Source organism: Oncorhynchus kisutch, linkage group LG17, assembly GCF_002021735.2.
Source record: "Oncorhynchus kisutch isolate 150728-3 linkage group LG17, Okis_V2, whole genome shotgun sequence".
Lineage (NCBI taxonomy): Eukaryota > Metazoa > Chordata > Actinopteri > Salmoniformes > Salmonidae > Oncorhynchus > Oncorhynchus kisutch.
Window position 1 is genome coordinate 85,619,207 of NC_034190.2, and position 72,089 is coordinate 85,691,295.

Consider the following 72,089-nt stretch of genomic DNA (forward strand, 5'->3'; position numbering starts at 1 on the left):
ACAAATCAAAAACAGGTTTTAGAAATGCTTGCTGGTTATTTTTTAAATGACTGAGTAAAAGGTCTGAATACTTATGTAAATGTTATATATTTCCATTTTATTTATGAACCTTTGGCAGCGATTCCATCCTCGAGTCTTCTTGGGTATGACGCTACGAGCTTGGCACACCTGTGTTTGGGGAGTTTCTCCCATTCTTCTCTGCGGATCCTCTCAAGCTCTGTCAGGTTGGATGGGGAGTGTTGCTGCACAGCTATTCTCAGGTCTCTCCAGAGATGTTCGATAGGGTTCAAGTCCGGGCTTTGGCTGGGCCACTCCTGCATTGTCTTGGCTGTGTGCTTAGGGTCGTTGTCCTGTTGGAAGTCTGAGGTCTCTAGTCTGAGGTCCTGAGCGCTCTTGAGCAAGTTTTCATCAAGGATCTCTCTGTACTTTGCTCTCTTCATCTTTGCCTTGATCCTGACTAGTCTCCCAGTCCCTGCCGCTGAAACACATCCCCACAGCATCATGCTGCCACCAACATTCTTCCTTTTGGCAAACTGCAAGTGGGCTGTCACGTGCCTTTTACTGAGGAGTGGCTTCTGTCTGGTCACTCTACCATAAAGGCCTGATTGGTGGAGTGCTGCAGAAATCGTTGTCCTTCTGGAAGGTTCTCCCATCTCCACAGAGGAACTCTAGAACTCTGTCAGTGTGACCATCGGGTAATTGGTCACCTCCCTGACCAAGGCCCTTCTCCCCAGATTGCTCAGTTTGGTCGGGTGGCCAGCTCTAGGGTTCCAATCTTCTTCCATTCAAGAATGATGGAGGCCACTGTGTTCTTGGGGACCTTCAATGCTGCAGACATTTTTTGGTACCCTTCCCCAAATCTGCGCCTCGACACAATCCTGTCTCGGAGCTCTACGGACAATTCCTTTGACTTCATGGCTTGGTTTTTGCTCTGACATGCACTGTCAACTGTGGGACCTTATATAGACAGGTGTGTGCCTTTCCAAATCATGTCCAATCAGTTGAATTTACCACAGGTGGACTCCAATCAAGTTGTAGAAACGTTTCATGGATGATCCATGGAAACAGGATGCACCTGAGCTCAATTTCTGAATACTTATGTAAATAAGGTATTTCTGTTAACTTTTTTTGCTAAATTTGCTAAAAATGTTTTTGCTTCTCATTATGGGGCATGGTGTGTAGATTGATGAGGGAAAAAATATTTGATACATTTTAGAATAAGGCTGTAACGCAACAAAATGTGGAAAAAGTCAAGGGGTCTTAATACTTTACGAAGGCACTGTAAATGCATATTTAAAAACAAAAAATCTCATCATGCCATTGAACAATAATACCGTTATTACAGTTAAATTCAAGTTCAAATTGTGAAATGAAAGAGCAGCTTACAAAGTTCATCAGAGGAAAGCAGCTCGCCGGTCTGTATTCTGCCTTCCTCACAGAGCGCCATCTTGAAGAGGAAAGCAGCTCGCCGGTCTGTATTCTGCCTTCCTCACAGAGCGCCATCTTGAAGAGGAAAGCAGCTCGCCGGTCTGTATTCTGCCTTCCTCACAGAGCGCCATCTTGAAGAGGAAAGCAGCTCGCCGGTCTGTATTCTGCCTTCCTCACAGAGCGCCATCTTGAAGAGGAAAGCAGCTCGCCGGTCTGTATTCTGCCTTCCTCACAGAGCGCCATCTTGAAGAGGAAAGCAGCTCGCCGGTCTGTATTCTGCCTTCCTCACAGAGCGCCATCTTGAAGAGGAAAGCAGCTCGCCGGTCTGTATTCTGCCTTCCTCACAGAGCGCCATCTTGTGGAGGAAAAGCTCTTTGCACGCATTAACAACTATTTTTTAAACCTTTATTTTAACTAGGCAAGTCAGTTAAGAACAAATTCTTATTTTCAATGATGGCCTAGGAACTGTGGGTTTAACTGCCTTGTTCAGGGGCAGAACGACAGATTTGTACCTTGTCAGCTCGGGGATTCGATCTTGCAACCTTTCGGTTACTAGTCAGGCTTGCCCTCGCTCTGACCACTAGGCTACGCTGCTGCCCCTATTCCATGGCTGGGCAAGCCTGGCAGGGTTATTCTAGAGAGGGCAAGACTGGCAGGGTTATTCTAGAGAGGGCAAGCCTGGCAGGGTTATTCTAGAGAGGACAAGCCTGGCAGGGTTATTCTAGAGAGGGCAAACCTGGCAGGGTTATTCTAGAGAGGACAAGCCTGGCAGGGTTATTCCAAGTGGGCAAACCTGGCAGGGTTATTCTAGAGAGGGCAAGACTGGCAGGGTTATTCCAGAGAGGACAAGCCTGGCAGGGTTATTCTAGAGAGGGCAAGCCTGGCAGGGTTATTCTAGAGAGGACAAGCCTGGCAGGGTTATTCTAGAGAGGGCAAACCTGGCAGGGTTATTCTAGAGAGGACAAGCCTGGCAGGGTTATTCCAAGTGGGCAAACCTGGCAGGGTTATTCTAGAGAGGGCAAGACTGGCAGGGTTATTCCAGAGAGGACAAGCCTGGCAGGGTTATTCTAGAGAGGGCAAGCCTGGCAGGGTTATTCCATAGAGGACAAGCCTGGCAGGGTTATTCTAGAGAGGGCAAGCCTGGCAGGGTTATTCTAGAGAGAGGGACTATGTTAGGTAACTGGTAAGGTAGGACATCTGTTAACCAGTGGCAACACGGTTGGATTTAGAGCAGAGAGGTACACAACTCTTAGGTTTTGAGGAATGCAGTCAGGTTATGTTGTTTTTAGTTGTGGCCATTTAAATCAGTGACTGGTTTATACCTGGGAAAGCAGGGTTACCTCTGAAGGGCACATCACAACAAAATGTTTTGTAACTGAGTAAAATGTGTGTTTCTTGGACATGTCCAGTCTCTGTTTCAGTCCACTTTCTTCTATTTTTGTGGCAAATGAACACAACCAAAATGTTTGGTCCTCTCTGGGGGCACTGAACGAATTAAAACTACAATCATCCTGACTGCAACCCTCAAGGAGATGAGCTGTGAACCCTGACCCTGGGTTATGAGATATCTGATTATGAGTATGGTGAACTGGAGCGTAGCCAACTGGCTAGTCTAAGACCAACCATAACTGTTCCCCTTGTCCCAGAGGCTCCAACACATGGAAAGGAGGTCTGGGGGTCTGCTCTCGTGTCACTATTTGGGAGATGGGAAGGAGGACAGAGTAGGGGTGAGGAGGGCAGTGGTATGTATCTGTCTTACAGTGGACCGACACATCTTTGACAGAATGTCTGATAAGGAGTCTACGGCCTTGTCTCAGGATGGTAAGTTGGTGGTTGAAGATATCCCTCTAGTGGTGTGGGGGCTGTGCTTTGGCAAAGTGGGTAGGGTTATATCCTTCCTGTTTGGCCCTGTCCGGGGGTATCATCGGATGGGGCCACAGTGTCTCCTGACCCCTCCTGTCTCAGCCTCCAGTATTTATGCTGCAGTAGTTTATGTGTCGGGGGGCTAGGGTCAGTTTGTTATATCTGGAGTACTTCTCCTGTCCTATCCGGTGTCCTGTGTGAATCTAAGTGTGCGTTCTCTAATTCTCTCTTTCTCTATTTCTTTCTCTCTCTCGGAGGACCTGAGCCCTAGGACCATGCCCCAGGACTACCTGACATGATGACTCCTTGCTGTCCCCAGTCCACCTGGCCATGCTGCTGTTCCAGTTTCAACTGACCTGAGCCCTAGGACCATGCCTCAGGACTACCTGACATGATGACTCCTTGCTGTCCCCAGTCCATCTGACCGTGCTGCTTCTCCAGTTTCAACTGTTCTGCCTGTGATTATTATTATTTGACCATGCTGGTCATTTATGAACATTTGAACATCTTGACCATGTTCTGTTATAATCTCCACCCGGCACAGCCAGAATAGGACTGGCCACCCCACATAGCCTGGTTCCACTCTAGATTTCTTCCTAGGTTTTGGCCTTTCTAGGGAGTTTTTCCTAGCCACCGTGCTTCTACACCTGCATTGCTTGCTGTTTGGGGTTTTAGGCTGGGTTTCTGTACAGCACTTTGAGATATCAGCTGATGTACGAAGGGCTTTATAAATACATTTGATTTGATGAGTCTATGGATTATTGAGGAGGTTTGTGGAAGGAATGGTGAGGAGAAAGGAGAGGAGGATACATTGAGAGTGGATGAGGCTTTCAGACTGGTATGGATGTCTTGTAGCACCTGGACCACCTAGGAGTCATGGATGTGACACACTGGGACATGTGTCACATCCCAGTGCAAACCAGGGTTGGGATCAATTCCATTTCAATTCCAGTCAATTTAGGAAGTACACTGACATTCCAATTGGAATTTGATTTACTTTTTGAATTGACTGGAATTGAAATGGAATTGATCACAATGAGGGGTGTGAATGTTAAAATGTTTAAATTAAATGGGGATCTTAACATTATGAAAAACCCCTAACAACGCTGGATCCTTCTGAGAATCCGTAGGCAAGCCTTCAATTTCTTCTTGCTAACGTGCAATCGTTAGAAAATAAAATTGATGACCAACTATTATGATTATACTACCAACTGGACATTAAAAACCGTAACATCTTATGTTTCACCGAGACGTGGCTGAATGAAGAAACGGACTTTGAGCGATTTTCCAAGCACCGACAGAACAGAGAAGCTACGTTTGGTAAGACGAGGGGTGGGGTGTGTGTCTTTTTGTCAATAACAGCTGGTGCGCAATATCTAATATTAAAGAAGTCTTGAGGTATTGCTCGCCTGAGGTAGAGTACCTTATGATAAGCTGTAGACCACACTATCTACCAAGAGAGTTCTCATCTATATTATTCGTAGCCGTCTATTTACCACCACAGAATGAAGCTGGCACTAAGACCAGCTCTATAAGGCCATAAGCAAACAAGAAAATGCTCACGCAGAAGCGACGCTCCTAGTGTCCGGGGACTTTAATGTAGGCAAACTTAAATCAGTTTTACCAAATTTTTACCAGCATGTCACATGTGCAACCAGGGAAAAAATATCCTAGACCACCTTTACTCCACACACAGAGATGCATACAAAGCTCTCCCTCGCCCTCCATTTGGCAAATCTGACCATAATTCTATCCTCCTGATTCCTGCTTACAACCAAAAACTAAAGCAGGAAGTACCAGTGACTCGCTCAATAAGGAATTGGTCAGATGAAGCGGATGCTACACTACAGGACTGTTTTGCTAACACAGACTGGAATATGTTCTGGGATTCATCCAATGGCATTGAGGAATACACCACCTCAGTCATCGGCTTCATCAATAAGTGCATCGATGACGTCCTCCCCACGGTGACTGTACGTACATATCCCAACCAGAAGCCATGGATTACAGGCAACATCTGCATTGAGCTAAAGGATCGAGCTGCCGCTTTCAAGGAGCGGGAGACTAATCCAAACGCTTATAAGAAATCCCGCTATGCCCTCAGACAAACCATCAAACAAGCAAAGCGTCAATACAGGATTAAGATTGAATCCTACTACACCGGCTCTGACGCTCGTCGGATGTGGAAGGGCTTGAAAACTATTACAGACTACAAAGGGAAACCTAGACACAAGCTGCCCAGTGAAGCGAGCCTACCAGACGAGCTAAATGCCTTTTATGCTCGCTCCGAGGCAAGCAACACTGAAGCATGCACGAGATCACCAGCTGTTCTGGATGACTGTGTGATAACGCTCTCGGTAGCCGATGTGAGCAAGACCTTTAAACAGGTCAACATTCACAAGGCCGCGGAGCCAGACGGATTACCAGGATGTGTACTCAAAGCATGCGGGGACCAACTGTCAAGTGTCTTCACTGACATTTTCAACCTCTCCCTGACAGAGTCTGTAATACCTACATGTCTCAAGCAGACTACCATAGTCCCTTGCCCAAGGAAGTGAAGGTAATCTGCCTAAATGATTACCGCCCGTGGCACTCATGACGTTAGCAATGAACTGCTTTGAAAGGCTGATCATGGCTCACATCAACAGCATCCTCCTGGACACTCAGACCCACTCCAATTCACATACCGCCACAACAGATCCAAAGATGACGCAATCTCAATCGCACTCCACACTGCCTTTTCTCACCTGGACAAAAGGAACACCTATGTGAGAATGCTGTTCATCGACTACAGCTCAGCATTCAACACCATAGTGCCCACGAAGCTCGTCACTGAGCTAAGGACTCTGGGACTAAACACCCCCCTCTGCAACTGGATCCTGGACTTCCTGACGGGCCGTCCCCAGGTGGTAAGAGTAGGCAACAACACGTCTGCCACACTGATCCTTAACACTGGTGACCCTCAGGGGTGTGTTCTAAGTCTCCTCTTGTATTCCCTCTTCATCCACGACTGTGTGGCCAAACACAACTCCAACACCACCATTAAGTTTGCTGACGACACAACAGTGGTAGGCCTAATCACCGACAACAATGAGATGGCCTATAGGGAGGAGGTCAGAGAACTGGCAGTGTGGTGCCAGGATAACAACCTCTCCCTCAATGTGAGCAAGACAAAGGAGCTGATCGTGGACTATAGAAGGTTGGCCGAACAGGCCCTATTAACATCAACAGGGCTGTAGTGGAGTGGGTCGAGAGTTTCAAGTTCCTTGGTGTCCACATCACCAACAAACTATCTTGGTCCAAACATACCAAGTCAGTCGTGAAGAGGGCACGACAAAACCATTTCCCTTTCAGGAGACAGATTTAGCAATGGTCCCCAGATCCTCAAAAGGTTCTACAGCTGCACCATCGAGAGCATCCTGACCGGTTGCATCACTGCCTGGTACGGCAACTGCTCGGCATCTGACCGTAAAGCCTTACAAAGGGTAGTGCGTATGGCCCAATACATCACTGGGGCCAAGTTTCCTTCCATCCAGGACCTATATAATAGGCGGTGTCAGAGGAAAGCCCCCCAAAAATTGTCAGAGACTCCAGTCACCCAAGTTATAGACTGTTTTCTCTGCTACCGCACAGCAAGCGGTACCAGAGCGCCAAGTCTAGGACCAAAATGCTACTTATAACAGCTTCTACCCCCAAGCCATTAAGACTGCTGAACAATTCATAAAAATCGCCAACGGACAATTTACATTGACCCCCCCCCCCTGTACACTGCTGCTACTCGCTGTTTGTTTGTTACCTATGCATTATTAAAAATAATAATAATAATGATGCAAGCGTGTGTTTTATCGTTCTTTTGCTTGTAGAATATCAATAGCCTATTCATTGATGATAACTTTACTGAAGTTCCGATTTCAAGGCAAGATATTGCAAAATACTCTTGCTAGCTCGCTATGACGGTTTGATACAGAATTCCATTGCAAGATGCAGCTGATAGATTGCTGATGATGGCCTAGTGCCCGGTTCTGACTCTGTCTGCCTGGTTGCCGAAATGCCTACCCCTCTACTCCCTCTCCGTCTCTTGCTAGCTCGCTATGACGGTTTGTTTTGTCGGAAGTATACTGCAACTAATCACTCTCCTCCATTCCAAAAATACCTAGCGGGCGATTCCTACCACCAAAAAAAGCAATGTCCTTCCCAGACTTTTCCCAAAATGTTTGTATTTTACATTGTTTGTCAGAATTTTGAAATCACAAACAGTAAATTATTTAGAGCCCCTCCTTACCTATTCACAACTTAACCGGCAAAGACAATGCGCTGTTGCCAACTCCTCAGTAAAGAAAGTAGCTATCGATTGTCCTAAAAGTCGCTAAATGACGTCATCGCCCAATTTGCATAATTGGCCATGTGCATGTAATTGTGATGGATGCTGTAGGAGAGAGGAATAACGTTGTGGGAGAGACAAAAAAGTGAGTAAAAAACACCCTAAATATGAACTTTCTTCTGTCGATTCTTGTTTTTTTAAATGTCACAATTCCAACCCTCCTCCCAAGGTTCTGATTCTGGCTTGGGACCAGCAAAAGTGACCCAAAAGAGACACTCTGGCGGAGTTACTGAGTTAAAAATAAAAAAAATGTTGTTTTGTTTTTAGTTTTTTAGTTTAGTTTTTTACATTTACATCCCACCCTGAATGTAAGCCAGGGCGGGATCTTCCCGCATGTGCAATTCATTTGCAGTCTGGATGCGGAGGGGTGAACATCTCCTGCTCTGACTGCAGCTGGGAGGGACTGCTGTGCGAGGACTGGGCCGCCTGTGAGTGCTTTGGGACGAGGATGGGGCCAACGGCAGCACCCGCTGGCTCGTTGAGAAGAGTAAGAACGATATGTGTTTTCACTGAATGACAAATGGATGAATGGGCGATTAATTGTGCACGTTACTTCACAATAACATGTAAATGAGGCCCTATATGAATGATAAGGCAGGTGAAGAGGTTGATTTCATTTAAAACAACAGTGTAATGGTGAGTTTGTATTCAATCATTTTACAGTGCGGTTTGCGGGATGATGTCATTCTCTTAAACTTTTTACTTTGGGAAAAGATGCTGTTTTTGGACTCACCTTGTTGTGATGTTCTCACTTGAACAGGAAGGTGGCACAGCGATCCTTCGTGGGCAAATCAAACAAAGAGACAGAGGCCGGATTTACATTTATCTATACATTTTGAATCAAAAATGATTAACTGAAATTAATCAATCAACATAATAGTGATAATGTGAGTATATTTGATATAAGGCCTACAGTTGCAAAGGCATGCATGAATCAAGTTCAGCCCTGTGAGTTCTATTGTCTATCGTTTGTTGTCTTGGGGCGGCAGCGTAGCCTAGTGGTTAGAGCGTTGGACTAGTAACCGGAAGGTTGCAAGATCAAACCCCCGAGCTGACAAGGTACAAATCTGTCGTTCTGCCCCTGAACAGGCAGTTAACCCACTGTTCCTAGGCCGTCATTGAAAATAAGAATTTGTTCTTAACTGACTTGCCTAGTTAAATAAAGGTAAAATAAAAATAAATAAATATGTGTCTGGGTAGAGGTAAATCCCCCTCCTCATCTAGTCTAAATATAATTTATATGAACCAATATAAGGTAGCTGCAGTTTGACAGGGTTTTCGTCCTCGCAGGGCCAGGAGTTATTTTTACACCATGTGACCTAATTAATAAGGCCCAGAGTTTTCCTAGTTAGGTTAACATATAAGGAAAAACTCCAGGCCCCAGGGGGTAAATATTGCCCCACCACTCTGGGACCTATGTGTAACGGATGTGAAACGGCTAGCTTAGTTAGCGGTGCGCGCTAAATAGCGTTTCAATCGGTCTGCTTGCAGTTGTCAGTCACCCTCAGGTATGTGGGACGATCTGGGTTTTTACTCAGGAACGTTTCTTAGGATACTTTTGATGTGTCAAGTGGGCGAGATGCGCAGTCTGTGTTTGACTTTAACAATTTTGAGACGTCTTGAGTTTAACTGCGTAGAGAAACTCGTTGTCCAAACCTACGATGGCGCAGCTGTCATGGAATGTCTCTGCTGTTAGTATTTACAGCTGAGTCCCCCACCTGTTCAGTGATGAAGAGGTGATGAATACTCCACTCCACTGCCCTTGTCAACTCAATCCCCTGACATGAACTGAAACCATGTCTCATGTGCCCTCTCATCCACTGGCACATTGAATGTTACCTCTACCAATCACTGTGAGTACCACTATCAATGTTCTCTCACTACTGCATGTAGAGTCAATCACAAACACAATCACATTATTACACATCAGTGATTTAACTCCTTGCTGGGAATAACTCATTATGATCTCTTTTGTCTCACTGTGTCGTGTGTTGTTTTTATTGTCTTTTGTCTCACTGTGTCGTGTGTTGTTTTTATTGTCTTTTGTCTCACTGTGTCGTGTGTTGTTTTTATTGTCTTTTGTCTCACTGTGTCGTGTGTTGTTTTTATTGTCTTTTGTCTTCCCAGTCAAAATCCTGTCCTGCACTGAAGTCAAGCCTCTGAATACCTCAACTCGTGCCTCATACCCTCATTTAATCACTGCTGTGATCCCTTTCCCCACACTGTAAGTAGCCTCTCTCATTTCCATTCTATTGTACTATAAATGTCTTTATTAAACGCTTTAGGTTAAAATAATTAGTCTTTGACGATAAAAAAAACACACTTTGTTTTCTCTGTGCATTCCGCGTATTATCCTCCTCAATTATTAAAGTCACCAGCCGCCACTGATCTACAGTGACACCATTTTTCTGTGGGGTTAATTTGGAAAGAGGCTGTTTCAGCTACATTGCTCAAATTGTTCTCTGTCCACACAGTATTGACAGTCCTCCGGATCCCTTGGTCAAGTTCCCTGTACAAGAAGAGCTCAAATAAGCAAAGAGAAACGACAGTCCATCATTACTTTAAGACTTGAAGGTCAGGAACTTTTAAAGTTTCTTCAAGTGCAGTCGCAAAAACCATCAAGCGCTGTGATGAAACTGTCTCTCGTGAGGACCGCCTGTAACGAGTGCGCTGAGAGTCAGGAAACAAGTTCAGGGAGTGAGTGTTTTAATAAATAAACGAAACAATAAACACGAACCACAAAACAACACACCGACATGGAACAGAGTCAATAACACCTGAGGAAAGAGCCAAGGGGAGGGGCCGACACAGGGAAGATAATCAAGGAGGTGATGGAGTACAACGGGAAGGGGCCGACACAGGGAAAATAATCAAGGAGGTGATGAAGTCCAAGGGGAGGGACCGACACAGGGAAGATAATCAAGGACGTGATGAAGTCCAAGGGGAGGGACCGACACAGGGAAGATAATCAAGGAGGTGATGAAGTCCAAGGGGAGGGGCCGACACAGGGAAGATAATCAAGGAGGTGATGGAGTCCAGGGGAGGGACCGACACAGGGAAGATAATCAAGGACGTGATGGAGTCCAGGGGAGGGACCGACACAGGGAAGATAATCAAGGAGGTGATGGAGTCCAGGGGAGGGACCGACACAGGGAAGATAATCAAGGAGGTGATGGAGTCCAGGGGAGGGACCGACACAGGGAAGATAATCAAGGAGGTGATGAAGTCCAAGGGGAGGGACCGACACAGGGAAGATAATCAAGGAGGTGATGGAGTCCAGGGGAGGGACCGACACAGGGAAGATAATCAAGGACATGATGAAGTCCAAGGGGAGGGGCCGACACAGGGAAGATAATCAAGGACATGATGAAGTCCAAGGGGAGGGACCGACACAGGGAAGATAATCAAGGAGGTGATGAAGTCCAAGGGGAGGGACCGACACAGGGAAGATAATCAAGGACGTGATGAAGTCCAAGGGGAGGGACAGATATAGGGAAGATAATCAAGGAGGTGATGGAGTCCAGGTGAGTGACAGATAGAGGGAAGATAATCAAGGAGGTGATGGAGTCCAGGTGAGTGACAGATAGAGGGAAGATAATCAAGGAGGTGATGGAGTCCAGGTGAGTGACAGATAGAGGGAAGATAATCAAGGAGGTGATGGAGTCCAGGGGAGTGACAGATATAGGGAAGGTAATCAAGGAGGTGATGGAGTCCAGGTGAGTGTCATGAGGCGCTGGTGCACAAAACGATGGTGACAGGTGTGCGGGATAATCAGCAGCCTGACGACCTAGAGGCCGGAGAGGGAGTATACGTGACACCACCACAGGAAAGGAAGACCCAGAGTTTGATGAACCTCATTTTTGAGGTCCTCTAAATCTGACTCAAAGGTCTGAGCAAAGGCAAACAGAGGCTCCTCATTCAAGAATTTTGTCCTCTTTAGGTTGAGAGACTGGACCCCTTTGAATTATCTCGCAATTCTTCTTTGAAAAACGCCTCTGCAGCTCAGCTGTGAGACTGTCAAGCATCTGATAAAAGACAGCTCTTTGGGAAGCTCTCACCATCCCTTTGGTCACTATCTTTCTGTCCTACGGTGCTCATCATCAATGAGTCGTGAAATCTTAAGCTTGTTTTAGACTGTCTTTAACACACTGTTTGTACACTTATTTCACAGAGCTCTGCAATCTCTTCAACCTCTTTCCATAGTTCTCCATAGTAACCCTACCTTCTGTAGTCCTGTAATGTGTCTGTAAGGGCACCTACTAGATCCACAGCCCTTCCTGTAGTGTGTCTGTAAGGGCACCGACTAGATCCACAGCCCTTCCTGTAATGTGTCTGTAAGGGCACCTACTAGATCCACAGTCCTTCCTGTAATGTGTCTGTAAGGACACCTACTAGATCCACAGCCCTTCCTGTAATGTGTCTGTAAGGGCACCTACTAGATCCACAGCCCTTCCTGTAATGTGTCTGTAAGGACACCTACCAGATCCACAGCCCTTCCTGTAATGTGTCTGTAAGGGAACCTACTAGATCCACAGCCCTTCCTGTAATATGTCTGTAAGGGCACCGACTAGATCCACAGCCCTTCCTGTAATGTGTCTGTAAGGGCACCTACTAGATCCACAGCCCTTCCTGTAATGTGTCTGTAAGGACACCTACCAGATCCACAGCCCTTCCTGTAATGTGTCTGTAAGGGAACCTACCAGATCCACAGCCCTTCCTGTAATATGTCTGTAAGGGCACCGACTAGATCCACAGCCCTTCCTGTAATGTGTCTGTAAGGGCACCGACTAGATCCACAGCCCTTCCTGTAATGTGTCTGTAAGGGCACCTACTAGATCCACAGTCCTTCCTGTAATGTGTCTGTAAGGACACCTACTAGATCCACAGCCCTTCCTGTAATGTGTCTGTAAGGGCACCGACTAGATCCACAGCCCTTCCTGTAATGTGTCTGTAAGGACACCTACCAGATCCACAGCCCTTCCTGTAATGTGTCTGTAAGGGAACCTACTAGATCCACAGCCCTTCCTGTAATATGTCTGTAAGGGCACCGACTAGATCCACAGCCCTTCCTTTAATGTGTCTGTAAGGGCACCGACTAGATCCACAGCCCTTCCTATAATGTGTCTGTAAGGGCACCTACTAGATCCACAGCCCTTCCTGTAATGTGTCTGTAAGGACACCTACCAGATCCACAGCCCTTCCTGTAATGTGTCTGTAAGGGAACCTACTAGATCCACAGCCCTTCCTGTAATATGTCTGTAAGGGCACCGACTAGATCCACAGTCCTTCCTGTAATGTGTCTGTAAGGGCACCTACTAGATCCACAGTCCTTCCTGTAATGTGTCTGTAAGGGCACCTACTAGATCCACAGCCCTTCCTGTAATGTGTCTGTAAGGGCACCTACTAGATCCAAAGCCCTCGTTAGGTCAAGAGAGCTTGATTGGAGCATGTCAGAAAGACATTTGGCATCACCAAGCACTTTACAAAAGGTAACCAAAAGCCCGATAAAATATAAATCTATCTGAGAAAGAAGGCCCCTTGTCTCCACTGATCTGTCACCACTATTTTTAAGTGTGATGTCCTGTAGCACTCTCAGAACTGCTGGAAGCCTGTCCCTCTGCTGGAAGCCTGTCCCTCTGCTGGAAGCCTGCCCCTCTGCTGGAAGCCTGTCCCTCTGCTGGAAGCCTGTCCCTCTGCTGGAAGCCTGCCCCTCTGCTGGAAGCCTGTCACTCTGCTAGAAGCCTGCCCCTCTGCTGGAAGCCTGCCCCTCTGCTGGAAGCCTGCCCCTCTGCTGGAAGCCTGCCCCTCTGCTGGAAGCCTGTCCCTCTGCTGGAAGCCTGTCCCTCTGCTGGAAGCCTGTCCCTCTGCTGGAAGCCTGTCCCTCCGCTGGAAGCCTGTCCCTCTGCTGGAAGCCTGTCCCTCTGCTGGAAGCCTGTCCCTCAGATTACGGCATGCCATGTATCTGCGGGCCCACCTTCCATCCGTAAGTCTCCGTAGTTCCCCGGGCTGCTGCTGTGGATACATCTCTTTCTGAACTGCAAGACACTTGAGATGAACGTACAAATCAGAGTTATAAAGTTTCTGCAGGAGAGCAACAACAAAAAAAGGTGAACTGCCTCTAGCACGGATTGTACAGCATCGACAAGAACCACACTCAAACAAATGTGCATGACAGTGCACATAAATTGCAAATCCTGCACTGTTCTTAATCCGTGCAGACACACCAGAATGCTTTCTGCTCATGACAGGTGTACCGATTATTTCTGTAGTCCAGACCATGTTTTTCCAAGGCAATCAATTATCATTTTTTGCGAGACCTGCTGCATCTAAGCTTTCAGCTGACAAAGTGTAAAAAGATTTTGTGGATGGCCCCGTTGTAATAGTACCTCACAACTAAAAACATTTTTTCTTTAAATCTTTGGTTTCATCTGCAATTACACTAAACTTATTTAACGTTGTACCATCTCAGCTAAGCCCTCAAGAACTGTGTTCTTGATTTGGTGGCTTGTGAACTTAGCATTGCCACACGCTTTCATCCTTTTCTCTGTGAGAGGGTCAGGCGTGGCTATTTCTCCTGTAACCAGATAGCTCAGATGTTTAATATTGAAATATTGAAAAACACACCAACAGTAGATGTACCGGTATCAACTTAAAATGTTTATTACAAAACAAGAAAACACTTCCCAAAGAGAAAACAGAAATCCACTTTGGGTTTCAAAAAATAAATAAATATAAAATAAAAAGGACAGTTCACCCATGTGCCTCCTGACCCACCCAGTTCACCCATCCTGACCCACCCAGTTCACCCATCCTGACCCATCCGGTTCACCCATCCTGACCCATCCGGTTCACCCATGCTAACCCACCCAGTTCACCCATCCTGACCCACCCAGTTCACCCATCCTGACCCACCCAGTTCACCCATCCTGACCCACCCAGTTCACCCATCCTGACCCATCCAGTTCACCCATCCTGACCCATCCAGTTCACCCATCCTGACCCATCCAGTTCACCCATCCTGACCCATCCAGTTCACCCATGCTGACCCATCCAGTTCACCCATGTGCCTCCTGACCCACCCAGTTCACCCATCCAGTTCACCCATCCAGTTCACCCATCCTGACCCACCCAGTTCACCCATCCTGACCCATCCAGTTCACCCATCCTGACCCATCCAGTTCACCCATCCTGACCCATCCAGTTCACCCATCCTGACCCATCCAGTTCACCCATGCTGACCCATCCAGTTCACCCATCCTGACCCATCCAGTTCACCCATCCTGACCCACCCAGTTCACCCATCCTGACCCACCCAGTTCACCCATCCTGACCCATCCAGTTCACCCATCCTGACCCACCCAGTTCACCCATGTGCCTCCTGACCCACCCAGTTCACCCATCCTGACCCATCCAGTTCACCCATCCTGACCCACCCAGTTCACCCATGTGCCTCCTGACCCACCCAGTTCACCCATCCTGACCCATCCAGTTCACCCATCCTGACCCATCCAGTTCACCCATCCTGACCCATCCAGTTCACCCATCCTGACCCACCCAGTTCACCCATCCTGACCCATCCAGTTCACCCATGCTGACCCATCCAGTTCACCCATCCTGACCCATCCGGTTCACCCATGCTAACCCATCCAGTTCACCCATCCTGACCCATCCAGTTCACCCATCCGGTTCACCCATCCAGTTCACCCATCCGGTTCACCCATCCTGACCCATCCGGTTCACCCATCCTGACCCATCCAGTTCACCCATCCTGACCCATCCGGTTCACCCATCCTGACCCATCCAGTTCACCCATCCTGACCCATCCAGTTCACCCATGTGCCTCCTGACCCATCCAGTTCACCCATCCTGACCCATCCAGTTCACCCATGTGCCTCCTGACCCATCCAGTTCACCCATCCTGACCCATCCAGTTCACCCATCCTGACCCATCCAGTTCACCCATCCAGTTCACCCATCCGGTTCACCCATCCAGTTCATCCATCCGGTTCACCCATCCTGACCCATCCTGACCCATCCAGTTCACCCATCCTGACCCATCCGGTTCACCCATGTGCCTCCTGACCCATCCAGTTCACCCATCCTGACCCATCCAGTTCACCCATCCTGACCCATCCTGTTCACCCATCCAGTTCACCCATCCTGACCCATCCAGTTCACCCATCCTGACCCATCCAGTTCACCCATCCAGTTCACCCATCTGGTTCACCCATCCAGTTCACCCATCCGGTTCACCCATCCTGACCCATCCGGTTCACCCATCCTGACCCATCCAGTTCACCCATCCTGACCCATCCGGTTCACCCATCCTGACCCATCCAGTTCACCCATCCTGACCCATCCTGTTCACCCATCCTGACCCATCCAGTTCACCCATCCTGACCCATCCGGTTCACCCATCCTGACCCATCCAGTTCACCCATCCTGACCCATCCTGTTCACCCATGCTGACCCATCCAGTTCACCCATGCTGACCCATCCAGTTCACCCATCCTGACCCATCCTGTTCACCCATCCAGTTCACCCATCCAGTTCACCCATCCTGACCCATCCTGTTCACCCATCCAGTTCACCCATCCTGACCCATCCAGTTCACCCATCCTGACCCATCCAGTTCACCCATCCTGACCCATCCAGTTCACCCATCCTGACCCATCCAGTTCACCCATCCTGACCCACCCAGTTCACTCATGCTGACCCATCCTGCCCCATCCAGTTCACCCATCCTGACCCATCCAGTTCACCCATCCTGACCCGTCCAGTTCACCCATGCTGACCCATCCAGTTCACCCATGCTGACCCATCCAGTTCACCCATGCTGACCCATCCAGTTCACCCATCCTGACCCATCCAGTTCACCCATGCTGACCCATCCAGTTCACCCATGCTGACCCATCCAGTTCACCCATGCTGACCCATCCAGTTCACCCATCCTGACCCATCCAGTTCACCCATCCTGACCCATCCAGTTCACCCATCCTGACCCATCCAGTTCACCCATCCTGACCCACCCAGTTCACTCATGCTGACCCATCCTGACCCATCCAGTTCACCCATCCTGACCCATCCAGTTCACCCATCCTGACCCATCCAGTTCACCCATGCTAACCCATCCAGTTCACCCGTCCTGACCCATCCAGTTCACCCATGCTGACCCATCCGGTTCACCCATCCTGACCCATCCAGTTCACCCACCCAGTTCACCCATGCTGACCCATCCAGTTCACCCATCCTAACCCACCCAGTTCACCCATGCTGACCCATCCAGTTCACCCATCCTGACCCATCCAGTTCACCCATGCTGACCCATCCAGTTCACCCATGCTGACCCATCCAGTTCACCCATCCAGTTCACCCATGCTGACCCATCCGGTTCACCCATCCTGACCCATCCAGTTCACCCACCCAGTTCACCCATGCTGACCCATCCAGTTCACCCATCCTGACCCATCCAGTTCACCCATGCTGACCCATCCAGTTCACCCATCCTGACCCATCCAGTTCACCCATGCTGACCCATCCAGTTCACCCATCCTGACCAATCCAGTTCACCCATCCTGACCCATCCAGTTCACCCATCCTGACCCATCCAGTTCACCCATGCTGACCCATCCAGTTCACCCATCCTGACCCATCCAGTTCACCCATCCTGACCCATCCAGTTCACTCATGCTGACCCATCCTGACCCATCCAGTTCACCCATCCTGACCCATCCAGTTCACCCATGCTAACCCATCCAGTTCACCCGTCCTGACCCATCCAGTTCACCCATGCTGACCCATCCGGTTCACCCATCCTGACCCATCCAGTTCACCCATCCTGACCCATCCAGTTCACCCATGCTAACCCATCCAGTTCACCCGTCCTGACCCATTCAGTTCACCCATGCTGACCCATCCGGTTCACCCTTCCTGACCCATCCAGTTCACCCACCCAGTTCACCCATGCTGACCCATCCAGTTCACCCATCCTAACCCACCCAGTTCACCCATGCTGACCCATCCAGTTCATCCATCCTGACCCATCCAGTTCACCCATGCTGACCCATCCAGTTCACCCATCCAGTTCACCCATCCTGACCCATCCAGTTCACCCATGCTGACCCATCCAGTTCACCCATGCTGACCCATGCTGACCCATCCAGTTCACCCATCCTGACCCATCCTGACCCATCCTGACCAATCCAGTTCACCCATGCTGACCCATGCTGACCCATCCAGTTCACCCATGCTGACCCATCCAGTTCACCCATCCTGACCCATCCAGTTCACCCATCCTGACCCATCCTGACCCATCCAGTTCACCCATCCTGACCCATGCTGACCCATCCAGTTCACCCATGCTGACCCATGCTGACCAATCCAGTTCACCCATGCTGACCCATGCTGACCAATCCAGTTCACCCATCCTGACCCATGCTGACCAATCCAGTTCACCCATGCTGACCCATGCTGACCCATCCAGTTCACCCATGCTGACCCATCCAGTTCACCCATCCAGTTCACCCATCCTGACCCATCCAGTTCACCCATCCTGACCAATCCAGTTCACCCATCCAGTTCACCCATCCAGTTCACCCATCCTGACCCATCCAGTTCACCCATGCTGACCTATCCAGTTCACCCATGCTGACCCATCCAGTTCACCCATGCTGACCCATCCAGTTCACCCATCCTGACCCATCCAGTTCACCCATCCTGACCCATCCAGTTCACTCATGCTGACCCATCCTGACCCATCCAGTTCACCCATCCTGACCCATCCTGACCCATCCAGTTCACCCATGCTAACCCATCCAGTTCACCCGTCCTGACCCATCCAGTTCACCCATGCTGACCCATCCGGTTCACCCATCCTGACCCATCCAGTTCACCCATCCTGACCCATCCAGTTCACCCATGCTAACCCATCCAGTTCACCCGTCCTGACCCATCCAGTTCACCCATGCTGACCCATCCGGTTCACCCATCCTGACCCATCCAGTTCACCCACCCAGTTCACCCATGCTGACCCATCCAGTTCACCCATCCTAACCCACCCAGTTCACCCATGCTGACCCATCCAGTTCACCCATCCTGACCCATCCAGTTCACCCATGCTGACCCATCCAGTTCACCCATGCTGACCCATCCAGTTCACCCATCCAGTTCACCCATCCTGACCCATCCAGTTCACCCATCCTGAGCCATCCTGACCAATCCAGTTCACCCATGCTGACCCATGCTGACCCATCCAGTTCACCCATGCTGACCCATCCAGTTCACCCATCCTGACCCATCCAGTTCACCCATCCTGACCCATTCTGACCAATCCAGTTCACCCATGCTGACCCATCCAGTTCACCCATGCTGACCCATCCAGTTCACCCATCCAGTTCACCCATCCTGACCCATCCAGTTCACCCATCCTGACCCATCCTGACCCATCCAGTTCACCCATCCTGACCCATGCTGACCCATCCAGTTCACCCATCCTGACCCATCCAGTTCACCCATCCTGACCCATCCAGTTCACCCATGCTGACCCATCCAGTTCACCCATCCTGACCCATGCTGACCCATGCTGACCCATCCAGTTCACCCATCCTGACCCATGCTGACCCATCCAGTTCACCCATCCTGACCCATGCTGACCCATGCTGACCCATCCAGTTCACCCATGCTGACCCATCCAGTTCACCCATCCTGACCCATGCTGACCCATCCAGTTCACCCATCCTGACCCATGCTGACCCATCCAGTTCACCCATCCTGACCCATCCAGTTCACCCATCCTGACCCATGCTGACCCATCCAGTTCACCCATCCTGACCCATGCTGACCCATCCAGTTCACCCATGCTGACCCATCCAGTTCACCCATCCTGACCCATGCTGACCCATCCAGTTCACCCATCCTGACCCATGCTGACCCATCCAGTTCACCCATGCTGACCCATCCAGTTCACCCATCCTGACCCATCCAGTTCACCCATCCTGATCCATCCAGTTCACTCATGCTGACCCATCCTGACCCATCCAGTTCACCCATCCTGACCCATCCAGCTCACCCATCCTGACCCATCCAGTTCACCCATGCTAACCCATCCAGTTCACCCGTCCTGACCCATCCAGTTCACCCATGCTGACCCATCCGGTTCACCCATCCTGACCCATCCAGTTCACCCATCCTGACCCATCCAGTTCACCCATGCTAACCCATCCAGTTCACCCGTCCTGACCCATCCAGTTCACCCATGCTGACCCATCCGGTTCACCCATCCTGACCCATCCAGTTCACCCATCCTGACCCATCCAGTTCACCCATGCTAACCCATCCAGTTCACCCGTCCTGACCCATCCAGTTCACCCATGCTGACCCATCCGGTTCACCCATCCTGACCCATCCAGTTCACCCACCCAGTTCACCCATGCTGACCCATCCAGTTCACCCATCCTAACCCACCCAGTTCACCCATGCTGACCCATCCAGTTCACCCATCCTGACCCATCCAGTTCACCCATGCTGACCCATCCAGTTCACCCATGCTGACCCATCCAGTTCACCCATCCTGACCCATCCAGTTCACCCATGCTGACCCATCCTGACCCATCCAGTTCACCCATCCTGACCCATCCTGACCAATCCAGTTCACCCATGCTGACCCATGCTGACCCATCCAGTTCACCCATGCTGACCCATCCAGTTCACCCATCCTGACCCATCCAGTTCACCCATCCTGACCCATTCTGACCAGTCCAGTTCACCCATGCTGACCCATCCAGTTCACCCATCCAGTTCACCCATCCTGACCCATCCAGTTCACCCATCCTGACCCATCCAGTTCACCCATCCTGACCCATGCTGACCCATCCAGTTCACCCATCCTGACCCATGCTGACCCATCCAGTTCACCCATCCTGACCCATCCTGACCCATGCTGACCCATCCAGTTCACCCATCCTGACCCATGCTGACCCATCCAGTTCACCCATCCTGACCCATGCTGACCCATCCTGACCCATGCTGACCCATCCAGTTCACCCATCCTGACCCATGCTGACCCATCCAGTTCACCCATCCTGACCCATGCTGACCCATCCAGTTCACCCATCCTGACCCATCCAGTTCACCCATCCTGACCCATGCTGACCCATCCTGACCCATGCTGACCCATCCAGTTCACCCATCCTGACCCATGCTGACCCATCCAGTTCACCCATCCTGACCCATGCTGACCCATCCAGTTCACCCATCCTGACCCATGCTGACCCATCCAGTTCACCCATGCTGACCCATCCAGTTCACCCATCCTGACCCATGCTGACCCATCCAGTTCACCCATCCTGACCCATGCTGACCCATCCAGTTCACCCATGCTGACCCATCCAGTTCACCCATCCTGACCCATGCTGACCCATCCAGTTCACCCATCCTGACCCATGCTGACCCATCCAGTTCACCCATCCTGACCCATGCTGACCCATCCAGTTCACCCATCCAGTTCACACTCATAAATCCTGAAAAATACTCAATAAAAAGTACAACATTTACCAAAACATGAGCAAAGTAGAGTTGTGTGAACATTCTGTAGCTAGCTAGACTGCCACATACTTATTCAAATTGGCGTGCCAAGGTTAAACAGTAACAAGTTCAGTTTACCATTCTTTCACCATAAACAGGCTATGTTCCATGAAACTAGCTAGACCCATTCAGGCTGTAAACATTCAGGTAGAAACTCGTGTTGCATAGCATGAATATTCAAATCAGTTTAACACAGATCAAACAAACAGACGTGACAAATCAGAAGAACTAGAAGGAGAGAAATGCGCTGTGGAAAATAGGAATGTAGGCTATAGTGTTACTAACGTTAGCTATAAAGCTAGTGGCAGTGCAGTGGCAAGAGGGCCAACTATGGCCAGTTGAATGAACGTTAGTCAAACCCTTTGCTTGTGGCATATCTCCTGCCATGTTCGCCACTGACATAAATGCCTGGTACTGTCATCTGCACAAATAGGGCTCTACCCGTACAGAGCACATGCCCCCTTTGCCCATCCAGTGCTTATGCTCAAAGTGTTCAATAGAGGCATTTTGTATGTTATGAATTTCGAGCTGTGAAGTTTGAAAATAAAACATTTTAAGGTCTGTGCACGGCCCTGGTCATCAGACCCTATAACGCCTCGATCACCCCTACATTGTCATTGCGCGTAATGGTACGCGGCATCATCTGGATACGTGTGCAACAAAAGTTCAACATTCCCCTTCTGCTACCATTTCTGTCAAGCCGTCTGCACATACAGGTTGACAAATCCAACGTGTGTACCATACAGAACGTACTGCAACGCAAACGCAGCGTTCCATTGGAAATGAATGTACTTCTGGTGTACCCAAAACGCAACAATACTGTCGGTGTGATCGAGGCGTAACAGTTTGAACACAATACCTGTTGTTTACAAGTAGCTAACGAACTAGGTCAATATAAAGTTGTAGCTCAACAGCAAGCAAGTCACCATGTAGCTAACGTTACTGTTAAAACGGTTCTAACTTCTAGTCCTACCAAAGGACCTAGCTAGCTAAAAGGCGCCATATGTTTTCAAAGATATAACGTTACCATGAAATAGTAGTGATCATTTCAAGTAGAACAAAAAACGACTTATATTTGAACACCACCGCAGAAGCTTCGCTATTCACCATCTTCCAAGTTGTTTTTGTTGTTTACGTGAAGATATCTAACGTTAGCTATCAAAACTAGCAGCCGTCTCTCTTCTAATGATGCATACATGCATTTTGGCTATGAAATCCCCGAAGTGTGCAGCGAATTCTCCTAGATGAAATGCCGACAAGAGTAGGTCTATAACATCCTGACATTTAAATCCTACTCGATCAACAACAAAACTGCACATACTATAAAACATCCAATGTTGGCATACGAGAATGCATCATTCGCGATTGCGCTTTTTCCCGTTATTCGTTGATTTCAGTAGGTCCTCCCCTTATCTAATGATCAGCTGCTGTCAAAATCCAAATGAATATGATATCCGATCATTTAAAGTGTCAATACCCAAATGAGTATAACATCCGGCCATTTAAAGTGTCAAAACCCAAATGAGTATGACATCCGGCCATTTAAAGTGTCAATACCCAAATGAGTATGACATCTGGCCATTTAAAGTGTCAATACCCAAATGAGTATGACATCTGGCCATTTAAAGTGTCAATACCCAAATGAGTATGACATCTGGCCATTTAATGTGTCAATACCCAAATGAGTATGACATCTGGCCATTTAAAGTGTCAATACCCAAATGAGTATGACATCTGGCCATTTAAAGTGTCAATACCCAAATGAGTATGACATCTGGCCATTTAAAGTGTCAATACCCAAATGAGTATGACATCCGGCCATTTAAAGTGTCAATACCCAAATGAGTATGACATCCGGCCATTTAAAGTATACACCATTTCCGAAATGACACATAATATTAAAGTGTCTTTTTTTCACATGCTCAAACGACCTGCTATTTAGGATGCAAGTATGTGTATGTAGTATGGGTATTTGGATACAAACTGCCTCGATTGTTTGGGGTTCTCAAATTAATGTCTCCCAAATGAATGAACAAACAAAGAATGTTTACACACAAGACGCCGTAGATATATGTTGTTTACTAGTATGTTTGTTACATAGGAGCAAAATCAAACAAACAAATACATTACTACAAAAGTTGACACAAACTATGCTTTTTCAGTTTCAGGAAGGCAGAGACATGGTCTGGAAATGGCATAACAATAATGCATTATAACCCTTGACACCATGAACGTGGGATTGTTTCATTAAAACAGTTTTGCTAACGTTTAGGACTACCCATCCCCTTTTTGCATTCCTAGTTGAAACTAAATGGACAAATATCAAAAATAAAATGACTAATTCAGACAAAGGTAAAAAAAAAAAAAAAAAAAAAAGATTCCATAGAAAAGGGTGATGAGTGTCCTTTCAGGCAACATACTTCATAAAGTGCAGATATTAAATTGTTGTATTTCATACACTGGCCATGATTTAAATATTATTTCATAAAAAGACATGGTTGGAAGGAATAAGGCAGGCTAATGATCACCAATTACTTGTGAATAATAATAATACAAATAACTGTTCAAACACACATCCCCCCCCCCCCCCCCCCCCCCCCCCCAAAAAAAAGTGCTAAAACAACATACGAAAAAACAAAAACTCTTAAATTGTCACAAGGTCTTATGACATATTCGTTATTGCCTGTTATAGTCCTCAGTTCCTCTAAACACAATTTGTTTAAAATGAAAAATAAAAAGCAGGCAAATTATCAAACTAATAAAATATTTTATATATCTATACACTCGAAGCGCAGAACAGTAACAAGAGGCAAATACAGGACTTGGAATAAAAAACACATTGACCACAGTATAAATTCTAGTACTTCAACTTCAAGGCACAAGACTATGTTAAATAGACAGTTAACTTCTCCAACAGTGGATTTTTGAATTTGTATCAAAGTCTGTTTTTATTTTGACCTGAATTGGCATTCAATAAATAACTTGGGTGTAGTTGAGCTTAATGCTATACATCATGCAGTCTTACAAATATTACCTATTACACCTTCAAAGTGTGGGGAGAAATGTTAAGCAGTTAATAAGTTGAATAATGATGTAAAATGTAAATTCACTGTTTTCTTAATGCGCTAGGCTATTGCTTTTTAAAAAGCAGTGATTTGGTGGAAGAGACAAGAGAGTATAAACAGCATTGTCAAAGCTACCATGTCTGAAATAGTTCAATCGGACATCTGGAGCAGAGATCCGTAATACACATCTCCCATCACCGAAAGAAACACAAAAGTCCCTTGTGAGCTGAGCTGGCACAATCTTTTTTTCCCCCCCTCTTCATAAATATAAAAACTGAAATTGTTATTTAATTCTTCTTAACCACATGCTAACACATCAAAACACCTGTCTAGCTGTGTCCACGAAATTACATTCTACATCGATGGATATTTCTTTAATTAAATCAAATAGAAAAAAATGAAGGGATTTATTATTTGAATGTAAATGTTCATTGAACAAGACACAAGCATACATCACAATCAACTACAGGTTACATACTGAATGAAGGTTGAGTCAAAACAGACAATCTGATTGAAGTGTAATAACCATCTGTTATTAACATGTTATTCACATGTTATGACCTGCTATTCACGTTATTCACATGTTTTAACCTGTTAACATGTTATTACCTGTTATTCACATGTTATGACCTTTTCTCCACATGCTATGACCTGGTATTAACTTCAACTGATTTAAGGAAATGCTAGATCCTCGTTGTGAAATTGTAGCCGGGTCCCAGATCCGGTTGGGCCATGTTGCCAAGTCCAATGGTGGTTAAAGTTAGCAAGACAAACAGATCTGGGACTAGTGAATTGTCCAAGTCATCCACTGCTTCCCTTTGACATTTAGTTTAGTTTTATTGGGATAAAACATCGTTATGTTAATCAAAGGCCACAAAATATACTGTACATGCATGTCATGTAAATCCACCACCAAAGCAAGGCACTATCCCAGGCTATCAATGTTGTTCCTATGGAGACAGAGATTCATTCACTTCCCTCAAGTCCACACTTATCACAAATGAGAGGATTTCAGGACATACAGTACCAGTCAAAGGTTTGGACACGCCTACTCATCCAAAAGGTTTTTCTTTATTAAAAAAATAAAAAATTCACATTGTATAATAAGAGAGTGAAGACATCCAAACTATGAAATAACACATATGGAATCATGTAGTAACCAACAAAAAAAATAGGTTAAACAAATCAAAATCGATTTTATATTTGAGATTCTTCAAAGTAGCCACCCTTTGCAGTGACAGCTTTGCACAATTGTGGCATTCTCTCAACCAGCTTCATGGAGGTAGTCACCTGGAATGCATTTCAATTAACAGGTGTGCCTTATCAAAAGTAAACTGGTGGAATTCCTTTCCTTCTTAATACATTTGAGCCAATCAGTTGTGTTGTGACAAGGTAGAGGGGTAAACAGAAGATAGCCCTATTTGGTGAAAGACCAAGTCCATATTATGACAAGAACAGCTCAAATAAGCAAAGAGAAACGACAGTCCATCATTACTTTAAGACATGAAGGTCAGTCAATTTGAAACATTTCAAGAACTTTGAAAGTTTCTTCAAATGCAGTCGCAAAAACCATCAAGCGCTATGATTAAACTTGCTCTCATGAGGACTGCCACGAAAGGAAGACCCAGAATTACCTCTACTGCAGAGGATAAGTTCATTAGAGTTACTAGACTCTGAAATTGCAGCCCAAATAAATGCTTCACAGAGTTCAAGTAACAGGCACATCAACATCAACTGTTCAGAAGAGACTGAGTGAATCAGACCTTCATGGTTGAATTGCTGCAAAGAAACACAAGCAATGGACATTAGACCAGTGGAAATCTGTCCTTTGGTCTGATGAGTCCAAATTTGAGATTTTTGGTTCCAACCTCCGTGTCTTTGTGAGTAAGTGAACTAATGATCTCCACATGTGTATTTCCCACCATGAAAGAGGAGGTGTGATGGTTTGGGGATGCTTTGCTGGTGACAATGTCTGTGATTTATTTAGAATTCAAGGCACACAACCAGCATGGCTCCCACAGTATTCTGTAGCGATATGCCATCCCATCTGGTTGGCTCTTAATGGGACTATCATTTGTTTTCCAACAGCACAATGACCCAACACACCTCCAGGCTGTGTGAGGGCTATTTGACAAAGAAGGAGAGTGATGGAGTGCTGCATCAGGTTTGAGTTGAGTTAGACCGCAGAGTGAAGGAAAAGCAGCCAGCAAGTGCTCATCATAATGTGGGAACTCCTTCAAGACAGTGAAATGCATTCCAGGTGAAGCTGGTTGAGAGAATCCCAAGAGTGTGCAAAGCTGTCATCAAGGCAAAGGGTGGCTACTTTGAAGATCCTCAAATATAAAATATAATTTTGATTTGTTTAACACGTTTTTGGTTACTACATGATTCCATATGTTATTTCATAGTTTTGATGTCTTCATTATAATTCTATAAATGTAGAAAGTAGTAAAAATAAAGAAAACCCTTGAATGAGTTGGTGTCAACTCTTGACTGGTACTGTAGGTAACCAATGGGTAGATTTTTCCATCTTACTTTTGATATTTACTTCCACTAATTTCTGCTTCATTAAAGAACCAAACGTGAAAATGGCAAACGCAATATGTATATTTTGCCTTCAAACTGTGGTGTAACGGACTGACCCGTATCCTCCTCTAGCCTCCACCTCCAGATTTCTGGACCAGGGGAGACATATTACTGAAGACCCGAGTCAGACCCTGGTATTGTTAAACCCCTTTCACACTACTGAGCCCAGCTGAGCTGACACAAACTGCACTGGCCTGGCCTAGTTACACATCCACCATGTCATTGTTGCTGGAACTGTGCTGAACCCTATCAGAGCCAGCACAGTACAGCTTAGTTATATGCAAAGGGCATTTGAATAGAATAGGAGCTACGACTGATAATCTAGAGAGAGCGAGAGACAGTGGTACTTGGGGTCACTCAGGGGGAGAAATGTCACAACTTGTACCAGAACATCCAGCTGTAAAAAAAAGAAATTAAAAATGCAGACGGTGTGATCACGTCAGGGTTCAGATCAACTGGCCTAGCTGTTGTGAATCTGAAGACATTCCATAGCCCTTTGTGAGAGATCATCATCAGTTATACACCTCCCTAGTCACTAGAGGAAGGGAAGAGGGGGAATATATGGAGGACAGAAATGGGCCACATCCAAACTATTGTCTACACTTGACATTTTATTGAGGAGGACAAGCCACAGGGTGTATACATTGGTCTGAATCTCTGGTCGATATAGGACATATTCTCAATGCAAGGTGGGAGACCGGAGTCACCCGATCTAGAAGGAGAAAATTCTAGTGCTGATAAAAATAAAATGTTGTCTGTTATTTCTGGTGTTGTGCCACAACTGATTACTACCGTTTAAGCAAACTACTTTAAACAGGCCTGCTCTACTGTAACAGCCACATACTGCCAACAACATGACAAGAGTATTACAGGTTTAACATATTGGTGCATTAAAGTAAATGAGAATATAGCTACTATCGTATTATGTTACATTTTAAAAAGTCACTAACAAATAGATCTCTCGTGCAAGGACACGTTTTTTTTAAAGGGGCGTTACATTGATGGAAGTACTTGTGCAAGAGGGATTGAGCGTAGGCTAGAATTCATTCAAACATTTGTTCTTGAGCCAGAAGATAAAGTGCATGGTTTTATCTAATGTAATTAGCAAGACATTGTTCAATGGGCTGGAGGGGGGGGTGGGGGGGTGGGGGGGGGGTTGACAAAACAGATTTCATTCTTGTTGTAATCAAAACACGCTTGCTATGTTTGTGCAGTGATTCTGGTTTCTGGTCACTGCAGATTTGATTGAACTCCAAAACATACATTTGAAATCTGACGACTATGTCACTGGTACTCCCAAGAGTAGTCCCCCACCCGCCCACCCACCACCCACCCCCCCCACCCACCACCATATCTTTTGACTACCCACCTGTGAGTTTAAACTAAAGAAAACCCACGTGTCTAACACCAAGTTTCATGAAGTGCCGGATAAATAGGCTAGTCCTGTTGCATGCAGAAAGGAGTCTGGGTGATGATGTAAGTCCTACGTGGAGACAGACACGTTCCTGGTCAAAACAATACATCTTCTAATTTTAAATAATTCTTAAAACAGAATTATATATATATATATATATATATATATATATATATCATGACTTTTTATTTTTCAAAACACAGAAAAACTCATTCCTTCAGTGAGGTTGGGTTTTTTATGTTATTTGGGAAATAATTTAAATATCAGAAAACTTCTGATAGGTATTGACAAAATACAGGACTGGGGTCCAGAAATCTACGGCGCGTCCATAATCATGTCTTGGGTCCTGTTGTGCTTTTTAGCTTCCTATCCCGACTGTGGGAAACAGTAAAATTGTCCATTTTACTGGCTAATTCATGTTACTGGGGAAAACGTATAGGTTTAAATTTATCCTATTATTTTCTGCAGGACGACACAGCTTCCAAAACATCAGTAGAATTTGAATTCCTAAAGCCTTGAAAGAAAATTCAACCTGTTTTCAGTAGAGGTCATCAAACTGCTGGCAACACTTAGTCACTTGGTGAACAATGTGATTGTGAGCCACCACACATCATTGGTGTATCTAGGCCTCTAAAACCCTGGGGTTTCATCACCTCAACCATTCAGATAGGAAGTTATGTCTGCATCAAGAGGTTTCCATTTCAAAGCTTCCGTCCCAAATGGCACCCCCTTCCTTTTGTAGTACACTACTTTAGATGGCCCACAGGGCTCTGGTAACGATTACTGCACTAACATGGGCCACATCAACATCCTATATACTCAGCCCTATTGCTGCCTGGGCCCCATCAACATCCTATATACTCAGCCCTATTGCTGCCTGGGCCCCATCAACATCCTATATACTCAGCCCTATTGCTGCCTGGGCCCCCTCAACATCCTATATACTCAGCCCTATTGCTGCCTGGGCCCCATCAACATCCTATATACTCAGCCCTATTGCTGCCTGGGCCCCCTCAACATCCTATATACTCAGCCCTATTGCTGCCTGGGCCACATCAACATCCTATATACTCAGCCCTATTGCTGCCTGGGCCCCATCAACATCCTCTATACTCAGCCCTATTGCTGCCTGGGCCACATCCTATATACTTAGCCCTATTGCTGCCTGGGCCCCATCCTATATACTCAGCCCCATTGCTGCCTGGGCCCCATCCTATATACTCAGCCCCATTGCTGCCTGGGCCACATCCTATATACTCAGCCCTATTGCTGCCTGGCCACATCCTATATACTCAGCCCTATTGCTGCCTGGGCCCCATCCTATATACTCAGTCCCATTGCTGTCTGGGCCACATCAACATCCTATATACTCAGCCCTATTGCTGCCTGGGCCACATCCTATATACTCAGCCCTATTGCTGCCTGGGCCACATCAACATCCTATATACTCAGCCCTATTGCTGCCTGGGCCACATCAACATCCTATTTACTCAGCCCTATTGCTGCCTGGGCCCAATCAACATCCTATATACTCAGCCCTATTGCTGCCTGGGCCCCATCAACATCCTATATACTCAGCCCTATTGCTGCCTGGGCCACATCCTATATACTCAGCCCTATTGCTGCCTGGGCCACATCAACATCCTATATACTCAGCCCTATTGCTGCCTGGGCCGCATCAACATCCTATATACTCAGCCCTAATGCTGCCTGGGCCACATTAACATTCTAACTTAATCATAATCTCTCTGATCATCAAGTACCTCTTGTCTCTGTGTGAAGTGGAAGGAGAAAAAGAACTCCAGCCTGCTTGGGGAGAATACTGGTCTCTCCCTGTGTAGGGAATAGGCTGCTGTTTCAGACCGAGACTACTGTATATAGAAGGAGATGATCGACATCACACACACACACACACACACACACACAGAAGACTTGGCATCTACATAATATAGGCCAACGAGGAAAACATATGTCACCTAAATTAATATGCTGACTGTAGAGCAAGGACTGGAAACCCAACTGTGTCCCAAATGATTCCCTATTCAGTGCACTACTTCCAGCCCACTACTTTAGACCAGGGCCCATAAGGTTCTGGTCAAAAGCATCGTATTATTAGGGAATAGGGTGCCCTATGGGACGTAAGCGCAAAGCGTCCATGGACTGGACGCTGAGCCTACTGCAGGAAACAGAGGATGCTACAACAGAAGAAGAAGCAATGGAAGCTTGTGTGTGTTGTGCCACTTCTAGCCACAACGTTGGAAAAGACCACCTGTGAGCGAACTACAGACAGGACAAATGCCTTTTTTTTTCATATTTTTTTAAAAACTTTATATACGCTATCTTAAAACCACAGTGAAGAACTGAATGATTGAGGTTCATGAGTCATCGTCGTGGTTACCATGGTTTCCGTCTGATGATGGCACCGGAAGTGCAGGTCCTTCACTTCCTGTGAGATTTTAAGCAAAGGCTTCTGGGTCGGGTTGGATGGGTCGAATGACAACAGGTTTTAAAAGAGCAAAACAGAACAAGACAATGACCAAACAAAGAAAGAAAAAAATAATAATAATAAGTTCATTTTATCAGGAAGCAATCTGTTGTGGGTTGACCATTAAGCTGCGCTACCTGTCAATAAACAGGCCCAACCCACAGAAAGAACAATCAACCAACAGCTGCCTTGTGTTTCCATGTACACGTCCTTTCCTGTTGTCTTATAAAACCCACTGCTCCTCTACACGGCTCCTTTTCTCCTTACAGACAGGGGTCCTACCATACAGTCAACTAACCCTTTCAGTGACCGGTGTCCGAGACTCGACCGTCTCCTCCCGGCTAGGTCTGGGCACAGCAGAGACCATCTCCTCCCGGCTGGGCCTGGGCACAGCAGAGACCGTCTCCTCCCGGCTGGGCCTGGGCACAGCAGAGACCATCTCCTCCCGGCTGGGCCTGGGCACAGCAGAGACCATCTCCTCCCGGCTAGGTCTGGGTACAGCAGAGACGGTCTCCTCTCTGCTGGGCCTCGGTACTGCTGAGGAGGGTACAATGTCTCTCAAATCCCTCCCTACCACTATCCCAGCTGCCTCGTCTGCTCGATTTCTGTTGCCTCTGGTGTCACTCGTTCCCACTACTACCACCGCAGCCGAGCTGACCTCTCCCCTCTCTCCTCTGGTCGTGGTTTGGCCCTCTGGCCTGCTGCTGGCCCGGCAGGGTCCCCTAGAGGTGCTCAGGTCCTGGGGCTTATTCTGTTGGAGGGCCCCTGGCCCCACCGAGGACCTGGCTGTATGGGAGACCAGCCCCATAGTCAGGCCGGGGAAGTGGTGGTGAGGGGGCCTCTGGGAGGGTTGAGGATGATCCTCCACTACAGAGGAGTGTGTGTGATGGTGACGGTGGTGGTGATGGTGTTTGTGCGGCGTCCGCTCCTTTCTCTTGTGGCTGTGGCTCTTTGGAGTAGTGATACTACTGCTGCCTCCGCTGGGCCACCTTTCAGACACACCACTGGTCTCCGTGGTAACCGTTGCTGCCAGGGGACTGTCCTTGTGCTTCCTCCCTGGACTCTTTGGCAGCTTGTGTCCCTGCTCTGTCCCTTCTGTTGCCACCACAGCCAGACCACTCCCTGTTCCCGTCCCAGGTCCTGCCCCACCACCACTCCCTGTTCCCATCCCAGTTCCTGCCCCACCACCACTCCCAGTTCCTGCCCCACCACCACTCCCAGTTCCTGCCCCAACACCACTCCCAGTTCCCCTCCCAGTTCCTGCCCCAACACCACTCCCTGTCCCCGTCCCTATCAGAGTTCCTGCCCCACCACCACTCCCTGCCCCCATCCCTATCACAGTTCCTGCCCCATCACCATTCCCTGTCCCCATCACAGTTCCTGCCCCACCACCACCCCCTGCCCCGAGCAGTGGCGTGGTGATGGCTGGAGTCTCCTTAGTCTCCTCAACAGTTTCTCTGGTCTTGCGTTTCTTGATGGGCAGAGCGGTCTGCTGCACCGGCTTAGCGGAAGAATCCTTCTGAGCTTTCCTCTTGGCTTCTGCAGCCATGATAGCAGCCGCTGCGTATGAGGAAGTACTGGACCCCGCCGCACCAGAAGCTGCTGACAGCGTCGACCCAGTAACCCCCGACCCTGGCTTACACCCCCGCTTTTTCAGAGCAGTCTGCGGTGGTATCTCCGCTTTTCTTTTCCGTCCCGGGCGCTTCTTGGTGACTACGACCAGCTCCGATGTCTGCCCAGCTGTCTCGGATGCCTTGGACGCTCCAAACGGCATCTTAACCAGGAGCTTCCCAGGACTCTTCTCCACCACACGCTTCATCGCCACACCCTCCGTAGCCGGGCGCAGCTTTCCACTCCCCTTCGGCCGGCCCCTGCCCCTCCCCGACGGTTTCACCACTTTTGGTTTCTTCGGGGGTCTCTTCTCGCGGCGGGAGGGGCTGCCACGCCCGGTTACGGTGAAGTCGAAGTCGTTGGGGTCGGTGGTGGTGTCCCCAACCTTCTGGAAGTAGGCGATCAGCTCCACCTTGGATCGGAAAGCTTTCCCCTCAGGGCTGAAATACAGATCAAACCAAAACATTCTGTAACTGTAAACGGATCTGTTAACATGCTTTCTGTAAACACAAGTCTGGAATATTATATACAGGGCGAGTAGAAACCAATATTATATACAGGGCGAGTAGAAACCAATATTATATACAGGGCGAGTAGGAACCAATATTATATACAGGGCGAGTAGGAACCAATATTATATACAGGGCGAGTAGAAACCAATATTATATACAGGGCGAGTAGAAACCAATATTATATACAGGGCGAGTAGGAACCAATATTATATACAGGGCGAGTAGGAACCAATATTATATACAGGGCGAGTAGGAACCAATATTATATACAGGGCGAGTAGGAACCAATATTATATACAGGGCGAGTAGGAACCAATATTATATACAGGGCGAGTAGGAACCAATATTATATACAGGGCGAGTAGGAACCAATATTATATACAGGGCGAGTAGGAACCAATATTATATACAGGGCGAGTAGGAACCAATATTATATACAGGGCGAGTAGGAACCAATATTATATACAGGGCGAGTAGGAACCAATATTATATACAGGGCGAGTAGGAACCAATATTATATACAGGGCGAGTAGGAACCAATATTATATACAGGGCGAGTAGGAACCAATATTATATACAGGGCGAGTAGGAACCAATATTATATACAGGGCGAGTAGGAACCAATATTATATACAGGGCGAGTAGGAACCAATATTATATACAGGGCGAGTAGGAACCAATATTATATACAGGGCGAGTAGGAACCAATATTATATACAGGGCGAGTAGGAACCAATATTATATACAGGGCGAGTAGGAACCAATATTATATACAGGGCGAGTAGGAACCAATATTATATACAGGGCGAGTAGGAACCAATATTATATACAGGGCGAGTAGGAACCAATATTATATACAGGGCGAGTAGGAACCAATATTATATACAGGGCGAGTAGGAACCAATATTATATACAGGGCGAGTAGGAACCAATATTATATACAGGGCGAGTAGGAACCAATATTATATACAGGGCGAGTAGGAACCAATATTATATACAGGGCGAGTAGGAACCAATATTATATACAGGGCGAGTAGGAACCAATATTATATACAGGGCGAGTAGGAACCAATATTATATACAGGGCGAGTAGGAACCAATATTATATACAGGGCGAGTAGGAACCAATATTATATACAGGGCGAGTAGGAACCAATATTATATACAGGGCGAGTAGGAACCAATATTATATACAGGGCGAGTAGGAACCAATATTATATACAGGGCGAGTAGGAACCAATATTATATACAGGGCGAGTAGGAACCAATATTATATACAGGGCGAGTAGGAACCAATATTATATACAGGGCGAGTAGGAACCAATATTATATACAGGGCGAGTAGGAACCAATATTATATACAGGGCGAGTAGGAACCAATATTATATACAGGGCGAGTAGGAACCAATATTATATACAGGGCGAGTAGGAACCAATATTATATACAGGGCGAGTAGGAACCAATATTATATACAGGGCGAGTAGGAACCAATATTATATACAGGGCGAGTAGGAACCAATATTATAAGGGTAGGAACCAATATACAGGGCGAGTAGGAACCAATATTATATACAGGGCGAGTAGGAACCAATATTATATACAGGGCGAGTAGGAACCAATATTATATACAGGGCGAGTAGGAACCAATATTATATACAGGGCGAGTAGGAACCAATATTATATACAGGGCGAGTAGAAACCAATATTATATACAGGGCGAGTAGGAACCAATATTATATACAGGGCGAGTAGGAACCAATATTATATACAGGGCGAGTAGGAACCAATATTATATACAGTACCAGTCAAACGTCTGGACACAGCTACTCATTCAAGGGTTTTTCTCTATTTTCTACATTGTAGAATAATAGTGAAGACATCAAAACTATTTTTTTATTTTATTTTACCTTTATTTTACTAGGCAAGTCAGTTAAGAACAAATTCTTATTTTCAATGACGGCCTAGGAACAGTGGGTTAACTGCCTTGTTCAGGGGCAGAACGACAGATTTGTACCTTGTCAGCTCGGGGATTTAAACTTACAACCTTTCGGTTACTAGTCCAATGCTCTAACCACTAGGCTACCCTGCCACCCCATCAAAACTATGAAATAACATGTATGGAATTATGTAGTAACAAACATTTTTGAGATTCTTCAAAGTAGCCACCGTTTGCCTTGATGACAGCTTTGTAGAAAATAGTTTTAAAAAATAAATTTTTTAATTAAACCTTGAATGAGTAGGTGTGTCAACTTTTGACTGGTGCTGTATGTATATATTTATGTATGTGTATATATACACATGTATGTATGTATATATGCATGTATAAATTGAAGTATTTCCCTAAACCTGAAAACAGTCCTGTGAAACACTCTTTATACAGTTCAGTCACATTAACTATATCAAAAAGGGGATGAAACAGTTTTATGATCTAAAGGAGATCAGGCTGTAACACATGTAGTATTATCATATGAAATCATTTCTGTTAGGGGAATAACCTGTGTGGAAATCATTTCTGTTAGGGGAATAACCTGTGTGGAAATCATTTCTGTTAGGGGAATAACCTGTGTGGAAATCATTTCTGTTAGGGGAATAACCTGTGTGGAAATCATTTCTGTTAGGGGAATAACCTGTGTGGAAATCATTTCTGTTAGGGGAATAACCTGTGTGGAAATCATTTCTGTTAGGGGAATAACCTGTGTGGAAATCATTTCTGTTAGGGGAATAACCTGTGTGGAAATCATTTCTGTTAGGGGAATAACCTGTGTGGAAATCATTTCTGTTAGGGGAATAACCTGTGTGGAAATCATTTCTGTTAGGGGAATAACCTGTGTGGAAATCATTTCTGTTAGGGGAATAACCTGTGTGGAAATCATTTCTGTTAGGGGAATAACCTGTGTGGAAATCATTTCTGTTAGGGGAATAACCTGTGTGGAAATCATTTCTGTTAGGGGAATAACCTGTGTGGAAATCATTTCTGTTAGGGGAATAACCTGTGTGGAAATCATTTCTGTTAGGGGAATAACCTGTGTGGAAATCATTTCTGTTAGGGGAATAACCTGTGTGGAAATCATTTCTGTTAGGGGAATAACCTGTGTGGAAATCATTTCTGTTAGGGGAATAACCTGTGTGGAAATGTAATCGGTTGCTGTATTTGTTTTGTGTGATATCTCTGATCGTTTTTTGTTTGTTGATCTCGTTGTAGTTTCTTAATCGTTGTACCTAAAACTGTATGTGTAAACATGTATACGCAGGGGCCCGGCTGTTAAAAGAGACCCTGGTCTCAGTCTGTGTTCCTTGTTGAAATAAAAGGTAGAATATTAAAAATGCTTTTAAGAGACACTATTTGATAAGGCTCTCTTATCATGGCCTACTCACTTCATCAAGTAGACGTCAAACTTCCCGGCAGACCGCCCAGACTTGCGTTGTTTGAGTTTACGTGTCCAGCCCTGGGGTAGAGAGGGGTCGTCGTAGAGCGGACCTCGGTCCCTGATGATGGACCTCCTCTGTTTGGGCGAAGGAGAGGACTCAGATAGACCCGAGGCCTCGCCAGCTGCAGCGACCATGGGCTCCGAGGGCCCCGCCTCAGCATCGGCTAGCTGGAGCTGTTCCTGGTCTGAACAGGGCTGCTGGGCTGAAGGAGGAAGAGGAGGGGAGGATGAAGACTCCAGCATCTCCTTCTCCACATCCCTCCTCACCTTCTTGGGCTTGCTGTGTGTCTTAGGGTCCTTGTCGTTGGAGCTCTGATTCTGGTTGACGTCCTCCCTCTTCTCCTCACTGCTGTGGAAGACAACATTAGTCATGAGTGGGAAGAGGCAGAGCAGAGGCATGATCTCATCTTAGGCTATCAGATCAGAATATGGAGAATGGCTATCTTTGGCTGATAAGACATTTGAAACAAGAGTTCAAAGTCCCAGATAAGTTTTCAAACCTCAGCTTGCTCCCCCCCCCCAACCTACATTAACTCACGAATGTGTAGTAAAAACACATCACTTTGGGGATTGTTGTTGTTGTTGTTGTTATTGTTATGTTTCTTCCCATAGTGAAACATATACATACATACATGACTAGAAGTTTGGAAAAATGCACCTGGACTGGACTGATAAACCTACTGGCTGAGGAGCTAGTCTAAACCAAGCCCAATATCATGCACATAGAATGTAGCAGCCAACCAGGGAAGACACTGGGGCAAGAGATACGTATGGTTGAAATGTTATGAACTGCACATGGTCCACACACACACACACACACACACACACACACACACACACCTTATCATGATCTACACAGCAACACTTATTGAAATGCATATCAACAATAGTTACCATACATTTGTTTTGTTATTCAAATTGTCCCATCTAGAATATTTCATTACCAGACGTCAGTGTAGAAAAAGAACAATACAGCGAGGTATTTTTTGACGGTATATCACTGTACTTTTCTAACACGGCACTCAGTCCTTCGTGCAATACAAACAACACTTTGATTGCTTCATTACACGAGTATTAGTTATTCTAGAAAATGGGCCAACTCATGTCAGCTAGTTCCAGCGTTTAGCTAGATGATACCAGTCGTCACAACCAGAAACCTAGCTAGGATATTTTCTCTGTAGAAAAAAAAAAAGCATTATCATAACAAACGCAGCAATGTTGTGGCTACTTTGTTGCCACATTACCATGTCAAATGGCAAGGTATGTAACCAGCTGACGCTACAATGTATCTAGCTACAGCTATTTAGCCAGCCCGTTAGCAGCATGCCAAATTGGTTACGAGGGTGGAGGATGCGGACAAATCTATTTTGACAGTTAATATCTTTAACACATCTACTGCTCTGTTTTCAGTGAGGTCAGAAAATGACACACCCACACACACCCCCCCTCCCAACCACATAGGTTAGCTAACTGAGAATTTCTTCGCTCAGCCATGATCTTGTAAAGTAAGGGAAATACTTAGCTATAACTTGGTGACGTATTCAGAACGCTTCTTTCAGTAAGCTACCCTGCTGACCAGTTCAGAACTAAAATACACCACATTACTTTAGTTAAATACGGCAATACATTTTAAATGACCTGCAGTCATATAACTCGACATTTAAATGGTGAATAAATGTAATTCACACTTACAGTTTCTCCTCTCCGCTCTCTACGGCGGCCATTTTTATTTAAATAAATAATTTGATAAAAATGTCTCCAAACATCTCATGGGTACCTCTCTGAACCCCGCCCCCTGCCTCAATTCCACTGCCGTCGGTGGCGTAATCACGCGAGATCCGTGGGAACACTTTTATAAAGACCCATCGCATGAGCGCTTGGATCTCGCGAGAGAAGTTGTCTTACGCTGTAAATATGTAAATGATCGTGAACTCTGAGCTGAGGCTACTATCTCCATCTGCAGAAAATACACATGACACACATAATCGCACAGCAAGGCTGAATGTACAGGCAGGCTATGCACTGGTGTTAAATGTCGGGGAAGTGAAACGGACCAGAAAATCCCCACTATAGCGTTCCTTGACAATCTGTCTCCCATTCACAGTTGCATTTGTTCAGCTCCAAACACATGCAAGTGATGAATTACAGGTAAAATAGTTTAATTTAAACGTTTTCCTCTTCTCTGCACTGCTTGTAGTCCCAAACCCCGATGACTGACAAATTATCAGATTCAACTCCCAGATACCCATTGATTATGGTGTTTGCTTTAATTGGACTGGTTAATTGCTTGCCCCCTTTGCAACCTCTACCACAGGTGACATCATCAACCTGACAGCCAACCCTGGTCTTGGAATGCCTCAGGCACTTCAGCTTTTTCATTTAACCTCGAAGACCAGGGCCCGGTTTTCCAAAAGCATCTTAAGGCTAAGTTAATAGTTATAACAATATCGTTTATTATTATTTTATATATATATAACATGCCTTAGGCAAAGCGGGCACAAGTGTGTTTGAATTTAGGCAATCACTAAACTGATCAATTAGCTCAGTTGGTTAGGTGCCGTGATTATTTGGATGTGGGCCTCAAGGAATAGGGTTGCCTGCCTCATTTGATTGCTTTTCCCCCTGTCTCATTTCCTACCTTAACACTTGATTGCTGACTTTGTAGGTGACCTTTAAAAATATTTTTTTTTGTTTTTTTTTGTCGGAAATGTGGACTTTTTGTCTTCTCTGCGTCTGTTTACCATGGTCGTCGTGCCGTGACGCAGAAACAGCTGCTAACGTTGCGGCTGAAGGCAGAGCGGAGCTGCAGAGGGTTCGGAACCTTGCGGCCCAACCGCGCTATGGTGAATGTTGGTCTAATGCGCTGGAGAATATCGACGCGCGTTGCAGAGACTTCACAGTTGATATACAGAGTAGGATTGCTCTACATTTTACCCACTGTCACCTGCGCAAGTAATTAAACACTTTTTTATTTTATTTATTATAAATATTCAACAACTGTTTGCTGACAGCTCTAAGTGTAGCGTGGTAGAAAAGGCCCCTTGGGATCTCGAGTTAATATAGGTAGACTTATTGAAATGTTTAGTAGGCCTATAAATATTAGGCTACTGCAATATAATATTGAAATTATATATATATTATTTTTTTCCTCCAGAAATTAAGAGACTGGTTGTAGTTAATTTAGGCATTGTGCCAGTGAATAAGTAACTTTCGTTATGGCATTGTGCCAGGGGCTGATTAAGAAACCGTTTCATTATGGCATTGTGACTGAATAACAGTAGGATACATTGTTGTCTGTCAGATCTGGCCGTACATTCCCAGCATGTCCAGAGGGCAGCGAGGTCAGCCGCTGTACTAGAACTATGGATGCTGTGGCCTTCAACGCCTACACGGAATTCTTCACCCACGCCCACAGCATCTGTCGACACCTGCAGAGTGAGAGCTGGCAACACCAGGCTGAGGACACCATCCACAGGTGCAGTGGTATGTGCGGTGGTACACCTGACTACAGGTGCGGTGGTATGTGCAATACACCTGACTACAGGTGCGGTACACCTGACTACAGGTGCGGTACACCTGACTCCAGGTGCGGTGGTAGGTGCGGTACACCTGACTACAGGTGCGGTACACCTGACTACAGGTGCGGTGGTAGGTGCGGTACACCTGACTACAGGTGCGGTACACCTGACTACATGTGCGGTGGTAGGTGCGGTACACCTGACTACAGGTGCGGTACACCTGACTACAGGTGCAGTGGTAGGTGTGGTACACCTGACTACAGGTGCAGTGGTATGTGCAGTACATCTGACTACAGGTGCAGTGGTATGTGCAGTTTAGTCAGTGTTCATAATTCACCTAAATTCATTCAGTGGGTGAGTTGAGTTTTGCTTCGCCAGGTGTCCCGGTTGGGTGGGGTTTGCACATTTTACCTAATTCCATTGGTTGTAAAATGTAATCTCCACTCACCCGGGGCACCGGGCTATGCAAAACAAACTGGCTCAATAGCTCTCCAGGAGGGTTGACGATCCGTATCGTAGATGTTTTGTTATTGGACACGTTTTTTAAAAAAGTAGTACTTCCCTGTTTTAACCACTTTTCTTCTGTCTGGTGCTCTGCTGAATGTGGTGCTGGTGTCTAGGCTAACAGAGAGCTCAGCGGGGGTGGTGGAGCGATTGTCCTCTACCCAGCGTATGGCTGAGAGCCTAGTGGAGGCCCAGAGCGTCGCCCTCAAGTCACAGGAGACGATCCTACGCAACGGAGAGGAACTCAAACACACTCTCCACCATTCTACCCAAGGTAGCCGCCGACCTCGTGCCCTATTCTGTTAAAAGTGATGCTTATGGCTAACTTGTTAGAAAATCCTCATCCAAGGAAGTTCCACGTCTCCTATCACACCTCTGCTCAGGCATCAGAGCAGTATTTGATGAGATGAGACTGTCAACCCAGGAGCAACAAGTAGCATTCGCAGAGATCTTCAACCGTGTCACTTTCCTCCAGAGTTTCATCATGTCAGAGTCTCACACCCTCACCAGTCTACTCTACAACTCACTGGGGTTCCTCGTCTCCTTCTTCCTCACCTCGACACAACGGACTGCTCCAGCCAGGTGTCCCTTTTTTTAAATGTTTATTTCATCCATCCAGTTACACATGAACACTTAGCCTAAGGGGTTAGGAAGCAGATTAGGGGATAGTGCCATTGGGAGGGAAAAATCTATGTGTTATAGCTTTACACACCCCTGCTATATTGTGGATGAAGAGTTTAACTGTCTAACAGAACACAGGGTGTTCTTTTAATTGGGAGCCTCTCCAACAAAAGCCAGGTAGAAACAGGAATTCTCCAGGGCAGCTGTCTAGGCCCCTATTATTTATTTTTTCAATCTTTAAGTAAAGTCAGTGTGTCTATGTATGCCAGGCCTGGGCAACTCCAGTCCTCGGGGGGGGGGGTCCTGATTTGGTCTCACATTTTTGCCCCAGCTAACACACCTGACTCCAATAATCAACTGATCATGATCTTCAGTTTAGAATGCAATTTGATTAATCAGCTGTGTTTGCTAGGGGTGGGGGGGGGGGGGGGGGGGTTGTGAGACACTAATCAGGCTCCCGAGGACTACAATTGCCTGGGCCTGGGCTAGTGCCATGCTCAAGGGCACCATGGCAGGATACCTAGAATCTGACCCATTTTTTGTTGTTGTTCCTTTTCACCATCTGACTTTGAGTCGGTCTGAAACCCTCCCATTGCCTGCCTCTAACATTTAAGCTACCTGCCCGCCCCCTGGAATGGTTGGTGACCTCATGTACCCTTCTGGTGACTGTCCTCTTTCTTTTATGTCACCTATCCAGGTTTGTTCTGTTTGGTCTGGTAGTGCTGAATGTGTACCTGGAGAGGATGCTCTGTAGAGCGGTGCTGGACTCCTCTGAACCAGGCTACCAGCAGATGGTGAGTAGAGCATGTGTTAACTAAGATGCTTCAAGAGAACCTACGAGGAATCTTAATAGCACTTGTGACAGTGTGGAAATTCCACCCAGAAATTCTACTCATTTCTAGATCCGGGTTGGACCATCTCTAACACATAAATAGAGAAACTACACATTGGACCAAAAAAAAGTAATGGTGGATAACTTGCCGTCTTTTGACTGTGTTCACTCAATGTTTCAGAGTGCTGTCTCTTGACACATCTGTAAATGTCTCCTGGTGCTGTGTTCTAACCAGCAATGGAGTCTTAATCTCATGGTCTGGGTCTAATACCAGTCTCAACTCTATTCCCCTCTGTTTCTGCCTAGGAGAAAATCAGCCTGTTGGTGGGCCTCCTCAGAAGGGCCATGGTTCTAGTGGGTCTATTGGCTCTGGTCTACGTTGCTGTACGGTATCGTAACGTCACCAAAGAGAGCCTGGAGATCCTCACCCAACTCAAAGAGACTCGTACAAGTCTTCAGCTGGCCCTGCAGAAAGCAGGTAGGTTTGGGTATACGGCTTAGTTTTAGCCTGGTCCCAGATCTGTTTGTATTGTCTCGACAACTTGTGGTTGACACAGGGACTTGGCTATTATACAGCACAAACGGTTCTGATATTCATGGTGCACAGACAGTGGATTGAGAGGTTTAAAGCTCCACTATCAAGACAGAGAAGTCCGGATCAATTTGATTTTCAAGTGACTTTGGTCCATTCATAAAGTCGTTTTAAAAATGTAATTAATTCAGTCAAATTGATTTCTGAGGATTCACGAGGAACCAAACAGGATGAAACCGGGAGGGACCTACCTAAATTTGTCCCATAAACACCACTTATTTTTGTTTCCCGTTTTTTTTGTCGTACATTTTTCAACGGTGTGAACAAATAAAATACAACACTGCTGTCCAGAGAGTCTCTCTGAGGCGGTGGACAGGAGGAGCAGCGGAGCAAGAGGTCGAAGGTCAGAACAACGACCCAGTAGTAGGAAGGAGAATAAGGAAGAAAACAGCACTTCAGATTTCACATCAGAGAAACCCTACATGACTCAAACCTATGATGGTGAGGAATATTATACTCAATGTAAAAAAAAGGCTATTTTTACCTTCCTGCATTTGTCTGAGACCCGACTCCTAACATGAGGTCTGCACGTATAACACTTAAGTATTCAAACACATTTTCTGTTATCATCTCATGAATGATGTATGTGAAAGTCTGATATGTTCTGAATGTGGTATGACGAGGGACTCTGTGTGGGACTCTGTGTGTTGTGCAACATAGCCAGTTGTTTGTGTTGCCTCAGGCTGGCAGTATGACAGCAGTCACAGCACCCCTGGAGGAGAGGAGACCTCCAACCAGACCTCGACCCAGACCCAACGTACCCTGCCCAGCCCTGCAAGACCTCAGCGTCGCTCCTCTGTCTCTAGACGTGCCCCGTCCTCCCCTTTGGTCTACAGTATACTGGTGGAGGATAAGCAGGTAGACTTGTGATTAGGGTTGCAAGCTTTCTGTAACTTTCAAAACATTTCCCAGAAATCCATGTTGGGGGGGGGGGATTGTTTGTTTCCCTTCTGATTCCCTCGTAACCAAGATTTCTGGAAAACCTGGCAATTTTGGGGAAAGTCACTTGAATTTTGTCACCCTACTTGTGATATTCTCGATTCAAGACCTATCCCACCCTGTTCCTAGAGAGAGAGAGACCCTCCTGTAGGTTTAAACTCTAACCCTGTTCCTAGAGAGAGAGACCCTCCTGTAGGTTTAAACTCTAACCCTGTTCCTAGAGAGAGAGAGACCCTCCTGTAGGTTTAAACTCTAACCCTGTTCCTAGAGAGAGAGAGAGAGAGAGACCCTCCTGTAGGTTTAACCTCTAACCCTGTTCCTAGAGAGAGAGAGAGACCCTCCTGTAGGTTTAACCTCTAACCTTGTTCCTAGAGAGAGAGACCCTCCTGTAGGTTTAACCTTTTTCTTTTTTTTCCTCTCCATGCTCATGTACGTGTCTGCAGGGACGCTACAATCTGAGGAACCGGAGATCTTCTGTGTCAGGCCTGGGGACAGACATGGGCCTGGGGACAGACATAGCGAGGGACTGACAGACCGACTGATTTAGATCAAAGTGTACTCAAACGCTCTTCAGCCTTGGCTAAAGGAATACTTTTATGGACTGAGATGATTCATGCTTCAACCTGTCTGGTTCATAGCAGTGAAGCAGCTGATCCCACGATACATGTGTTAAATATTGGCCATTTTCATGACTATGAATATCACTGGTTTTCAGGAATGTAGTAATGCAAAACTGTCTCAATCTTGTGTATTTTAAGCAAATAAAGCTTTGAAAATTTTTTGGTTTGTGTATATTCACCTGACAGTAAACCCTCTTCTCAGGTTTGTGTGTGTATTCACCTGACAGTAAACCCTCTTCTCAGGTTTGTGTGTATATTCACCTGACAGTAAACCCTCTTCTCAGGTTTGTGTGTATATTCACCTGACTTTCGAGCTCCAATTAAACAAACCAGTCTTCTGTGTGATGGAGGATTTGACCGTTTTCCAGTAAACCCTCTTCTCAGGTTTGTGTGTATATTCACCTGACTTTCGAGCTCCAATTAAACGAACCAGTCTTCTGTGTGATGGAGGATTTGACCGTTTTCCAGTAAACCCTCTTCTCAGGTTTGTGTGTATATTCACCTGACTTTCGAGCTCCAATTAAACGAACCAGTCTTCTGTGTGATGGAGGATTTGACCGTTTTCCAGTAAACCCTCTTCTCAGGTTTGTGTGTATATTCACCTGACTTTCGAGCTCCAATTAAACGAACCAGTCTTCTGTGTGATGGAGGATTTGACTGTTTTCCAGTAAACCCTCTTCTCAGGTTTGTGTGAAAGGGGTGGTCCACTATAGGTGGAAAGGGGTGGTCCACTATAGGTGGAAAGGGGTGGTCCACTATAGGTGGAAAGGGGTGGTCCACTATAGGTGGAAAGGGGTGGTCCACTATAGGTGGAAAGGGGTGGTCCACTATAGGTGGAAAGGGGTGGTCCACTATAGGTGGAATAATTGTGCATTTTATGATAAAAGTATCAACCTTTGTACACATGCTATACTGAACAAAAATATAAATGCAACATTTCAATGATTTCACAGTTTAAAAATACATCAGTCAATTGAAATAAATTAGGCACTAATGTATGGATTTCACATGACTGGGCAGAGGCCCACCCACTGGCGAGCCAGGCCCATCCAATCAGAATTCGTTTTTTCCCCCATATAGGGGCTTTATTATAGACCGAAAAATAATCCTGTTTCATCGGCCGGTCTCAGATGAGCCCGTAGGGGAAGAAGTTGGATGTGGAGGTCCTGGGCTGACATGGTTGAGGCGGGTTGGACGTACTGCCAAATACTCTAAATTGACATAGGCAATAGAGTATAGAGTACATTCAATTCTCTGGCAACAGCCCTGGTGGGCATTCATGCAGTCAGCATGGCAATTGCACACTCCCTCAACTTGAGACATCTGTGGCATTGTGTTGTGTGACACAACTGCACATTTTAGTGACCTTTATTGTCCCCAGCACAAGGTGCACCTGTGTAATGCATATGCTGTTTAATCAGCTTCTTGATATGCCACAACTGTCAGGTGGATGGATTATCTTGGCCAAGGAGAAATGCTCACTAACATGCTGACTACACTGGGCATGTAAGTCCGCATATTGATTTTGTCCGTCCACATCAGACCCGATCAGGACACGCAGCTGGAAATATCAGAACGATCTCTAAACCAACTACATTCATTTAGGTTGAAACAAACATTTAACTAGATCGCTTGCTGTTGTTAGCTAACTTGTCCTGGGATACAAACATCGGGACTTCATCGTTGTTAATGCACATTAACAACGATCGCAAGCAGTTTGGATGAAATTATTGAGTAACATGTATGTGTACAATTATTTTGTAACTTGAGGGGTCAGCATGTAACAGGGATGTAAACAAATTTGTAGACAAAATTTGAGAGAAATAAGCTTTTTGTGCATGTAGAATATTTCCGGATATTTTATTTCCGTTCGTGAAACATGGGACCAACATTTTATATGCTGCGTTAATAATTGTGTTCAGATCCCTTAAAGGCGAGCGAGCGGAAACTTTTTTTTTCCATCTGAAAGATGATGCTCATAGCTTACTGTTACTTACTTAATACTTATTTTCCACCATAATTTGCAAATAAATTCATTAACAATCCTATAAAGTGATTTTCTGGATTTTTTTCTCTCATTTTGTCTGTCATAGTTGCAGTGTACCTATGATGAAAATTACAGGCCTCTCATCTTTTTAAGTGGGAGAACTTGCACAAATACTAAATACTTTTTTGCCCCACTGTATATATATGACCATTTTGTGTAGCTATCCTTTTGTGCAGCTCAGTTTCCACCTCATTTTGTGCACAAAGCCTAAGGTGGTCTTGCTCTATAGCAAGGCTGAGTACATAGTCAAAGCTTTCCTTCATTTTGGGTCAGTCACAGTGGTCAGGTATTCTGCCAAAATTCATCAATTTGGTGTTTGTCCCATTTTGTGAATTCTTGGTTAGTGAGCGGACCACAGACCTCACAGCCGTAAAGGGCAATGGGTTCTATAACTGATTCAAGTATTTTTAGCCAGATCCTAATTGGTATGTCGAATTGCATGTTCCTTTTGATGGCATAGAAGGCCCTTCTTGCCTTGTCTCTCAGCTTGTTCACAGCTTCCTGGGACGTTGATGTTTTGGCCGAGGTATGTATAGATTTTTGTGTGTTCTAGGGCAACGGTGTCTAGATGGAATTTGTATTTGTGGTCCTGGCGACTGGACCTTTTTTGGAACACCATTATTTTTGTCTTACTGAGATTTACTGTAAGGGCCCAGGTCTGACAGAATCTGTGCAGAAGATCTAGGTGCTGCTGTAGGCCCTCCTTGGTTGGTGACAGAAGCACCATAACATCAGCAAAAAGTAGACATTTGACGTCAGATTCTAGTAGGGTGAGGCCGGGTGCTGCAGACTGTTCTAGTGCCTCTGCCAATTTGTTGATATTTACGTTGAAGAGGGTGGGGCTTAAGCTGTGCGTTTTGTGTCAATTTTAACCGCGCACTTGTTGTTTGTGTACATGGACTTTATAATGTCCTATGTTTTTCCCCCAACACCACTTTCCATCAGTTTGTAAAGCAAACACTTGTGCCAAATTGAGTCAAAATCTTTTTTGAAATCAACAAAGCATGAGAAGACTTTGCCTTTTGTTTTGGTTTGTTTGTTTGTCAATTAGGGTGTGCAGGGTAAATATGGAGTTTGTCATACAATAATTTGGTAAAAAGCCAATTTGATATTTGCTCAGTACATTGTTTTCACTGAGGAAATGTACGAGTCTGCTGTTAATGATAATGCAGGTGATTCGCCAAAGGTTGCTGTTGACGCTTATCTCACGGTAGTTATTGGGGTCAAATTTGTCTCCCCTTTTGTGGTTTGGAGTTATCAGTCCTTGGTTCCACATACTGGGGAAGATGCCAGAGCTAAGGATGATGTTAATGAGTTTAAGTATAGCCAATTGGAATTTGTGGTCTGTGTATTTTAGAATTTCATTGAGGATACCATCAACCCCACAGGCCTTTAAGGGTTGGAGTGTTTGTATTTTGTCCTGTAGTTCATTCAATGTAATTGGAGAATCCAGTGGGTCCTGGAATCCAGTGGGTCCTGGAATCCAGTGGGTTCTGGAATCCAGTGGGTTCTGGAATCCAGTGGGTTCTGGAATCCAGTGTGTTCTGGAATCCAGTGGGTTCTGGGAGTCTTTAATAGATGATTCTAAGATTTGTATTTGATCATGTATATGTTATTGCTGTTTGTTCTTTGTTATAGGGCCAAACAGATTGGAGAAGTGGTTTATCCATACATGTCTGGTTTGGATAGAGAACTCGTCATGTTGTTGTTTGTTTAGTGTTTTCCAATTTTCCCAGATTTGAAAGATTCTTCCAAATACATAGAGCTGATTTCTTCCGTGCTGTATTTCTGTATTGTTTTAGTGATTCACCATAGTGGAGGCGTAGGCTCAGGTTCTCTGGGTCTCTATGTTTTTGGTCGGATAGGTTCCTCCATTTCTTTCTTAGGTTTTTGCATTCTTCATCAAACCATTTGTCATTGTAGTTAATTTTCTTAGGTTGCCTGCTTGAAATGTTTAGATTTGATAGGGAAGCTGAGAAGTCAAACATACTTTTTAGGTTTTCTACTGTCACTATTACAGTGAAACATTATGTCCAGGCAATTGTCAAATATGTATTGAATTCGTTGTTGCCTAATTGTTTTTTGGTAGGTTTCTACACTACCTTCCTTCCATCTACCAGCATTTCTTAACATTTTGAAGTTCCTTTGGCTTTGATGCCTCATGATTGAGTATTGCTCTGTTCAAGTAGACTCTGATTTTGATCTGATAGGGGTGTTAGTGGACTGACTGAACGCTCTGAGAGACTGAGATTTCCAAGATGGCGTAGCAGTTGGACGTCTGTTTTTGTCTTGTCTATTCCCTTGTATATATTGTTTTCTTCCTATATGTTTAGTATATATTTGAAATCTAATTTTCCATTTACGGACTGAATATACTCTCCTGCAACCCGCCTCACCCAATGTGGTACGGTTCTGCTATTTTTAAACTTCAGAACCGGAACCCATCAGCAGCTAGCTAGCTAACTAGCTACTAGCTAGTAGTCAGTTAGCCACTGCTAGCGATCATCACTGTTAACTCGGACACCAGCCAGCCTCAGCCCGATCAATACCTGTCAGTCTGCACAGCGCGGTATCAATCCAGAGCATATCAGACTGCTTTTTCTCTACCACATCTCCGGATTTGAACCGTAAGCTCTGAACATTTTCACCGGCTCATCGGGTTTCTACAGGCTCTTCCGTTGCGACGTCCCCCGGAGGCCCATCTGCTAACCTGGCTACCCCTACCCCGGCCAACAGCTCTGCACCCCGTGCAGCAACTTGCCCAACCCCCCCCCCCCCCCCCCCGCCACCCAAATCCAGACAGCTGATGTTCTGAAAGAGCTGCAAAATCGGGATCCCTACAAATCAGCTGGGCTAGAGAATCTGGATCCTCTCTTTCTAAAATTATCCACAAATTGTTGCAACCCCTATTACTAGCTTATTCAGCCTCTCTTTCGTGTTGTCTCAGATCCCCAAAGATTGGAACGCTGCCGTGGTCATCCCACTCTTCGAAGGGGGGGACACTCTTGACCCAAACTGCTACAGACCTATATCTATCCTACCCTGCCTTTCTAAAATCTTCGAAAGCCAAGGTAACAAACAGATCAGCGACCATTTCAAATCCCACTGTACCTTCTCCACTATGCAATCTGGTTTCCGAGCTGTTCATGGGTGCACCTCAGCCATGCTCAAGGTCCTAAACGATATCGTAACCGCCATGGATAAAAGACAGTACTGTGTAGCCGTCTTCATCGACATGGCCAAGGCTTCCGAATCTGTCAATCACTCTTGCTGCAAGTCGCTCTTGCTGCTGGTGATTCTCAGATCCACCTCTACGCAGATGACACCATTCTGTATACATCTGGCCCTTCTTTGGACACTGTGCTAACAAACCTCCAAACGAGCTTCAACGCCATACAACACTCCTTCCGTGGACTCCAACTGCTTTTAAATGCTAGTAAAACTAAGTGCATGCTCTTCAACCGTTTGCTGCCCATACCCTCCCGCCCAACAGGCATCACTACTCTGGACGGTTCTGACTTAGCCTTTTTTGGGTAGGGGGCAGTGTTTTCACGGATGAAAAGCGTGCCCAAAGTAAACTGCCTGCTAATCAGCTGTCACAAGTGACAGCCATTGAAATTAGTGGTAGGCTGATTTTTTTTTGGAGGGTGATGGTTTGTCATCGGGGTTTCACCTGCCATGTCAGTTCTGTTATACTCATGAATATACGTTTAACAGTTTCAGGAACTTTAGAGTGTTTTCTATCCAAATCTACCAATTATATGCATATCCTACCTTCTGGGCCTGAGTAGCAGGCAGTTTACTTTGGGCACGCTTTTCATCCGGACGTGAAAATACTGCCCCCTACCCAAAAAAGGCTAAGTGAAATCCTCCCAGATTACAGTTCCTTGGGCTTCCACTAGATGTCAACAGTCTTTAGAAAGAGTTTCATGCTGGTTTTTAGAAAAACTACAATTTCTGGCTAATTTTTCCAAGTGGCTCCCATTTTGGCTGTAGTGTTTCCAAGTGTGTGGAAGAGAGTGTGTTCTTTGGTATTTTTCTCTGGTAAAGACAATAACGATTCTCCGTCTTAAATTGTATTTATTTACGTATTAGGGTACCTGAGGATTGATTATAAACGTTGTTTGACTTGTTTGGAGAAGTTTATTAGTAACGTCTGGGATTCCTTTTGTATGCATTTTGATGGAGGGAAACTGGGTGGATTATTGACTGAAGCGCGCCAGCTAAACTGAGTTTTTATGGATATAAAGAAGGACATTATCGAACAAAAGGACCATTTGTAATGTATCTGGGACCTTTGGAGTGCCAACAGAAGAAGATCATAAAAGGTAAGGCATTTATTATATCACTATTTCTGACTTTCGTGGCCTGGTTGAAATATGTTTTTCATGCTTTTGTATGAGGGGACCTCAGACATGTTGTGCTTTCACCGTAAAGTATTTTTTGGAATCTGACACAGCGGGGATCCCCTCTGCTTAACAAGAAGTTCCCTCTGGTCCCTGTTCTGATTAACAAGAAGTTCCCTCTGTTCCCTGTTCTGATTAACAAGAAGTTCCCTCTGGTCCCTGTTCTGATTAACAAGAAGTTCCCTCTGGTCCCTGTTCTGATTAACAAGAAGTTCCCTCTGGTCCCTGTTCTGATTAACAAGAAGTTCCCTCTGGTCCCTGTTCTGATTAACAAGAAGTTCCCTCTGGTCCCTGTTCTGATTAACAAGAAGTTCCCTCTGGTCCCTGTTCTGATTAACAAGAAGTTCCCTCTGGTCCCTGTTCTGATTAACAAGAAGTTCCCTCTGGTCCCTGTTCTGTTGGGTCCATACTGTGTTGATTAACATTGGGTTCTGGTCCCTGTTCTGTTGGGTCCATACTGTGTTGATTAACATTGGGTTCTGGTCCCTGTTCTGTTGGGTCCATACTGTGTTGATTAACATTGGGTTCTGGTCCCTGCTCTGATTAACAAGAAGTTCCCTCTGGTCCCTGTTCTGTTGGGTCCATACTGTGTTGATTAACATTGGGTTCTGGTCCCTGTTCTGTTGGGTCCATACTGTGTTGATTAACATTGGGTTCTGGTCCCTGTTCTGTTGGGTCCATACTGTGTTGATTAACATTGGGTTCTGGTCCCTGTTCTGTTGGGTCCATACTGTGTTGATTAACATTGGGTTCTGGTCCCTGTTCTGTTGGGTCCATACTGTGTTGATTAACATTGGGTTCTGGTCCCTGTTCTGTTGGGTCCATACTGTGTTGATTAACATTGGGTTCTGGTCGCTGTTCTGTTGGGTCCATACTGTGTTGATTAACATTGGGTTCTGGTCCCTGTTATGTTGGGTCCATACTGTGTTGATTAACATTGGGTTCTGGTCCCTGTTCTGTTGGGTCCACACTGTGTTGATTAACATTGGGTTCTGGTCCCTGTTCTGTTGGGTCCATACTGTGTTGATTAACATTGGGTTCTGGTCGCTGTTCTGTTGGGTCCATACTGTGTTGATTAACATTGGGTTCTGGTCCCTGTTCTGTTGGGTCCATACTGTGTTGATTAACATTGGGTTCTGGTCGCTGTTCTGTTGGGTCCATACTGTGTTGATTAACATTGGGTTCTGGTTGCTGTTCTGTTGGGTCCATACTGTGTTGATTAACATTGGGTTCTGGTCCCTGTTCTGTTGGGTCCATACTGTGTTGATTAACATTGGGTTCTGGTCCCTGTTCTGTTGGGTCCATACTGTGTTGATTAACATTGGGTTCTGGTCCCTGTTCTGTTGGGTCCATACTGTGTTGATTAACATTGGGTTCTGGTCCCTGTTCTGATTAACACGAAGTTCAGCTTTATTTTAATGTATACTGCTCAAAAAATAAAGGGAACACTAAAATAACACATCCTAGATCTGAATGAATGAAATATTCTTATTAAATACTTTTTTCTTTACATAGTTGAATGTGTTGCAAACAAAATCACAAAAATGATCAATGGAAATCAAATGTATCAACCCATGGAGGTCTGGATTTGGAGTCACACTCAAAATTAAAGTGGAAAACCACACTACAGGCTGATCCAACTTTGATGTAATGTCCTTAAAACAAGTCAAAATGAGGCTCAGTAGTGTGTGTGGCCTCCACGTGCCTGTATGACCTCCCTACAACGCCTGGGCATGCTCCTGATGAGGTGGCGGATGGTCTCCTGAGGGATCTCCTCCCAGACCTGGACTAAAGCTTCCGCCAACTCCTGGACAGCCTGTGGGTGCAACGTGGCGTTGGTGGATGGAGCGAGACATGATGTCCCAGATGTGCTTAATTGGATTGAGGTCTGGGGAACGGGCGGGCCAGTCCATAGCATCAATGCCTTCCTCTTGCAGGAACTGCTGACACACTCCAGCCACATGAGGTCTAGCATTGTCTTGCATTAGGAGGAACCCAGGGCCAACCGCACCAGCATATGGTCTCACAAGGGGTCTGAGGATCTCATCTCGGTACCTAATGGCAGTCAGGCTACCTCTGGCGAGCACATGGAGGGCTGTGCGGCCCCCCAAAGAAATGCCACCCCACACCATGACTGACCCACCGCCAAACCGGTCATGCTGGAGGATGTTGCAGGCAGCAGAACGTTCTCCACGGCGTCTCCAGACTGTCACATCTGTCACTTGTGCTCAGTGTGAACCTGCTTTCATCTGTGAAGAGCACAGGGCGCCAGTGGCGAATTTGCCAATATTGGTGTTCTCTGGCAAATACCAAACGTCCTGCACGGTGTTGGGCTGTAAGCACAACCCCCACCTGTGGACGTCGGGCCCTCATACCACCCTCATGGAGTCTGTTTCTGACCGTTTGAGCAGACACATGCACATTTGTGGCCTGCTGGAGGTCATTTTGCAGGGCTCTGGCAGTGCTCCTCCTGCTCCTCCTTGCACAAAGGCGGAGGTAGCGGTCCTGCTGCTGGGTTGTTGCCTCCTCCACGTCTCCTGATGTACTGGCCTGTCTCCTGGTAGCGCCTCCATGCTCTGAACACTATGATGACAGACACAGCAAACCTTCTTGCCACAGCTCGCATTGATGTGCCATCCTGGATGAGCTGCACTACCTGAGCCACTTGTGTGGGTCGTAGACTCCGTCTCATGCTACCACTAGAGTGAAGCCACCGCCAGCATTCAAAAGTGACCAAAACATCAGCCAGGAAGCATAGGAACTGAGAAGTGGTCTGTGGTTATCACCTGCAGAACCACTCCTTTATTGGGGGTGTCTTGCTAATTGCCTATAATTTCCACCTGTTGTCTATTCCATTTGCACAACAGCATGTGAAAGTTATTGTCAATCAGTGTTGCTTCCTAAGTGGACAGTTTGATTTCACAGAAGTGTGATTGACTTGGAGTTACATTGTGTTGTTTAAGTTTTCCTTTTATTTTTTTGAGCAGTGTATTACACTTGTGATTTTATGAAAGTTAAATATATATAGTATATCTCTGGTTTGAATTTCACGCTCTACAATTTCACCGGATGTTGGCCAGGTAGGACACTACCGTCCCACCTGGCCATGAGAAGTTTTAAAATATGTGGACAACTATAAATACCTAGGTGTCTGGTTAGACTGTAAACTCTCCTTCCAGACTCACATTAAGCATCTCCAATCCAAAATGAAATCTAGAATCGGCTTCCTATTTCGCAACAAAGCATCCTTCACTCATGCTGCCAAACATACCCTCGTAAAACTGACTATCCTACCGATCCTCGACTTCGGCAATGTCATTTATGAAATAGCCTCCAATACTCCACTCAACAAATTGGATGCAGTCTATCACAGTGCCATCTGTTTTGTCATCAAAGCCCCATATACCACCCACCACTGCGACCTGTATGCTCTAGTCGGCTGGCCCTCACTACATATTCGTTGCCAAACCCACGGGCTCCAGGTCATCTATAAGTCTTTTCTAGGTAAAGCACCGCCTTATCTTAGCTCACTGGTCACCATAGCAACACCCACACGTGGTACGTGCTCCAGCAGGTATATATCACTGGTCATCCCCAAAGCCAACACTTCCATTGGCCACCTTTCCTTCCAGTTCTCTGCTGCCAATGACTGGAACGAATTGCAAAAATCTCTGAAGCTAGTCTTATATCTCCCTCTCTAACTTTAAGCATCAGCTGTCAGAGCAGCTTACCGATCACTGTACCTGTACATAGCCAATCTGTAAATAGCCCACCCAACTACCTCATCCCCATATTATTATTTACCCTCTTGCTCTTTTGCACACCAGTATTTCTACTTGCACATCATCATCTGCAAGTCTATCACTCCAGTGTTAATTTGCTAAATTGTAATTACTTTGCCACTATGGCCTATTTATTGCCTTACCTCCTTACTTCATTTGCTTCGTTTGTCTATAGATTTTTCTATTTCGTTATTGACTGTACTTTTGTTTATTCCAATTGTAACTCTGTGTTGTTTTTTGTTGCACTACTTTGCTTTGTCTTGGCAGTTGTAAATGAGAACGTGTTCTCAACTGGCCGACCTGGTTAAATAAAGGTTAAAAAAAAATATATATATATATATCATGTCACCGTGTGGGACTGTCGGTCAATTAACCTTGTCGAAGTGGGAGCCCTGATCTGGGGGTAGTGTATTCTTATAGCACTGTGCCATGCCAGGGGATGGTCTGGTTAATATAGCACTGTGCCATGCCAGGGGATGGTCTGGTTAATATAGCACCATGCCAGGGGATGGTCTGGTTAATATAGCACTGTGCCATGCCAGGGGATGGTCTGGTTAATATAGCACTGTGCCAGGGGATGGTCTGGTTAATATAGCACCATGCCAGGGGATGGTCTGGTTAATATAGCACTGTACCAGGGGATGGTCTGGTTAATATAGCACTGTGCCATGCCAGGGGATGGTCTGGTTAATATAGTACCATGCCAGGGGATGGTCTGGTTAATATAGTACCATGCCAGGGGATGGTCTGGTTAATATAGCACCATGCCAGGGGATGGTCTGGTTAATATAGCACTGTGCCATGCCAGGGGATGGTCTGGTTAATATAGCACTGTGTCATGCCAGGGGATGGTCTGGTTAATATAGCACTGTGGCAGGGGATGGTCTGGTTAATATAGCACTGTGGCAGGGGATGGTCTGGTTAATATAGCACCATGCCAGGGGATGGTCTGGTTAATATGGCACCATGCCAGGGGATGGTCTGGTTAATATGGCACCATGCCAGGGGATGGTCTGGTTAATATAGCACTGTGCCAGGGGATGGTCTGGTTAATATAGCACTGTACCAGGGGATGGTCTGGTTAATATAGCACTGTACCAGGGGATGGTCTGGTTAATATAGCACTGTACCAGGGGATGGTCTGGTTAATATAGCACTGTACCAGGGGATGGTCTGGTTAATATAGCACTGTACCAGGGGATGGTCTGGTTAATATAGCACTGTGCCAGGGGATGGTCTGGTTAATATAGCACCATGCCAGGGGATGATCTGGTTAATATAGCACTGTGCCAGGGGATGGTCTGGTTAATATAGCACTGTGCCATGCCAGGGGATGGTCTGGTTAATATAGCACTGTACCAGGGGATGGTCTGGTTAATATAGCACCATGCCAGGGGATGATCTGGTTAATATAGCACTGTGCCAGGGGATGGTCTGGTTAATATAGCACTGTGCCATGCCAGGGGATGGTCTGGTTAATATAGCACTGTACCAGGGGATGGTCTGGTTAATATAGCACCATGCCAGGGGATGATCTGGTTAATATAGCACTGTGCCAGGGGATGGTCTGGTTAATATAGCACTGTGCCATGCCAGGGGATGGTCTGGTTAATATAGCACTGTACCAGGGGATGGTCTGGTTAATATACCACTGTGCCAGGGGATGGTCTGGTTAATATAGCACTGTGCCATGCCAGGGGATGGTCTGGTTAATATAGCACTGTGCCAGGGGATGGTCTAGTTAATATAGCACTGTGCCATGCCAGGGGATGGTCTGGTTAATATAGCACTGTGCCATGCCAGGGGATGGTCTGGTTAATATAGCACTGTGCCAGGGGATGGTCTGGTTAATATAGCACTGTACCAGGGGATGGTCTGGTTAATATTGCACTGTACCAGGGGATGGTCTGGTTAATATAACACTGTACCAGGGGATGGTCTGGTTAATATAGCACTGTACCAGGGGATGGTCTGGTTAATATAGCACTGTACCAGGGGATGGTCTGGTTAATATAGCACTGTGCCATGCCAGGGGATGGTCTGGTTAATATAGCACTGTGCCATGCCAGGGGATGGTCTGGTTAATATAGCACTGTACCAGGGGATGGTCTGGTTAATATAGCACTGTGCCATGCCAGGGGATGGTCTGGTTAATATAGCACTGTGCCATGCCAGGGGATGGTCTGGTTAATATAGCACTGTGCCATGCCAGGGGATGGTCTGGTTAATATAGCACCATGCCAGGGGATGGTCTGGTTAATATAGCACTGTACTAGGGGATAGTCTGGTTAATATAGCACTGTACTAGGGGATAGTCTGGTTAATATAGCACCATGCCAGGGGATAGTCTGGTTAATATAGCACTGTACTAGGGGATAGTCTGGTTAATATAGCACTGTGCCAGGGGATGGTCTGGTTAATATAGCACCATGCCAGGGGATGGTCTGGTTAATATAGCACTGTACCAGGGGATGGCCTGTGTGGAAAATTAAGTTGCTTACGTTCCCCTCTTTGTAGCAGTTAGCAAATAGTGTCCCTGGATTGTCCTTTAGGAGCATTACAGTACCAATTGGATGTTAAAAATAACATTGCACAATTTTGGTAACATTTTTATTTGGATTGAATGCTTTGATATAGAGGGTTGTATCCTGTATAAATCCATGTTTATCTACATGTAACCACCTCAAATTTCTCTCTTTCTCTTTATTTCTCTCAGGAGACCATGAGTTCATGACTTCTCTCTCTCTCTCCCCCTTTCTCTCTCTCTCTCCCCCTTTCTCTCTCTCTTTATTTCTTTATTTCTTTATTTCTTTCTCTCTCTCTATCCCTCCCCCTCCATTCTGTCTCCTTTCCTTTCCCTTCCCTCTAATCTATTTTTCTCCCTCCTCTCTCTCCAACCTCCACCTCTCTCCACTTTCCTACCTCCACAGACAGGATATTGCAGAATAGATACTGTATGCATCAAGGGTATTGGCGCATAAATCCATGCATTTCATTCAAGGCAAAAAAGTTGGTGATAGCGCTGCAATGGGTAAACTGGTGAAAGACACAAACCAGGTTACCATCCAACCCTTTTTATGCAAGTAAATTACTTGTCGGTAAAAAATAACTAATCTATGACAGACCTCATGGAAACATACAAAACAAAACACGCTAGATAAGGTGGGACCTTTTTGTGTTGGTAAAATGAATTATGCGAGAAATGTCAGTGGAAACGCTTTTATGCACAAATATTGATATAATAACCCAACATATCGAAGTAAACTTCGAGTCACGTGATGATGACGTGCGGTCCTCTCACTACGATTTTTCGGGAATCCATGCAGTTTATTAGGCTACACACGACATAAATCATGATGAACTTCACAGGGTGGCGAAAGTGTAATGTGATGAGCTTGATGCTCCTTTACAATAAATATCAAAGGTCTTATTGTGGTGATATGATAATCGATGCTTGGCTGCCGTTTGTTTTTTATTTGTCCATCTTGCTCTTTTTGTTCATAATAATCTCATGTCGCCTATACGTGCGCTCTAGCCAGCAGCGCGTAGATACGGACCGTGTCTGCCCGCTGTGTGTTGGCTAGAACGCACGTACCACTACCAGAGTGGGCAGGCTTGCTATATAATATAACGCTAAATTGTTCAGTTATAAAACTATCAGTATAGTTGAAAATGCAATGAAAACCCATTTGACTTCTGTTGTTTTATTTGGCACATGAGAATTGAACCTCAAAATGTATGGTATGTGTACTACGTCATCACGCACAGCCTTTAATCTGCAACAAGTCAATTTGACGAAAACACTTCTCTGGTGGGGAAAAACAACTTTTCGTTTTAATGCGACATTTTTTGAATATTCCTATGAAAACGTGTCGCCAATTGGATGGAAACCGCACAGACACCCACTCACAGGCAGACAGGCAGATATATGAACTCACATACAGGCAGACAGGCAAACTCTAAACTCAACCCTAAACCTAACCCTAGTGTAGCCGATGTGAAATGGCTAGCTAGTTAGCGGTGGTGCGCGCTAGTGGCGTTTCAATCGGTGACGTCACTTGCTCTGAGACCTTAACCCTAACCCTAGCTTTATGTCCACATCCCAGCTCAACCCTAACTTTACATCTTGACTCGGGTCTTGGAGTTAGGGTTGATGTGGACAACATGTTAGTGTTAGTGGTGAGCCAGTTGGTTTCTATGAAGTTAAAGGTTGAGGTTTAGGGTTGAGCCGGCATATGTGGACTCAACTCTTGACATAACCCCAGGAAGTGTCTCTCCCTGCAGTTACACAAAAACATTGGCTTCCATATCCTCTGTAGAATGGTCAAATGTTAAATGTAGACTCAGGGCATTGTTAAAGAATGTCCCCAGGAGGCCGTACATTGACATATTTGTGACCAGGGGACCTGGCATGAGAAATGTTGTGATCAATCAACGCTAAAAGCATTTTTTGACCTCCGTTCGGACACAATCGTCTTGCAGTTCTAGAAACTGAGAGCCTTGTTGCTAAGAGCCTTGTGTATTCTTGAATGAATTCTGAAGAGGATATTTTTTCCAATTTTTTAAATTTATTTTTAGATTAACTTGAAACAGTCTTTCTGCCTGTATGTCTATCAGACTGTCTGACTACAAGAAGTGATTTAATTGGGGGTCATATGGGCGCTTTCGAAAGGACACTTAAAAAAAAAAAATCTTCCTAAATTTGACATATTTGTTCATGGAGGACACGGCCTGAGAAATTTGAAGCCAATCAACCCAGAAGCATTTTTTTTGACCTCCCATTGGACAAAATGGGCTTGCAGTTCTAGAAACTAAGACGCTTGTTATGAATTCTGAAGAGGATATTGGTCACAATGATTTTTGATTGACTTGAAACCGTCTGTCTGTTTGTCTGCCCGTCTTCTTATCCAAGAGCTTTGTTATAAATTCTAAAGAGTGAATGTTAGTTGATTTAATTTTATTAAAGAGTTAAATGTAACTGAAAATGTCATCTCCGTAATCCACCAAAGTGGATGTTTTTATTGTGAGAGGGCCATTAACAATAACTAGTAATGCTGCATACTCAAAGAAAAGGTTCAAATCTCACCATTCTGGTAAAAATAGTTATACACTGCTGAGGTGTAGTCACTTTTGAGAACACAAGTACACAGTAACCGTAAGGTTGCAGGTTCAAATCCCCGAGCTGACAAGGTAAAAAATCTGTTCTTCTGCCCCCTGAGCAAGGCAATTAAACCCACTGTTCCCTGGGCGCCAAAGATGTGGATGTCGATTAAGGCAGCCCCCCGCACCTCTGATTCAGAGGGGTTGGGTTAAATGTGGAAGACACATTTCAGTTGAATACATTCAGTTGGACAACTGACTAGTTATCCCCTTTATCTTCAACAAAACTGTATGAATAAAGCTTTAAATTTCTTATATGCTTTCTAAATATTGCATAATCAAATGATAAAACTATAAGATTTCACTTTCCTTATAACTGTAAAATGCATATTTGTATGTTTAGTGTTAGAGAAAATGTGCATTAATTTCTAAAGGTCTCTCTCTTCATCAAAAATGTTTGAGATTCATCCATATAAATGTGATACCGTGATTGCTGTGAACATCTCACAAAACTCTAGCTTAACTTCCTGAACTCGTTAGGGGCCTTTCATCTTATCCATCTAAAACAAAGTGTTTAATTTTAAAAAAACTATAAATTATTTGAGATATTTCTGAATGTGATACAGTGATGACATCACCATCTCCTGCTGCGCCACGATGCAAGATTACAGGGATTTAAGAGGAGGATCCAAGATGGCAGCTTGAACGCACGTTTCCTACCAAGCTCTGCGTACCAACTTTTGAAAGATAGTGAAAAGTGTATTCTTTTGAACTACCAAACGAATACTTTGCTTGCTAAAAACACCAGGTTATTGACGATTAAAAGATGATATTTTCTAAAATTTCACAGCGCGCTGACAGAAAGAGAAATCTTATTGCTAACTCCTCATCTAGTAATGCTCAGGCATCATCCAATGTCGTTACTGTAACGATCGTCTGTGGTGGAAGAAGGTGAGGACCAAAGCACAGCGTGGAATGTGTTCATGATGTATTTATTAAACTCAGAACACTGAACTAAATAACAAAGAGAAAGAAACGAAACCGAAACAGTTCGGTAAGGTGATGAAAAACACGAAACAGAAAATAATCACCCACCACAAACACAGGTGGGAAAAAAGGCTGCCTAAGTATGATTCTCAATCAGAGACAACGAACGACACCAGCCTCTGATTGAGAACCATACCAGGCCAAACACAAAAACACAACATAGAAAAAAAGATGACAGTTACACAGGAAGCAAATGCTTTGATTGACAACAGTCACAACTATACTGGTCTGGCCGTGTCAGACGAGAATTTTCCTTCCTTGCCTAAGCAAACGTCCAGCTTTCAAGAAAGGCATGTTTCAACTGGGCCCAGATGCCGCTGCCAATAATGATGTTATGGCCACTCTTTTCCAGGCTCATCAATGCACCGGTCCGATGCCATAGAGAAAATGGTTGGCAACAACGCAATGAAAATCGAGGGCTTTAAAAAAAAAACAGTTGACTTTGCATGCACGGAAATCAAGGATGTTATAAGAAGAAGGTCGCCACATCGAAAAGCGTGTCCGAAAAGGAGGAGGGAAAGATGGACTTGTGACAAAGAAGAATCGAGGAACTCGAAAGCTACTCCTGACGACGAAATCTGAGACTGTACGGAGTTCCCAAAGCAGATGGGGAGAACGTGGGACAAAGAGACCATCAAAGTCTGCCGGGCTATCCTACCTGTGGAGAAGGCTAAACTAGCAGATGTTGTCCACACTGTACATCGCCTCAGCACGAGAAGGCAGGGTGACTCCAAGCCCAGAGGTATCCTTCTCCAGTTCACATCACGGATCTACAGGGATGCCACTTGGAAAGCAGACAGAGAAATCTACCTTCCTACGCGACAACAACCTGCGGTTTGCTGAAGACCTCTCGGAAGCAGACAGAGAAATCTACTTTCCTACGCGACAACAACCTGCGGTTTGCTGAAGACCTCTCGGAAGCAGTCAGAGAAATCTACTTTCCTACTCGATAACAATCTCCGGTTTGCTGAAGACCTCTCAGAAGCAGTCAGAGAAATCTACTTTCCTACTCGATAACAACCTCCGGTTTGCTGAAGACCTCTCGGAAGCAGTCAGAGAAATCTACTTTCCTACTCGATAACAATCTCCGGTTTGCTGAAGACCTCTCGGAAGCAGTCAGAGAAATCTACTTTCCTACTCGATAACAATCTCCGGTTTGCTGAAGACCTCTCAGGAGCAGTCAGAGAAATCTACTTTCCTACTCGATAACAACCTCCGGTTTGCTGAAGACCTCTCGGAAGCAGACAGAGAAAGGAGAGAGAAACTGGCCAGCTGTGGAAAAAGCACGAAAAGAAAGGAAAGCGGCCTACTTCATCGGAGGACGCACTTTTATCAACGGATCCTGAATGAACCTTCCTTCTTGAGGACTGTCATAGACTGGTGGTCAACATAGGCTACCTTGATAGCTCACCACTGATGTGAGCAGATCTCACTCCCGGCTCTAAGGTGATTTGACCTTTGTTCACAGGACTACTGGAGTAATGGTTATTTCCTATTTTATTTGTTCTCTCACTTCTGATATTTTTACCTGCAGTGTAGGAAGTGAGCAAGCTCTTTGTTGTTTCTTGTTCTGGCAGTTAGCTTTGTTCTGCTAAACTATTCTCACTCAATCATTTATATCTATATGGTATGCAACGTTGGTTTCCTTTCATTTGCGATTGTTGTTCAGCTTATAGTACTTTGTTCTATATTCCACTTTGTCATTGTCTGTAGTTTCACTCAATGCCGGGGGGTTAAGAAATAATTTTAAGCGCAAAGCATTATTTTTATTTGCCAAAACAGCTTAAAACAGATTTTTTTTCTTTTTCCCAAGAGTTCAGTTGCTACCACGTCAACTTCTGGAGATCTCAGTGGGGTAATGCTGTATGGCTTGGGGAAGCCAAGTTGGCGTCGCTGTGAGAGGGAGCCAAGATGGCGTCGCTGTGAGAGGGAGCCAAGATGGCGTCGCTGTGAGAGGGAGGGTTTTCTCGCTCTTCAAAGCAACATTGAGGGTTAGGTGGTTAACAGTCTAATATTGGCTATTAATGTTGAAAGAAACTAACTATAACTTGTTTTAGGGACGGACATAGGATAAGTTTAGAGTTAGTCTGACAATCTTGATGGTTGTACAGTCGTCCGAATAAAACTGTGAAGGACCTCGGCGTTACTCTGGACCCTAATCTCTCTTTTGACGAACATATCAAGACTGTTTCAAGGACAGCTTTTTTCCATCTACGTAACATTGCAAAAATCAGAAACTTTCTGTCCAAAAATGATGCAGAAAAATTAATCCATGCTTTTGTAACTTCTAGGTTAGACTACTGCAATGCTCTACTTTCTGGCTACCCAGATAAAGCACTAAATAAACTTCGGTTCGTGCTAAATACGGCTGCTAGAATCCTGACTAGAACCAAAAAATGGATCATATTACTCCAGTGCTAGCCTCTCTACACTGGCTTCCTGTCAAGGCAAGGGCTGATTTCAAGGTTTTACTGCTAACCTACAAAGCATTACATGGGCTTTCTCCTACCTATCTTTCGGATTTGGTCCTGCCGTACATACCTACTCGTACGCTACGGTCACAAGATGCAGGCCGCCTAATTGTCCCTAGAATTTATAAGCAAACAGCTGGAGGCAGGGCTTTCTCCTATAGAGCTCCATTTTTATGGAACGGTCTGCCTACCCATGTCAGAGACGCAAACTCGGTCTCAACCTTTAAGTCTTTACTGAAGACTCATCTCTTCAGTGGCTCATATGATTGAGTGTAGTCTGGCCCAGGAGTGGGAAGGTGAACGGAAAGGCTCTGGAGCAACGAACCGCCCTTGCTGTCTCTGCCTGGCCGGTTCCCGTCTCTCCACTGGGATTCTCTGCTTCTAACCCTATTACAGGGGCTGAGTCACTGGCTTACTGGTGCTCTTTCATGGCGTCCCTAGGAGGGGTGCGTCACTTGAGTGGGTTGAGTCACTGACGTGACCTTCTTGTCTTCTTCTTTCTCTCTTTCGGAGGACCTGAGCCCTAGGACCATGCCTCAGGACTACCTGGCATGATGACTCCTTGCTGTCCCCAGTCCACCTGGCCGTGCTGCTGATCCAGTTTCAACTGTTCTGCCTGTGGCTATGGAACCCTGACCTGTTCACCGGACGTGCTACCCGGACATTTCAATGATAATTTCTCTGCAATCCAGTCCCTGTCTACTAAACAAGACGCTCTCCAAAGTATCCATCATAGGCTACCGAAGAAACATCAAAGAAGATCGATCATTTGTCAGAAACCGTCAGTCAGCTACACAAAATTGTGAGCGAGTGTCACGCCCTGACCTGAGATATCTCTGTTTTGTTTAGGTCAAGGTGTGACTAGGGTGGGTACGCTAGTTTTGTATTGTCTAGGGTTTTTGTATGTCTAGGGTTTTTGTATGTCTAGGGTTTTTGTATATCTAGTTTTTTTTGTATGTCTAGGGTTTTTGTATGTCCAGGTTTTTTTGGTAAGGTTTTTGTATGTCTAGGGTTTTTTGTAATTCTATGTTGGCCTGAATTGGTTCCCAATCAGAGACAGCTGTTTATCGTTATCTCTGATTGGGGATCATATTTAGGTAGCCATTTTCCTTTGGTGTTTGTGGGATCTTGTTCTATGTTTAGTTGCCTGTCTGCACTATTTGTATAGCGTCACGGTGCTGGTTTGTTTTTGTTTAGCTGAGATTCGGGTTTTATTAAAAACATGTGGAACTCTACTCACGCTGCGCCTTGGTCTCATCTTTACAACGAACGTGACAGCGAGAACAAGGAAAATAACATTCCTAGAGAAGGAGTTGAAGAAAATGCAATCCCGAAATAATGAGCCGTGTGAGAATGTAGCTGAACTTCAAAGGTACTCTCTTGGATTTTCTGGATTTTCTGGAATTTTCTGGAATCTGAAAATCCAAGGTGTACAAGAGGCAGAGGGAGAGGATATTAGAGAAGTAGTCATTAATATCCTGGGAAAGGTGGCACCGTGCATCAAAGACAGGCTAAGAGACGTGATTGATGTGGTACATCGACTTGGGAAACGAAGATCTGATGGAGCCCCTCTCAATGTCATCTTGCACTTATATGCGCCATTACAGGGACATCGTCTGGAGAATGGCCAAGGGGAACAAGTTTCTGGACGAGAAGAAGCTCCGCATCAAAGAAGCTCTGATACCGCAGGATCAGGCTGCCAGAGAGAAACTGTGGCCGCCTATACAGAAGGTGCGACAAGAGGGAAAGAAAGCTGGGTTCAAGGGCCCACACGCGTTTATCGAAGGAAGAATGATTACTGGGTAACTCTGTTGACATGAACCAAACTGGAACTGTGAGTACAGTTAATGTACTGCCAATTATACCTGTACCGTTCGAACTACAACTGATGAACACTTGCCAACTAAAAAAAAGGAAGTAAATAGATTTGTTATTCTGTTAAACACCGCTACCTATGCTGAGCGTAGTTATCCGTGGGAGTAATCCTCTCAAGGTTCACTGTTTGTTTATTGTTCACATTACTACTTGTAGTATCTAATTTGTGTTCTTTGTTTTTCAATTCACTCAATATCCCTAGTCTGAATGCTAGGGGTTTGTTTTTCAATTCACTCAATATCCCTAGTCTGAATGCTAGGGGTTTGTTTTTCAATTCACTCAATATCCCTAGTCTGAATGCTAGGGGTTTGTTTTTCAATTCACTCAATATCCCTAGTCTGAATGCTAGGGGTTTGTTTTTCAATTCACTCAATATCCCTAGTCTGAATGCTAGGGGTTTGTTTTTCAATTCACTCAATATCCCTAGTCTGAATGCTAGGGGTTTGTTTTTCAATTCACTCAATATCCCTAGTCTGAATGCTAGGGGTTTGTTTTTCAATTCACTCAATATCCCTAGTCTGAATGCTAGGGGTTTGTTTTTCAATTCACTCAATATCCCTAGTCTGAATGCTAGGGGTTTGTTTTTCAATTCACTCAATATCCCTAGTCTGAATGCTAGGGGTTTGTTTTTCAATTCACTCAATATCCCTAGTCTGAATGCTAGGGGTTTGTTTTTCAATTCACTCAATATCCCTAGTCTGAATGCTAGGGGTTTGTTTTTCAATTCACTCAATATCCCTAGTCTGAATGCTAGGGGTTTGTTTTTCAATTCACTCAATATCCCTAGTCTGAATGCTAGGGGTTTGTTTTTCAATTCACTCAATATCCCTAGTCTGAATGCTAGGGGTTTGTTTTTCAATTCACTCAATATCCCTAGTCTGAATGCTAGGGGTTTGTTTTTCAATTCACTCAATATCCCTAGTCTGAATGCTAGGGGTTTGTTTTTCAATTCACTCAATATCCCTAGTCTGAATGCTAGGGGTTTGTTTTTCAATTCACTCAATATCCCTAGTCTGAATGCTAGGGGTTTGTTTTTCAATTCACTCAATATCCCTAGTCTGAATGCTAGGGGTTTGTTTTTCAATTCACTCAATATCCCTAGTCTGAATGCTAGGGGTTTGTTTTTCAATTCACTCAATATCCCTAGTCTGAATGCTAGGGGTTTGTTTTTCAATTCACTCAATATCCCTAGTCTGAATGCTAGGGGTTTGTTTTTCAATTCACTCAATATCCCTAGTCTGAATGCTAGGGGTTTGTTTTTCAATTCACTCAATATCCCTAGTCTGAATGCTAGGGGTTTGTTTTTCAATTCACTCAATATCCCTAGTCTGAATGCTAGGGGTTTGTTTTTCAATTCACTCAATATCCCTAGTCTGAATGCTAGGGGTTTGTTTTTCAATTCACTCAATATCCCTAGTCTGAATGCTAGGGGTTTGTTTTTCAATTCACTCAATATCCCTAGTCTGAATGCTAGGGGTTTGTTTTTCAATTCACTCAATATCCCTAGTCTGAATGCTAGGGGTTTGTTTTTCAATTCACTCAATATCCCTAGTCTGAATGCTAGGGGTTTGTTTTTCAATTCACTCAATATCCCTAGTCTGAATGCTAGGGGTTTGTTTTTCAATTCACTCAATATCCCTAGTCTGAATGCTAGGGGTTTGTTTTTCAATTCACTCAATATCCCTAGTCTGAATGCTAGGGGTTTGTTTTTCAATTCACTCAATATCCCTAGTCTGAATGCTAGGGGTTTGTTTTTCAATTCACTCAATATCCCTAGTCTGAATGCTAGGGGTTTGTTTTTCAATTCACTCAATATCCCTAGTCTGAATGCTAGGGGTTTGTTTTTCAATTCACTCAATATCCCTAGTCTGAATGCTAGGGGTTTGTTTTTCAATTCACTCAATATCCCTAGTCTGAATGCTAGGGGTTTGTTTTTCAATTCACTCAATATCCCTAGTCTGAATGCTAGGGGTTTGTTTTTCAATTCACTCAATATCCCTAGTCTGAATGCTAGGGGTTTGTTTTTCAATTCACTCAATATCCCTAGTCTGAATGCTAGGGGTTTGTTTTTCAATTCACTCAATATCCCTGGTCTGAATGCTAGGGGTTTGTTTTTCAATTCACTCAATATCCCTAGTCTGAATGCTAGGGGTTTGTTTTTCAATTCACTCAATATCCCTAGTCTGAATGCTAGGGGTTTGTTTTTCAATTCACTCAATATCCCTAGTCTGAATGCTAGGGGTTTGTTTTTCAATTCACTCAATATCCCTAGTCTGAATGCTAGGGGTTTGTTTTTCAATTCACTCAATATCCCTAGTCTGAATGCTAGGGGTTTGTTTTTCAATTCACTCAATATCCCTAGTCTGAATGCTAGGGGTTTGTTTTTCAATTCACTCAATATCCCTAGTCTGAATGCTAGGGGTTTGTTTTTCAATTCACTCAATATCCCTAGTCTGAATGCTAGGGGTTTGTTTTTCAATTCACTCAATATCCCTAGTCTGAATGCTAGGGGTTTGTTTTTCAATTCACTCAATATCCCTAGTCTGAATGCTAGGGGTTTGTTTTTCAATTCACTCAATATCCCTAGTCTGAATGCTAGGGGTTTGTTTTTCAATTCACTCAATATCCCTAGTCTGAATGCTAGGGGTTTGTTTTTCAATTCACTCAATATCCCTAGTCTGAATGCTAGGGGTTTGAGAAATCTTACAAAAACAGAAGGCTTTATTTTTATATTGTAAACGCAGTAACGCAAATTAGTTGAAATTTTTGGAAAGCACAATGGGGAGATGTGGCCTGTTTCAGTCATAGGTCAAACCATTCTACTGGTGTGTTGATACTTATTCACAAGTTTAAAGGTGACGTTCTAGAATCCACATCTTCACAGTTTAAAGGTGACGTTCTAGAATCCACATCTTCACAGTTTAAAGGTGACGTTCTAGAATCCACATCTTCACAAGACTGCAGATGGGGTCATAGTAACTGTTAAACTTGACAATGCTATTTTCATCTGTAATGTATACGGACATAACTCACAAGCTCCTAATAAGACCCTTTTTAGCCAAATTTACCAGGGAAAGTACAGGATTTAAGCAACAAATACTCAGAGCCTTTTCTAATTATTTCAGGGGATTTTAATGAAACACCTGATGCATCTGCTGATCGTTTTCCTCCTAGAACGAGTCAAAGCCCTCAAAATAGCAATATTATCACTACATCATGCAAGGATCTCTGTTTTGAGGATGCCTGGTGTTATTTCAATCCGGATGGACCAATAAAACTATGTCACGTAAATCTAGAATAGATTTATTCCTAATTTCCCCCTTTTTGTTACAATTTGTTATAGATGTAGATCATCACTTGATTTCCCTGAGTTTACAAGCTACTAAAAAAATCTAAAGGTACTCGAGGATATTGGAAAAAATGAAAGACGCACTTCTTAAAGATTCTACTCTCATTGAAAACATCATCATTAGCTAAAGATATTTTTGCAAGAAAAGACGTGGGTCATGGAAGTAAGATGGGAATGTTTCATATGTAAAGTCAGAGTGGTAGCCATTAAACGTGCCAAAGAGCTGATTAACTTAAAGGACATGATGAGCAAGCTTGACAGTTTTCTAAAGAAAGATAATCTACCTGAAGAAGAGGAGTCTGTGTTCAAGTCTTTACAACTAGTATTAGAACAGCTTTACAGATCTTGAAAAGGGCGCCTTTGTAAGATCAAGAGCAAAATGTATTGACGAGGGGGAAAGAAACACTCGTTTTATTAATTTTTTTGCACTTGAAAAGAGAAACTTCAAAAAGAAAATCTATAACTGCACTCAAAATGAACGATGTTTTATGCAAAGATTCCATTACAATATCATCATTTGTCAATTCCTTTTATGAAAACCTTTTACAGCTCTCATTTTCAGGAAGATGGTTGTCAAAGCTACATTTGCCACATTCAGAATTGTGTCCCTGTAATTGAGGATGATTTCCGCTCAGTTTGCGATTCACCTGTTTCAATTGAAGAAATTAGAGAGGCTCTGAAGTCAATGAAAAAAGGGATACACCTGGCCCTGATGGCCTGGCAGTTGTATTCTAGAGACAGTTCTGGGAGTTACTGGAAGACCCGATTTTTAATGTTTAAAGATTGCATTAAAAATGGGAAAATGGTCTCCACTATGAAACAGGGCCTTATTTCACTGATTCCGAAGCCCGATAAAGACCTTTCTCTCATTGACAATTGAAGACCAATTACTTTATTAAATATTGATAACAAATCGATTGCTCTGGTTTATGTCAAACGATTAAAGAAAGGAATAGAGACCATTATAAATGAGACTCAAACAGGATTTATGAAGGGCCGTCACATAAGCTCTAACATTCGTTTAGTCTTGGACCTTATCGATTATTCAGATGCAATTGACTCAGATGTGGTTCTTATTTCTGGACTTCTGTAAAGCCTTTGACACAATTGAACATGAATTTCTCTTCAGGTCTCTTAAACTTTTGGGATTCGTTGATAATTTTATCAAATTAATTAGCATGTTTTACAAAGATATATAAATAGTTCTGTGCTACTAAACATTAATACATCCAAAAGATTCAGTATCAACAGAGGTGTACGTCAGGGATGCCCAATTTCACCATTTTTATTCATTTTGGTTGTGGAACTTCTATCTCTAGATATTCTGAATAATGCAAATTTGTATTGCTTAACCATTTTAAACAAAGAAATCAACATTTTCCACTGGCTGATGATACTACTCTTTTCTTAAGAGACAAAGACCAGGTCTCCCATGCCCTTAATGCTATAACTGCATTTTATATTTTTTTCAGGATTAAAACTGAATATTTCTAAATGTGAAATCTTATGTTTATTTGACTCTGATGATAAAAAAATATAAAATATTCCTGTAAGGGACTGGGTTAAATATTTAGGAATACATCTGTCAAAAAAACACTTAGTCAGACAACATTTGAATTTCTCTCCTAAAATGAAGAAAACCAAAAATATATTTAAATATCGGCTACAGAGATCTTTCTATACTTGGGAGAGTACTTCTGTCCAAGGCAGAGGGACTGTCTCGTTTAGTGTAAATCCTGCTACTTGTAAAGAGATTAATAAGACCTTTCTTGACTTCATCTGGAAAAACAAGTCTCAAACTAAAGAATTCAGTCCTTTTCTAATAAAAGAGCTGAAGGCGTTCTGGAAGTGTTGGATGCTGTTGACATAAATAACCCTTTCAAGATCAACTGGTTGAAAAGATGTTTGATGTTTCAATATGGTATTTCATGACAAATAATGTGTTTAATAAATTGGGAAGTCTTTAATTTTTACTGAAATGTAATTATATTCCTGAAAGATTACCCGCTTAAATTGGCTAGGTTTCACCAACCAGCTTTAATGGCCTGGAAAATATGTTTCCTGCACAATTTTTCCCCACATAAAGCTCTCTTGTGGAATAACTCAGACATAACTGAAAGGAATCAGTCATTGTTCTGCCCCAGCTGGAATGAGAGGAATATTAACTTTGTTCTTGAGGTTTTTGACAACAAGGGTAATTTTCTCACATATGAACAATTTATAACATTGAAAGAGTTCCCAACACCTTTCAGAGTTTATTTCTGTGGTCATTTACAAGGGTTTATCCAGAGAGACTTACAGACTTGCTGCACCCCACTACACTAATGAAAACTCATCTTAGCTTTGGTAATGATCACAACGTGTATCCAGAACTCAGATTGGAAGGCGTGGGCTTACTTGAGAGATCTTGTTGTAATAAACATATGACAAATTTTTCATTCACAAAACCAACTTACACTGAGAGGAACATTTTTCTTGAACATGATTATTCCTGACATTGTTTGGAAAAATGCCTGGTTAAGACCTTACAAATACCGTATACCAAACTAAGTTAAGGAAGTGTACTTTAAAATGTTACATAAGATATATCCGTGTAATTCTATTATATCCAAATTTGTGGCTATTGATGATATCTGCGTTTTCTGTGAAAAAGGTGAAAATCTGTCTCACTTGTTCTTTGAATGTAAATTTGTCAGAATTTCGGGAAAACCTTGCTAAATTCTTATTTACCATTATGAACACGACCCATGTTCTTGACATGAAAGATATGTTACTATTGCAATGATAACAAGACCATTGAAATGATTGTGAATTATTTTATTCTTGTTGCCAAGTACTTTATACACAAACAAAAATTCCAAAATTCTATACCAAAAATACATTTTTTTTCAATTGAATTTAACAATTTTATTAAAACATTAACCCTAGTGGACAATAACAAGAATAACATTTTCCTAAATCATGACAATAAGATTTTTTCTGAGTGATTATTGGTGCGGCAGCGTAGCCTAGTGGTTAGAGCATTGGACTAGTAACCGGAAGGTTGCAAGTTTGAATCCCTGAGCTGACAAGGTACAAATCTGTCCTTCTGCCCCTGAACAAGGCAGTTAACCCACTGTTCCTCACTGTTCCTAGGCCGTCATTGAAAATAAGAATTTGTTCTTAACTGACTTGCCGAGTTAAAGGTCAAATAAATAAAATTACAATTGCACTAGAATTGTTCATTTTTTCTATTTTGTTTATTTGAGTATTTTCTCGTTAATACCTGCGTTCCGTTTTGTATGATGTAAGAATGTAAATTATTGATCTGTATTTTAAAAAACGAAATAAATAAATAAATAAACTCTCGTGGTTCTGAACGCTCTGCTGGAGTTACCACTAAAGAATCATTTTCAATTGAAGTACTTTGCACTCAGACTGTGACCCTTCGGGTCATTTTCTGTGTCTTGTCGTCAACTGTAACATCACCATCATCATCATCATTATTATTACCAACATTTATGGTAACAATTCCAAACTTGAAAATGATCCCTTACATGAATATTTAGAAAAGCGTTTTCTCCATTGGCTAACCAAGTTCCCGAATGCTTTACTTACAGTAGGTCAGGGATTTTAATATTTCTCAGAATAATTTTATTGATAGATGGCCTCCGGGACAGTCCACTTCTATGAGTACAAGTTTGAGGCAGTTGATGGATAGGTTTGATATTCTAGATATTTGGAGAGTGAAGTTTCCTAATGACAAGCCTTTCACTTGGAGTAATAAGGCTCCAGACAATCATTCATAGATTTCATGGTTGGTGTCTTAATGTTTTGATAAACAGGCGATTTCTGCTAACATCCTGGTCACTTCCCTTTCTGACCATAGAGCTGTTTATATTGACATTACACTGTTTATCCCTGATAATGGCCCTTATTGATCATAGAGCTGTTTATACTGACATTACACTGTTTATCTCTGATAATGGCCCTTACTGATCATAGAGCTGTTTATATTGACATTACACTGTTTATCTCTGATAATGGCCCTT

At 44.6% G+C, this 72,089-nt stretch overlaps 2 protein-coding genes across 6 annotated transcripts; one reads left to right on the forward strand and one right to left on the reverse strand.

The window, feature by feature from the left end:
- Positions 1 to 28,481: 28,481 nt before the first annotated feature.
- mecp2 (methyl CpG binding protein 2) lies at positions 28,482 to 38,256 on the reverse strand. Of its 2 annotated transcripts, none has more exons than XM_031794864.1 (3): positions 38,048 to 38,256; positions 36,303 to 36,701; positions 28,482 to 32,854 (listed from the first exon to the last, which is right to left on the reverse strand). In XM_031794864.1, exons 1-3 carry the CDS (start codon positions 38,077 to 38,079, stop codon positions 31,093 to 31,095), a joined length of 2,193 nt encoding a protein of 730 aa, XP_031650724.1. In that variant the 5' UTR covers positions 38,080 to 38,256; the 3' UTR covers positions 28,482 to 31,092. The 2 variants fall into 2 exon arrangements, with proteins under 2 accessions (XP_031650724.1, XP_020329546.2); XM_020473957.2 differs by having other exon boundaries at positions 36,303 to 36,704.
- Positions 38,234 to 44,141, forward strand: LOC109881858 (uncharacterized). 4 transcript variants are annotated; one of them, XM_020473960.2, is made up of 11 exons: positions 38,240 to 38,503; positions 38,670 to 38,783; positions 39,121 to 39,307; positions 39,657 to 39,838; positions 40,494 to 40,651; positions 40,761 to 40,959; positions 41,696 to 41,792; positions 42,137 to 42,308; positions 42,714 to 42,863; positions 43,105 to 43,280; positions 43,805 to 44,141. In XM_020473960.2, exons 5-11 carry the CDS (start codon positions 40,546 to 40,548, stop codon positions 43,889 to 43,891), a joined length of 987 nt encoding a protein of 328 aa, XP_020329549.1. In that variant the 5' UTR covers positions 38,240 to 38,503; positions 38,670 to 38,783; positions 39,121 to 39,307; positions 39,657 to 39,838; positions 40,494 to 40,545; the 3' UTR covers positions 43,892 to 44,141. The 4 variants fall into 4 exon arrangements, with proteins under 4 accessions (XP_020329547.1, XP_020329549.1, XP_020329548.2 ...); XM_020473959.2 differs by having other exon boundaries at positions 39,657 to 39,830; XM_020473958.2 differs by having other exon boundaries at positions 38,234 to 38,503; positions 38,670 to 39,307; positions 39,657 to 39,830.
- Positions 44,142 to 72,089: the final 27,948 nt, after the last annotated feature.

What these genes read in the sequence shown, in the direction of transcription:
- mecp2 (XM_020473957.2), bottom strand. Translation starts at nt 38,079, where the DNA reads ATGGCCGCCGTAGAGAGCGGAGAGGAGAAACT. An exon ending in GAGAGCGGAGAGGAGAAACT is followed by an intron (nt 36,705 to 38,047) that starts GTAAGTGTGAAT and finishes TGTCTTCCACAG; the next exon opens with CAGTGAGGAGAAGAGGGAGG. An exon ending in TTTGACGTCTACTTGATGAA is followed by an intron (nt 32,855 to 36,302) that starts GTGAGTAGGCCA and finishes TCTGTATTTCAG; the next exon opens with CCCTGAGGGGAAAGCTTTCC.
- LOC109881858 (XM_020473959.2), top strand. Translation starts at nt 38,708, where the DNA reads ATGCCTCAGGCACTTCAGCTTTTTCATTTAACCTCGAAGACCAGGGCC. An exon ending in ACCCACTGTCACCTGCGCAA is followed by an intron (nt 39,308 to 39,656) that starts GTAATTAAACAC and finishes GTTGTCTGTCAG; the next exon opens with ATCTGGCCGTACATTCCCAG. An exon ending in GCTGGCCCTGCAGAAAGCAG is followed by an intron (nt 42,309 to 42,713) that starts GTAGGTTTGGGT and finishes ACTGCTGTCCAG; the next exon opens with AGAGTCTCTCTGAGGCGGTG.